The sequence below is a fragment of the Clarias gariepinus genome, chromosome 3 (genome assembly GCF_024256425.1).
Source record: "Clarias gariepinus isolate MV-2021 ecotype Netherlands chromosome 3, CGAR_prim_01v2, whole genome shotgun sequence".
In the NCBI taxonomy this organism is placed as follows: domain Eukaryota; kingdom Metazoa; phylum Chordata; class Actinopteri; order Siluriformes; family Clariidae; genus Clarias; species Clarias gariepinus.
Window position 1 is genome coordinate 30,634,493 of NC_071102.1, and position 72,089 is coordinate 30,706,581.

At 36.9% G+C, this 72,089-nt stretch overlaps 1 protein-coding gene across 1 annotated transcript; it reads left to right on the plus strand.

Moving 5' to 3' along the window:
• Positions 1-5,119: 5,119 nt before the first annotated feature.
• On the plus strand, positions 5,120-49,021 carry LOC128518815 (solute carrier family 45 member 4). The gene is made up of 9 exons (XM_053492115.1): positions 5,120-5,268; positions 7,772-7,883; positions 22,483-23,374; positions 38,101-38,289; positions 40,094-40,273; positions 42,105-43,165; positions 44,121-44,220; positions 44,418-44,629; positions 45,092-49,021. The coding sequence occupies exons 3-9, from the start codon at positions 23,074-23,076 to the stop codon at positions 45,458-45,460; spliced, it is 2,412 nt and encodes an 803-aa protein (XP_053348090.1). The 5' UTR covers positions 5,120-5,268; positions 7,772-7,883; positions 22,483-23,073; the 3' UTR covers positions 45,461-49,021.
• The last annotated feature ends 23,068 nt before the right edge of the window (positions 49,022-72,089 follow it).

The window sequence follows — 72,089 nt, forward strand, 5'->3', positions numbered from 1 at the left end:
TCCATTTCACCTCACTCACTTTCACACCCGGCAGAACAGTGCATGTTTGTTGGGGGGGTGGGCTGAAAGCTTGAATAGTGCTGACCAAAGACGCTTCCCTTACAAACTATAACGGAGAGGGTTTTTTTTCCCCATGTGATTATGTGAGTGAAAAACAGCAAAATACATTTTAGTGTGTCCTGAAATAGACCATGTGAATAAAATGTAGTGATGAAAATCCTGGCTCTTAAGTCAGATCTTTTTTCTAAGCGCACTGATCCGAACGGACTCGTTCACCTCCCAATCGGCTCACTGCCATTGTTTCTTGAATTCCAATTCGGTCTCATAATAATAATTTAAAACATGAATTAAATACTGTTCTTTCTGTCATTCCTGTCAAAATGGTCAGCACAGCAGATCATCCCATCTGTATATATTTTTTTAAGGTTGTGCATTGTCCACAAAAATATATATATATTCAGTATAACAGCTTTGAACAGACATTCTGAGAACATCAATAAGATAAAAAATATCTTGTTACCAAGAAAAGTGAAAAGTCCTGAAGACTGTCATGTGGAAAAAAAATTAAGGATGGTATAGAGTGGAACTGGAGACATACAATATAACCATCACTATACAGTATATTGTTATTATAGAAGCAATAACGTATTACAATCACCATATTAATAAAAATTAAACAAAATTACACAAAACTACAGTCAGAGCTACTGTTAAGGAAAATTAATCAACAATTTCTGCCCAGATAAGTTTAAAAATTCAATAATGCTTTGGTATAATGGCCTATAACTGTGTGTGTTTTAAGGGAGGAGGGTAATGTGCGATGTTTAAACAACCAGCCTACCCTTCGTAGGTCGTGTAATATATGACTATCTGACCTTATGGATGAAAATATTTCATGGGCTTTTAACAAAATTCAATAGTTCATGCCTGCATTAAGTAAATATTTAAATTGTGTTAGGCTTGTTTTGTAACAGTTAATTCACTAAAGCTGGCTAATCCAATGTAATAAAATAACCTTTTTTCCAACAAATGTGCATTTAAGCAATATCCCAGTTATTGTGTAATTTGTGTCTATGCTTCATAAAATCCATGTGCTTTTTCTTACTGCTGATAATCATATCCTCTAATACACAGTCTGCACAGCCCTTCTTCAACAAGTAGTGGTGCAGCAAATTCTTTCCTGCCATGCCGCCTCATACACAGCTGTGACTCAAGCACAGATCTCACCGCTCTTAATAATATACACCTCAGATACAGTTTAAACAAATCACACTGCTAAAGCCTACATTTATTAATTAAAAAACATAATAATAAATAAGTGGAAAAGGTTAATGTATAAGTGGTGGTGTGGGAAACCTCATTTGAGTATGAAATAGTTTTTTTTTTTGTCTCTTTAAAAAATAAACTTTGACATCTTTGCATAAATAAATAAATAAATCTGTGATTTCATCCCACAGTGATTTACCCAAATTCATGTAGTGAGATTGATATTCAAATAAATTCAAATAAATTCAGTTATATTTATAGAACTATTTTATCAATGGACATTTTCCAAAAACAGTTCTCAGAATTATATAAATTTCAGATATAAGTTATACATTTTTTTATTTATTCCAACAATGTCAGGAAAAGCTCCTTAGGATAGGAACCTTCAGAGGAAAATGACCAAAAGTGAACCCATCCTCTGGGTGATACAGTAAATAAATAAAAGTAAATAAATGAATAATTTGGAAATATGTAAATAAAATGTAAATTATTTTCCTTTTACATGTATGTATGTATGTATGTATGTATGTATGTATGTATGTATGTACAGTGGTGTGAAAAACTATTTGCCCCCTTCCTGATTTCTTATTCTTTTGCATGTTTGTCACAAAATGTTTCTGATCATCAAACACATTTAACTATTAGTCAAAGATAACACAAGTAAACACAAAATGCAGTTTTTAAATGATGGTTTTTATTATTTAGGGAGAAAAAAAATCCAAACCTACATGGCCCTGTGTGAAAAAGTAATTGCCCCCTGAACCTAATAACTGGTTGGGCCACCCTTAGCAGCAATAACTGCAATCAAGCGTTTGCAATAACTTGTAACGAGTCTTTTACAGCGCTCTGGAGGAATTTTGGCCCATTCATCCAAAATTGTTTTAATTCAGAATTGTTGTAATTCAGCTTTATTTGAGGGTTTTCTAGCATGAACCGCCTTTTTAAGGTCATGCCACAACATCTCAATAGGATTCAGGTCAGGACTCCGACTAGGCCACTCCAAAGTCTTCATTTTGTTTTTCTTCAGCCATTGAGAGGTGGATTTGCTGGTGTGTTTTGGGTCATTGTCCTGCTGCAGCACCCAAAATCGCTTCAGCTTGAGTTGACGAACAGATGGCCGGACATTCTCCTTCAGGATTTTTTGGTAGACAGTAGAATTCATGGTTCCATCTATCACAGCAAGCCTTACAGGTCCTGAAGCAGCAAAACAACCCCAGACCATCACACTACCACCACCATATTTTACTGTTGGTATGATGTTCTTTTTCTGAAATACACGTGCAAATAACTGCTGTAGAGCAAGAATAGCTTCAAAAAAGAGTTTTTACATTCTAAAAAATACTATAAAAAGCAGCACATAATAATTAATGAAATTAAATAATGGTTTGATTAACCTTTGCTTAAAATATAGTGTCAGGTACAATTTGTGCAATTTTATAAGGAAATGAGCTGCTGGGTTTTACTAAGAATCCTGCAAAACCAGCCTCAGTCCTTTTGTGGACTCAGTCACACCTGCTTCTTTTTCATACATGCAAAACTCATAGGTTATGTGTTTTTTATTTAGTTTGATGTGTGTGTGTGTGTGTGTGTGTGTGTGTGTGTGTGTGTGTGTGTGTGTGTGTGTGTGTGTGTGTGTGTCTGAGAAGAGGTCGTTTACATAATTTGCTACTTTCTTTTTTGGCCTACATATATTTCCTGTAAGATTAAAATTGATCTACATTATTTTAATTAATATATGTATACTTATGGTTGCGATAAGTGCAAATAAGGGGATGGGTAAAAGAGACATGTAATTATGCCATAATAGCTCCGGCATTTAGGTCCCATTTAAATCTGTTTTGTCAGTCATTTTACAGGCTGTGCATGCCCATGCCAAAGTTTATCTTCCATAAAATGGTAAGTAGAATTAAATATAATTTCCGGTGAAATAAGATTTTGTGCTTTTACTTCAATATAATAGTGCTAAGCTCACTGCTTTCTATCATCTCCTGATCTATAGACAATGAAATACAGAATAATAAATCATTAATCTCCTAGACCAACAAAGTCATTGAGATCCTAGAACAAATAGTCATATGACATACCGTATGATCAAGCAAGAACTTGTGTATCTACTAGACCTACAATAAGCCGTAAAAAAGATGAAAATAGCAATTATGCATTAAAATAAAGTTTACATACTACAAGTATACCCCATGTATACCCCATAAAGGCATTATCATCAGTGATTTTCACTATTTCACTTTTTCAGTATGGTATGTGAACTACATACTATATAAATATAGGTGTGTGTGTTTTGTATATATACAATTTCATATGTATATTAGGTCAACTCTTATAATAATATGTTATACCATGAATACATCATGTCATGTCTGAATAGTGCTTTAAAAAAATAAATTTTACTTTAGCCTGTAATTGGTAGAAAATGGTAGAAAATCTCAAAACTTTTAACTTTTATTTTTCCTGGTTACTACACTATTATTCTATTAGCAAGCCAGTATTCACAAATGACATACAGTATCACTAATGTCTTCACCTCGGTATCAAGTAGGCCTATAGTACACTATATGGTGTAAAGCAGACGATCTTAATCAATTTTAATTTTTTTGCAGCCATAGAATTTGTTATTTCCCAACTTTTAACAGATATAACATATCAGGTTTAAGTTGACTTTCATGCTTGAACATTTAAATATAATACATTTGATAGTGTAGGGTATGATTTGTCAGTACAGTGGCTTAGTGCTTAGCACTGTCACCTTGCATGTCCAGGGTGTGGGTTAAATTCCTGCCTTGGCGTCTGTGTGGATGGAATTTGCATGTTCTTCCTGTGCTTGGTGGTTTTTCTCCAGGTACCCTGGTTTCCCCCCACAGTCCAAAGACATGCAGGATAGGCTAATTGGCATTCCCAAATTGCCTGTAGTGTGTGAATGACAATCGGGCGTTGAGTTGGTAACATAAATAACTACCATAGAAACCGGATAGCATGTGGACAATCCCAAATTATTATTTTTATGATTTCCAGTTGTTTCCACCACTGTAACAAACAAACAAATAAATAAATAAATAAAACTATGCCTTATGGATTGCTGGGGAGACACCACTTTAAATATCACTGATGTGAAAACTGCGTTTTGGGTATCATATCGCATAAGCATTAACTGAGTTTGTAATAAATCTGAGAATGTATAATACTTGTTAGTTTGTAATTTTTGTTTATATAAATAATGTAAGTCATGTCAACTAAACTTAGGTAGTAGACGTTTCTAAGAAAGAAGTTCAGTTGACGTCTCTCAACTTCCAGATAGCCCCATCTGCATAACTAAGGAACTTCACAAGCCAGCCATAATAATAATAATAATAATAATAATAATAATTAGTCATATCAGTCCGAAATGTGTGGTGCCAGTGGAGGTAAGCTCTTGAGTTCAAGCTCATCAACCTCAGTCCAAATTACTCAAATGACAAAAGTAAGATGACACTGATGTCAGAACATGGCATAAAACATAATCATAAAACATCATCCCTGTCATCATCATTTTCTTCAATAGCATTGTCAGCCATTAGTGTTGTTAATAATATGATTGCAAACATTTTATTTATTTGTTTTATTTATTTATTTTTGCTGGTCCACGTTTGGTAAGTTAATAATGTTACTTAACTATGGCAATTGTCAGAAATCTACTGTATTGTGTACTGCAGCAGTCCCATACTGACATTTGAGTCTGCTTTTATGGGCTATACCCTTAAGTATAAACCCCGCCCCTTATGCAAATCTACTTGGTGCGTCAGCGGAAGCGGTACGTTTATTTCCGACTAATATTCCCTTTAAAGGCGTATTTAAAGTGGCTTTAACTGCAAGACGTCTCAGCGGATCCGGCCAGTGCACCAAAACACACACTCGGAAAAAAAATACCGCACATCCAGGGACTGCTGTAAAGACGCGTACTGTAGGAAAGACACACTACAGGCGATTGTGCAGAAACACACGGGTTACTGGGTGAGTATTTTATTTGTAGCGAGAGAGTGTGTATGGCGGGGGGGGTTATTATAGGGAGCAGCATCTCGGGTCGCTCCCGTCGCGCTCCTGTCCTTCGCTTGACTCGACGCAGTAGTAGCGGTAATGATTCTGCTGGGTTGTCATCCTGCTTTTATTAATTGTAGTCGTATTTCTGATCGCATAGTAGCAACGTATGATTAATTGAGTGAAATTGGAGATGTACTGAGAGAGATGATCCTCGAGGCATCGAGATACAGAGACCTGTCACATCAGGGTCATGTTGCAGTAACAGTAACGCGCGAATGTTGCAACTCCTCAGATGATTGATGTCTTGGATACTTTGTATTTTGATGATTATTTGATAATCAAGTGCTTTTACCCCGGTTGCTCATCTTTTTGCAAGATGTCTTGCTTGTCATAGATGCAGGTCATTTATGCAGTAGTTTTCCGATGGGACCGCATCACACACACACACACACAGACGCGCGCGCGCACGCACACACACATAAACACGCACGTACGCACGCTCCATTTACAACAATTATGTAATCGTGTTCAAACTAAATATCTTTAAATGTATTACTATAATTCATTGGTTTGCTACTATATAACGAACATAGACGGGTTGCCAGATTTCAAAAATCCTCACTCCAAAGTTTCAGCAGTCATGTCTAACGTCATGTCCAACATGTATACGTTAGGTTTGTATATATATATATATATATATATATATATATATATATATATATATATATACTTACATGTACACTATATGTATATATATATATATATATATATATATATATACTGTATATAGTGTGCATGTGAGTGTGTGTGTGTGTATGTATGTATATATATATATATATATATATATATATATATATATATATAAAAACACATAACCAAATATAATCTGGCAACCTGCAGCTGTACAGTAGAGTAAAGGTGTTGTATGCTGAAGATTCAAATCAGTATGGAGGGACATTGTGTACTACCTGAAATGTTTTGGTAGTACAGCTGGATGGTACAGCTCACTGTTTTAATTAAATCAATTGGCCTTTTATATTATATTACACTATCTTATTTAGTTATTATGGATACTTTTAATGTGCTTTACTAGATTTCAACTTGTGTTACCTTTGTAAGATATACATATGTAGGCGGCACAGTGGCTTAGTAGTTAGCACTGTCACCTTACACCTGCTGGGTCCGGGTTCTATTCCCACCTTGAGGTCCAAGTTTGTATGCTTGGTGGGTTTCCTCCAGGTACTTGAGTTTCCTCCCACAGTCCAAAGACATAGAGGTTAGGCTAATCAGCATTCCCAAATTGCATATTGTGTAAATGTGTGTGTGAATATTGAGTGGAGGTCCTACCCACCATTTGCCTCCACTGTTCCCTAGTTGGACTACTGAGGTTCCTATATAAAATTGGAATTTATATATACTGTGTATGTATGTGTATATATTGTGTGTTATGTGTATATATACTCAGTTTTATTTGTAATATAAGCATCTAATTTTGGAATAATGAATGCGTGACATACTTAAAGGTAAGAAAACAGTCTTATAATATCCCAGACATTAACATTAAATAAATGCTAAATTGATGTCTCTCAAATGAAGTTGTGGCAACCCACCGGGGCTCAAACCTGGATCCGGAAATTAATAGCCTAGAGCCTTAGCTGACTGAGCCACCACTCCCATAGCTTATAGCTAGTGTGTTGAAGGTAGTTTAAAACACTTAATTTTGATTTTATCCAAACCTCCATCTAGAAGCTTTTTATAATGAAACTGGCTGTTCAGTACACCTGGTAATGCTTCCTCAATCATCTTATTATCCACGTTAAACCATTATCTCACACACAGACGAGTAACAGCAATGCTATTATAGAAAACCAATTGGGACAAACTTGTCATATAATCATAGACAGTATGTGTGTGTATGTGTACATAATATATACATGCACATATATTATTTTTATTTTACAAACATACTGTGTAAGAGCATTTTTTGCCACTATGTCCATATATATTTATGAATCTCATTTCAATTGAGTTCTGTTCCTTCTCATGTGAGCGGTGAAAGCACACTGCACCCACATACCGGGCGAACAAATCAGATTCTGATGATGACTCTATTTTTTCTTGGTGGGTATTTTGCATTGGTATTGTTTGTTCCATGTGCTGACCAAAGTCAGGGATCACACTCAGTGGTGATAATTGCATTAAAGCAGAAGTGAGCGGTGCTGATAAAGAGTTCTCACCATGGAGTCATGTGAGAAAAATATGCTGAGTTCATCATTTACTGGTTTCCTTCAGTGCAGCATTGAAATCAGATGCAAATAAGTCCTGTATAGAAGACTGTGATGTAAAGCAGAAAGGAGAGTCAGCATTGTCATGTGCTGTTTTGCTCATGAGTTCCTTGAATACCTGTGGTCTTGTGTATTGGCTATGCTTTCCAGAGCTGCATGTTGACTGCTGTTATTTTGTTTGACCTTCCCAGGTGCCAAAGCTGCTGCTTAGCTGGCGCGGGCTGACAACAGTGCAGATCCACGTCTGTAACAGAGCTGCTGCATGCAAGCACAGGAGATTTATGAAGCTTTCAAGGCCTTTTGGTGAGTCATCCAATCCCTGATTTTGCCGCTGGGATATATTTGTGGATGTGAATGCACTGCACATGCAAATACTGGCCCTAGATAGTAAAAGCACATCATTGCTTTAATGAGGTTTTTTAATTTTCTAATTTGAAAGTGATTCCCAAGAGGTGTATTCTGATAACACATTAGTCACCACATTTCTCTTGTTGCAATTGATTGCTCAATGCTAGCTGACTCAGCTGAGCCATGCACATGACTACTGAGAGAGATGCTGTAAAGGGAACCAAAACCCCAGATGCCTGAACTCTACTTCTTTATTAATGTTTTGTCCTGGGGTTAACAAACTCATGAACAAATTGATTTATAGCAAAGGCCCTAAAAGTGAAAAAGGTTGCTTTATCTAAAAGATAATAAATAATAAGTCAAACTTTTTGGATATTGTCTATTACCGAGTAGCTCAGGACAGGCCAGTTTATTGTTTCTTAGTATTAGTTATTTGTTCGAAGGTGCAATTTATTTTGTCATTGTATTTCCCAGTATTGAGATGACATGAAATATTTGCAAGTGTGTTTATAGTTGTCATAAATACGCAACACTGTCATCCACATTTTAGCAATGAAAAGCATGTACTATTTTCCCAGACTGAAAAAGAAATCTGTGGAAACGAAAAAACTGAACTGAGAAACCAAGTTGTATGTTCGCCCGTTTAATAATAATGAGAAGAACAAATAAAAAAAAATTAATAACAAGTAGTAATAAACATTTTATACTGTTGTTATTTTAATGCACTTTTTATATATTTTTTGTAATTCACACTCATTACATTAAAATTAATTAATGCTTCTTTTTAATATGACATTACTATGCACAACCAAACAAGCATTTTAAAAAAAAAATCATAAAATATAATTAAGCAATATCACACAAGTAGGAGTGATGCGCTAGATATCAGCACAGTTAGGATATATTAATTATAATTAGCAGGTGCAAAAGTAGTTTTAAGTTCTTACTGGTACTATGTAGCCAAAAATAAACCATGAAGAGAATGAACCATGGAGGTGGTGGACAGTCTGGTAAATCGCATATATTCCAGGGTTGAATCCCAATTAGCATTAAATGGAAAGCTATTGTGCTAGTGTTACGTACAGAGTACAGTCCACTTGTCCGACACACCAAGTAGTGCCCTTCATTTGGGGCTAAGGAGGCATTTGGGCTTCAGCCTTGTGGTAGAAGCTTGTTATATCTGTAGCTCACCATAGGTGTCTAGAAAACAATACGGATGGAATCCAGAATGACTTAGAAGCAGCTACTAAAAAACTTACTGTTATTTAAGATGATGTTTTCTTGCTAAAAGTGCTTTTGTGATTGGTTTCAACTGCCTGGGCTTTGGCAGGCAGTTGCTCTCTCCTCAAGATTGACCCATTCTTCAACTGACAGTTTTTAACAATTAGAAAAGCTGTGGCGTGGAGTGATGGATATAGTTAAACGATTACCAATTGATCTGATTCTGATCATTATTTTTATTCGTGTCGTTTTGATTTTACATGTGAAAGCAAATCTGTAAAGTTTATGTAACACATCTAATTTTATAATATAATACTAATTTACTATTTGTTATCCAATCTGTAGTAACACAGTGTAACATTGTATGTTTTAACATCAAAGTTCTTGGATTTTTAAGAGCTTTAACAGCAAGGTAAAAAAAAAAAATTTTTTAAAAAGCCTCAAACTGAATTCTGTAATGAAGAGCCAGTGCAAGGGTATTGACCTGTGTTCAGCTTGAAAGCTGTATATTTCTTTCCCTTTTAAATGGAATCACACTGTTAGAGAAGTAATTTTTTCCCCGCCCCATGTTTAGTGTCTAATGATTGTTTCTTTAGAGGATACTGTAGCTGAAAAGCTTTCTCTGGAAATGTATTCCTCAGATCAATTTTACTTCTTCAGTTTCTAATGAGGTGTTGAGGACACTTTACTGCAATCTACAAAATATCAACAAAACATCACGAATACGAACGATTTGTGCCATATCTCTTTAATCTTTCTCCCAAAGCTGGAAATGAAGTAGATTAGTTTGAAAAGTTCGTTTAAACCTTTCAAAAAAATATGGGGAAGTGTTTTTGTTCCATTACAAAAAAACTTTACAAAAAATCCGTTGTTGGGTTATATGTATAAGCTTCATTGCTCCAGTAGAAAACCTAATAAGTATGTTTCATACAGCAGACATGTCAACGTTAATTCACCACATTGACTGCACAATGGTTTAAAGATCTCAAATGTACCTGTGACCTGCGGTCACCCTTTTTCCTGCACCTGTGTCTCTTATAAATAAAGTGGCAACGTTTTTCCTAGTAGTATGGTCTGTATGTTAGCGATTGCGCTTTGTGCTGCTTTTTTAGCACTCCCTCAGACCTGTATTGTACTGTATTCTGATGCTGTATGAGGTGTGTGGAGCTCACTGAGGTATTTCGGTGGGAAAGGAACGCTTGTTAAAGCTTATCTCCCCACCCCTATTCCCTGTCAGCATGAGGTCATTGTTTTCCTGTGGTTTTATTTCAAGAATTGAAACAAACCTGCTCAAGAAAGTGTTCTCGGATTACTGTCTTATCAAGTCTAAACTGCACCATATTGTCTTATCCTTTTCTTTGCTTTCTTTTCAATGAGTAAGGTTTTTATTCTTGCTGTTGTGTTTATGTAACGTGTCGAGGGTTTTGTGTTCAAAGAGAGTTGTGTGCATTGTTTAAAAGTCAGATTAAATGTCAAGCTTCTTGGTCCTAAGTTAACTGTCTCACTGTCTTGGTGAAACATACAAGACTAACACTAGTGCAAATGATGTGTGGCTAGTTCCCGTAACAGAGCTTGTCGTTCATTGGCAGTTGTTTACTGTGCAAAGATTTGGGTGGCTTCCATCTGTCAGCCTGCTCTTGACCAGCTAGATGTCATCACTAGCTTGATGCTGAGTTGTTTCTTAGTTCAGTTTATTATTTTGTGGATTTATTGTTGGGGAAAGGACAAATTGTCGTTTTTATTGATGTCACCATATGAAGAAAAAAATAACACATTTTAGTTTAGAGGATTTTTTCATATATTCTGATAGGACATTGATAAGCATCTGCCAGCCATGCGTTTATCTCATGCATGCACAAGGCTTTGTGTGACATTCAAAGTTGATTAAAAAATGAAATATGGATGACTTGCATTCACGTTGCCAGGTCTGGCCAGATGCTTTCTGCGGTTAACTATAATTGGCTCTCCCAATCGCTTACTCATCCAGCCTCACAGTTATTTCTCTTTTATGGAACTGGTGTCATAAATAATGAAGTTAGGTTTAATTAAACACTTTCATTTTGGCACACGCATTCAGTATACTGTAAGTAGTTGTGTACGGACTGCCTGATGTTTATTACACACTTAGCTGGCCACAAGAATATGAATTTTTTCATTTATTTTTTTTTTCCCTGCAAATTTACAACATGTTTTTGTGCTTTCATGCACAGGTTCCCAGTTCAAATGTTAACACTTTATTTACTCATAGGACATACAAAAGGCTGCATAACACCTTGAAAGCTTTTCCTGGAAGAATATAAGCCTACATGAACTATGACATGGGCTCTTTGACAAGGTCAACCTTCTATCACTTGATCTCAATGCAACATCATAATTGACACAATGACCAATGATTATGATGCATATTAAAATAAGTCTTTATTTGTGTTTATGTAGGTTTATGTCCATTGCTTATGTAGATTTAATGCCATTATTACAGGCCTGGGATAGGCCTGGAGCCTCTCCCAGGGAACTCCAGCCACAAGGCGGGGTAAATTAGAACTGAGCACTGAGCATTAGCACAAATGCCCACTCAAATGAAGAGCAATTTACAAGCACTAGTAAACCTAAAACACGATCATGTTTTATAACTATTAAAATATTTTTTTCTGAATTTGACACCATGAGCTGTTCAGAGCAAGATGTTATCACAAGTTTAAGAGTGAAACCTATTGTGCATTGAAACCTATAACTGTAAATAATGTAACAACCCTCAATACATATTTATTTAACAAACATTATTTATAAGTGTACAGTAAACAGGTGTTTTCCTTAAGACTACATGAGAATCATGGCCTCCCCAGTAATTTCTTTTACAGCAGTGAAATCTTTCTTTATTAGAAATGTAGAAAAGTGTCTACAGTATTCATTACTTTTTATGAAATTCAATATTTTTAAGAAGACATTTCTAAAATGATTTAATTAATTATATTGTGCTACAGGGTTTTATTATTTATATGCTTTTTGTTGTTGTTGTTTGATTTGTCAAGCTTTAATAGGCTAGCTGTTACTAGCTTCTTCACTGAATACAAGCTAGCAAGTTAGCAGCTAACCTGACAGGCATCACTAACCACCAGTGGTAAAGTAATTTTTAATCTATTTTGTTGAGCTCCAAAGTTTTATTTTTCTTAATGTTTTACTGATAAAACTCTTTAGGTCCAAGCTGATGTTATTTATAGACTTACTTGTATTTAAAGTTTTGTTATTTGGATTAAACCCAGTCAAATCAAGGGAGCTTGATTTAAGGCTAATGGTCATCACTGTTACTATATTTTTACATTCTCAGACACATGGCTATGATTCATATCGCCCATTTTGCGAAAACCTGGGAAATTTATGGTTTGATTGTTAAACATCTTGCTTGTAAATAAAGATTTATAATGTATTTTAATAATAATTTATTTTCATTAGTGTGTTTACAGGTATATTTAATGACTGAACAGCTTTAGCTTTCTCTCCCTGGTTTTCACTTACTTCACAAAGAGATAAAAGCCAATATGCTGCAAATAATGTGGAAGTTTTTGCACCTTGTCCAGTGTAAAGCCTGTTTTGGCTCATTTTCTACATAGTCACTTGCAAACCAAGTACTCTCAGAGTTTAGTTTGGCAGAAATAGAAATGGTTAACAGTCTGTAAAAGACATGTAAAAATACACAGCCTTAATTCATAAAGGAGGCTTTGTGTACAAAAAGTGTACCAGGAGAGCTTTTTTTCCTTTCCTGTCCAAAACTTCCACAGCCGTGTGCATACTGTGGGAGTGTGTGTGTGTGATACTATGTGGAAAGGTCTCCAGAATACCCTCAGCTTTGGCATGAGCAAAGGTAAGGAGGATGGGGGGGAAAAAACTCAAACTGATAAGGTAGAGCTTTATCAGACCAGGAGTAAGGGAGTTTGTATAAGCAGGGTGCAGCTCTGCCACAGAGTGCTCACTTTCTCACCCTCACGCACACTGGAATTTTCCAGTAAGTGTCACATGCTCTACAGTAGGTAAAGCTGGGTTAGTGGTGTTGTTTAAGGCAGCAACAGCGTGTACCTGAAGGTCAGCGAGCATGCTGAAAAGACTAATCAGAGGGATTTCTTAGAGACCTTATTTTAAAGCTAATGCAGACCTAGAGCTAAATTCCTGGCAGTATGTTTAAACCTGGTTTGTACTGTATACAGCATGGTTTTGCTGGCAGCGCTAGAGCTTGCATATGATTTTTAAAGTTGCATGCAGTGTCAGCATCTTGTTTCACAGCTGCAGCTGGAATTCAGCGCTGTCAGGAAGAGTTATTGCTGATGAAACCACCTCAGTGTGATGCAACAGGAATGTTTTCGCACCTGTTCATAGTTTTGTTTGGCCTGCTGGTTCATTATTGTTTCCACTAGCAAGACTAAAAAGTGACACTCTGTTTTCCAAGTGTATTTTCGACTGTGACAATACTTTCTAACCAAGAGCTGAAAATTTTGATGAAGTTTATATAGCTCATAAACGTACATAGTCTTTAGCCAAGGCTAATCTATGCCTGTAGGGACCAAGGGCCAGCCCATAAAGTCCAATCCGACACAGAATCCAATGCAGCATAAATTGCTGAAAAAAGTCTATGCTGGCCACAAGAGAAAGGCATCAAAATGCTTGGTGCATCATAGCCTGTCTCGTATGGGGCTTAGCAGGTAAAAAGTTTAAAGTTTCAAAACCTCTAAAGTTTAAACCTTGCATTCATGGAATGTGCTAGACAAAAAAGTCTGATCCATGGAGACTGCAACCCAGAGCACCCAAAGGATGAGCTGCTAACACCTTAGTGCCAGACACCACAGCACACAGCACATTGTGTTTTAATGGTATGGCTGAATGGTGTGACTCACTATATACCCGTATATGCACTGTATCTCAAAAAAATTACATTTTGTGAAATTTAATTAAAAAATCTAAACTCTATCATATATATATATGATTTATTTTATGTAAAGTAATTTTTTTTGTTTGTTTGCTTTAATTTTGAAGCTTGTGGTAGATAGCTCATGAAAATGCCTAGGTGGCGCTCCTTTAGCACAAATTATGGCATCTGGCAGCCTGTGGGACTGCTGAGGCATTATATTATTAAAGAACTGGTTGCTTTGATAGCAGCATTTAGCTCATCTATATTGTCCAGTTAGCTGGGTTTTTTTTTTTTTTTTTTATCTCTTAATTTACTCCAGCCTCACTTTACACCTTGTGAAGCTTTTCCAACCGTCTTAAATCTGCTTTGATTGACAATTTTCTTAAGGCTGCACAGTCATCCCAGTTTCTTGTGTACCTTTTCCTACCACATTTTCCCTTTGCTTTAATATGCTTTAATACAGCAGCTTCTGTGGTTTACCAAGTCAGCAGTCTTCCCCATGCCTGTACTGAACTATACTAAGAGACTGTAATTATACAGCATGAATAGTAATTAGCTAAAATTAAATATTCTAATATTTTGAGACACTGGATTTTAAATTTTCAGAACCTGTAAGTCATAATCATCCTAATTAAAATAAAATAAAATAAAAAATACTTTACTCGTAATGAATCTAGAATATATAAATTCACTTTTTAAATTAAATTACTTTTTACAATATTAAAATTTTTCAAGACGCACTCAAACGTTCCAGTAGCTTCTCAGTGGTGTATATAAGATCCATTTGGTAAATTCTGTTTTTGTGTCTAGTCTGTCAAGCTTAAGTGAAACAAAAGCTGGCTGTCTCATCTAAGATTGCCCCATCTATGTGGAGCAGCGTTTATGTTCTACATTTACAAGTCTGGCGCTGCATGTAACCCAACACTTTGTCTCTTGGACTGGTCTCCAGCCGCCATCAACACCTCCTCTGCTTCAACTGCCCCAGCACCTGACTTCTTATGTGACAGGAGTTCAGCAGGCCTTCTGCCACTGACTGCCATGTACTGGCAAGGTTAAATCCTTCAGTGTCACCTCTCATTGGTCTTGTAATATTCCATTGTCTGACCAATCGGCATTCTGAAAACAGAAGATCAGTTTTTGAGTAGCAGTAATCAATCCTATCAGGTTATGTCACTGGTAACCTATTGAAAGTACATATGTATGCATGGATAGAGAACTAAATAAACACTATCACAGCTCTGATTTTGGCTTTGATGCATCCCACTTTTATGAAGCAAACCTTCTGGATCAAAGCTATGAGCAAATGCAGCTTCACTGATGAATGCTGGACACTCCAGCTACAAAAATAATTAATAGTGCTGACATGAGAGCAGAAAAAGTAGGGTTGGAATTAGGACAGCCAGTCTGCTGCTGATGGGCTTATTTTAACCCAGTAAGCTGGCTTGTATCTAATTAGAGAGACAAAGTCTGAAGAATAGGTCATCTTGACCTACGGCTTGTGCTTATTATGTATTATTTAAAATATTTGACATGTGCTAAATTGTTAGTTCAGCAGCAATTAATATTTTAATTAAAAGGTGAGAAAGCTCACCATTTAAGAAAGTTATACCATTTTGTTAGTGACTATGAATTTTGTGAAATTCTGCTATAGTTTAGCATGCATATATAATGAATTTACCTTTTTTATTTTGTAAAACATACACACTTGTAACATGTTATTACTACTATAAACAACCTCTAAATCTCTCTAAGGCTGAAGCAAATGTTTGGTTTCCAGGGTTGCATGCTACTAAGGCTTAACTTACCGTAACCCAGTCTTAATGAGCAGAATAACGGGTGGAAATCTACGAAAATGAAAGAGCATTTAGCCTGGAATGAATTGTTAAATCCGCTTTTAATTTGTCAGTACACATAGAATGGAAAATCGTTTTTGCAAGCTTTCAGTCACGCTGACTCCAATAATGACCCTGCAGGTGCTTTCCTGGTGTGCGCCAATGTATATACAGTAAGGTGAATGGCATTTCAATTTATTTTCCAGCACTATTAACACAAAATGATATGAAACTTATTCGCGCAGTTTGGAAAATTCAGAACAATTTTACAAGTTTCATTATTTATTTATTTAAATTCTCCCCATAGTACCTTTTTTTTCGTTCTTTCTACACTATTTTTCTAAGCACTAAATGCCTATTCCATAGTTTTTATAGTACCTCAACTTCACAATTTAATGTTTTGTAAGGAGCTACATTTCTCCAGAGTAGGTGTCGTTCACTCTCTCTCTCAGTCTCTCAGCTTGCCAAAAGCCCCTCGATGACAGGATCTATTATTAGTCCCTGCCTGCCCTTTGAATAACACAGATGATAAGGCTGAGACAGCAGTGTGCCTGGGCTCACCTTTTTTTTTTTGGTGACATAACAGCCAAGACCCTTTCCTAAATTGTGTGCAGCTGGTGGAGAAGTGTGGAGACAATGTAGGTGGATGATCGCTAATAAGAGTTATCATGACTCAAGTTATTATGACTCATCCTGTGACTTGTATGTGTGCCTAATTGTACTTCAATTGTTTACTGGACCTTAGTGATCTCAAAAAATGTGACATGCATAATAATTATTCTGCTGGCTTTTGGACCATATGGACTGCTTAGCATAAATATTCACCCTCCTTGAACTTTTCCACAGTTTACAGTATTAGAAATGCACTGCATTTTGGATTTTTGCCATTTTTTGAAATTTTTTTTTTCTCATTATGCACATTAACAGAACCTACTTGACACTTATCTTAGACCATGGTCTTCGTGATCTTGTTTTAGTTGTTCTTTAAGAAGCTGAAGTCAGGTAAATTTACAGTTATTTCTGATGTCATCTGGTGGTATCAGCACAAATTTAGAGGTTTTACAGTAAGGGGAGAATATTAGAGGCATTTGTATAGATTCAGGGCATATACTGTAATCCCATTTACTCCTTTCAGTTCCACAAAATATTGAAAAGCTCATGGGATGAATAATTTTTCTATCCTCTGCAATGTTGCTTTTACAATAGGAGCTTTGAGCTGATTTGTATAACTGTTACAGAAAGTGGGTGGATGGATAGAAAGATGGATAGATGGATGCTAGATCAAGATTAGGAACTCAACGTTATTGCCTGCTTATCTCTAAATATCTTTTAACACTTTATGGTTTATAGATCTCGTTTTTGTATTCCCTCTTTTATCCAAAGTGACTTAGAATTTAGCTGAGCTGGTAAGAAATAAATGTCTTGTTCACGGACCCAACAGTGGCGGCTTGGTGGTACCAGGGTTTAAAACCTTCTGATCGGTAGTCCAGGACCCTAACGATGGGTGCTATCATTGCCAGCATCCATTCTTATCTAAAACAAGGTGATTACACCAAGTTCTACGTTGGTCATCTGTGAATGCTGACTCATTTCAGTCAACCCATGGAAATAATTGTGCACATTCATCTCCACATACACGATTCAGTTAAAACCATCTGCCTAATATTAGGGAGGTCCTTTTTTTGCCCTGAAACAGTTCTGATTCATCGAGTCATGGGCCCAACTGCTCATGTCATACAGAAACCAACCTTACTAGATTCCAAAATGATTCGTTTATCATTTGATGATTTCTAAAGTGCACCAAGTGCAGAATGACTCATTATGGGTTTTTCATTTAAAGAGTGGACATTAGGATTATACCTGACCTGTATCAGATCTACAGTCCTATTTCACATTGCACTGGAGGTCAGGGGGTTGCTGGGTTAACTTGCTGTAACCCAGTTTTAATGAGCAGAATAACATGTGGAAAGCTACGAAAATTAAAGAGCATTTGGCCTGGAATTAATTTTTAAATCCACTTTTAATTTATCAGTACACATAGAATGGAAAATAGTTTTTGCAAGCTTTCAGTCATGCTGACTCCAATAATAAACCTGCAGGTGCTTTCCTGGTGTGCGCCAATGTACGTATATAAGGTCAATGGCATTTCAATTTATTTTCTAACACCATTAACGCAAAATGATATGAAACTTATTTGCGCAGTTTGGAAAATTCAGAACAATTTTACAAGTTTCATTAATTTTTACTAAATGGCTATTTCCTAGTTTTTAGAGTACCTCAACTTCACAATTTGATGTTTTGTAAGAAGCTAGATTTCTCCAGAGTAGGTATCAGTCTCTTACCCTCTTTTGAACTTTCTAAGTCTTTTAGCTTGCCAAAAGCCCCTCGATGACCTCAGTAGTGATGTTTCAAGAGTGCACTTAGTGCAGAATGACTTATTATGGGTTTTTCATTTAAACTCATGTTGTCACAATCCTTACACTGCACAGATTTAGAGGACATACTGTAGTACAGACTGAGGTCAGGGGGTTGCAAATCAGATCTTGCAGATCAGATGGTTGCAATATGTTTGTGTGACAATGTGTACAGATGCACCTGAAGTCTAACTCCATCTATTACTATAAAATAACTAATATCTTATATTATTCCCTCTGTAAACGCCTTCAAGGAATGGCAAGAATAGCTGGGTGTTTTTCCTTCTTCCAGTACTGTACTGTACATCTTTCAGTTTGTCCCTTAAGCTCACCAGCATTAATTTTACACTTATTTTTAAAGCACCCACACTTAGTTTGAATCATTTTAGTGACTCAGTTCTTTAAATCTTGTTCATCAAAATGAACAAATATTTTTTTTAATCATTTAGTTCATTAAATTTTTTTTTTTTTTTTTTTTTTTTTAGAAATGAAAAAAATATGTTACAGTTTCCATAAACAGACACCCAACATGTCTACATACACAAATTTTGGCTATAGTTCCAGTAATAAAAATATTACAATGCAGCTTATGGACATCTTATGATAAACAGAATGAGCAGCTCATCTCTCAAATCTTCTAGTCTGAGTTCTAGTCTTTTGAATCTACTGTACTGCATAGCGTCTATGGGAGTCACGTGACAAAAGAACGAACGATTCGGAGCAAAAAGGTTTTGCGATGCTTTGCGCATGTGCGCCCAGTAGAAAATGAACTAATCATTCTGCTCGTTCTCACAGACACATTAAATGCTCGAGTCACTCGAGTCACATTAAATACTCGTTAAAAAAAGAACAAATTCTTTTATGAACGACCCATCACTACTGGGAATAAACAGAAACCTATTTTCCCTGAATGTATACGTGATCGCTTCAATGGCATAACTCGGTCCAGTTTAAATCAAAGACCCCACTAATTGTCTAAAATGTCAATTTAAAGAAATGCCACAATCAACTTGGTTGGTTTTTCTAATACGTTTATGAGGAAGCCGAGTTCCATTATCATGAAACACTGCCTTCTGTAGATGCACTTTGCACAGAGCACAGAGACAAGGAATTGGCTGTGATGGATGTTGACCAGCTGTTGGAAACTGCCGCTTACTTAGCTTATGTTGTAACTGAAATCACATTGTCATGTTCTTGACTGTTATAAAAGTTTAAAACCTATAATAATTATAGTGATTATATCACAGCTTATACCATGGCTAATAAGGCATAGAAATATATGAACTCGTTTTGTTGGGAAAGAAAAAATAGCTATTTTTTGAGTTGCAGAATGAAGCTGCAATCTGTATCAGAGCCTCAGTCTACCTGCTCGGACTGTAAATTATAGATTGAAGGAGTCAAGGTACTGTCTTCCATACTAATGCAATCCCTTAGTGTCTGCCTGAATTTGTCAAGATCTCTGTCATATTGATCAAGCGTAGCCTGTCCACACCACCAACACCACCATTACAGTACTGTATATGCTCAATATATTTTTCTCATCCCCTTTTACTTGTCTTTTTGCCCTTGGAGATAGAGATGTTAATGGGGTTGTCAGGTAGTGTTAGAAACTCAGTGAAGTAAATATTTCACCCTGATGCCCTTAAGCCCATACAATGTGTGCTGTTGTACTGTATATATGCATATACCTTATGAGTGTACACTATTGATCTGATGTGTTTATCATTCTGTCAACACAGTATAATTTATCAGAAGTAAACCTGCTATATATTGAATATAGCAGAAGATAATATAAATATTTACCACTTTAAAAAAATATATGTATTAAGTCAACTATGACTTACATTTTTTGTTTTTTTACTGAAGCCCCTTTTGAACATTTAGTACATTTATAGCGCCCTGGGGTAATTCATTATTTTAGAGGTATTTTTACAGGTTCTCTAATAAAAAAATTTGTCCAGATTGGCTGCTGCATGTTTCCTCAGAGAAAAGGTAGAATTAAATAATTTTGTCCCTAGGTTTAATGGTTGTCTAATTATTTTAGTTCCATCTGAATACTCATGTCCGTAATTTTTTATGCAGATGGCGCCTACGTAAAAAAAATCAACCAAAAATTGCTTTCAGCTGTTGCTACTTACTTGTATTTAGTATCACAATGTGTCACACTATGAGTGACCGAAAAATGAGTCGGCCCCACTGGTTTCAATGAATCAGTCCAGTAGCATGACCATGGAAAATGGCTTTCCTATAAAGCTGTCCTGATGGTGAGTAATGCTAATTCATTATTAGGATTCATCACTAAATCCTCTATGAGACAAAGTTCATAGATCAAAACAGCTCTGAGACAAAATGGCATCCATTCAAGCGTGCTCAAAATGGAAAGAGCTAGCATCTCCTCTATCCTCTCTTTGACTCTTTGAACATTGACATTTTGTAAGTGGAGCAAGATAATTGTATCATGTGATACAAACACTTAGAAAAAAAAAATCACTATGATGCTCACTTCTGTGATGCTGTGGTACAGTAATTTCATTGCTGAGGAGTTCAGACACTCCCTGAAAAACTAATGCTACAGTGAATTTAACACGTGTCAAAATGGATCAATAATTTCACATCCTGATCTTGAAGACCCGAAATATTTTAGAGAAGATATAATAGATTGAACATCTCTAAAGGCACTTATAAAAGCATGATACCCCTTCCTTCTGATTCTGTTATAGCTGACAATATTTTATTATTTTTGTCTTAGGTTACTGTATACTTTCTTTCGTGCATCTAAGTGTACTTGAAGAATTGTCTTGCAAAGTTCCTCCTGAATCCTGTGTAATAAAAGGAAACCCAGTGGGAAGTTGGATGCTCACTACAAGAGCTGCATGTGGATACCTGGGCTCCCCAGTGGGTCCCCTAGTCAAAAACTATTTATACAGATAGATTGCTTGCATCACCTCTGGGAGGTGTATCTCAGTCTCACGCTGCTCAGGTAGCTGATGTGCTAGAGAGTGATTGAGACGTGTTATTGTCACCAGATAGCCGAGAATGGAAAAAGAACCCTAAGTGAGAAATGAGTCACGTTGAAGATACATATGGGGACAGATCATTCTTTTTGTTTTATCAGTTTGTAATTGGAACATTTGTGCATGAGCAGAGTTCATTCATTTTGTGTTTAAAAATAAAAGTTAGACTTCCACTATAGAGCAGTTGACTTTCACTATACAACAGTTGCCTGGGTGTGCAGAAAAAAAAATAGGAATTAGGAATTTTTAATCATTAAAATCGGTTGCCTTTTCCATAATCAATCACATGAAATGCACAATAAACTATATGATCATTGATTAATTATAATTTATTTCCACTCACAATGTATTCCCACACAATGTGCATGTGAGAAGCCTGGACAAATTATGTATGTGCCAGGAGACAAAGAGACGTCTGTTCAGGTCTCTACTTCATATCCGTGTGGATTTGGTTAACCTGGTTTTCAAGCAAGTTAACACTTATTAAATCTCTTAATGTGTGCATGCTTTCACGTGTCAGATATTTATTGGAAGGAATGGTCCTCCGCATTTTTTTAACTTCAGCACAGAGCTGTGACCGTGTACAATCTGTTCAAACATGTTAATGCCTCTGATTGTTCTGAACCCAACCCAGGGACTTTGAAATCAGACGAAATCAGAAAATGTTCTCAAAGAGTTGGTTGTTTGCTTTCTTAGAACAATTTGAATTTAAATCCCAATAACTCAACATTAATAGTGAGTCGATAGTGAGTCGATAGTGAATCGAAATTTCATGTTCCCATAAATGGGAGTTCTAGGAGGAAATACCAAAAAAAGGGCGTGTCAGAAAAAAAAGAAGACTGAAAAGTGAGACAGAATGAAAATTTTTTTTAAAAGAAAATATTACAGAGGGATGGGGGTTATAAAAAGGGATGGGGCATAGTGTCTCTCTCTCTCTCTCTCTCTCTCTCTCTCTCAGAATGAGTTGAAGTACAGTTGCTTGTAGGTCTAATATATAAACCTCATTGGTACAATTTAAATTAAGGAACTTTCTTTGTTTTGTGTATGTAAAGTAGCTTAGACTAAAGTCATATCAGATAAGGTTTGGCAAATAAAGGATTAAAAATAATAACTTTTGCGAATTACTTCATAGAACATTAACATCTTGATTTATTTCTCTTTTTCTGTGCGAGACAGATTGATAAGCCACTCGATGGGGATTTACCGGCGAGCTCCCTGCTGTGTGTCCTGCCCTGCGGCCCGCTGCCTGCCCTCTCTCTTCAACACCTCCTCCACCGAAATCATGAAACTAGTATTAACTGAATGGCAAATGATATGGATTTTTACTGTTTTCAATAGACAGTAGACATACATTCACCACTTGCACACACCACACCACACTTATCCATTTACACACACACCACACACACACACACACACACACACACACACATATATACACTCACACATACTCCTATTGTCACATACATACATACTTACATATACTATCGATCACACCAAATGTTGTGACCTCATGACAAAGCCATATCTCCCACGGGTGCATACCAAAAAAAACCCTTCTGCTAAGAGCTTAACGGCACGTCCTTAAGGAACCTAAACGGAATGTATTCTGTGCAGTGAGCATTCGATTCGTCTTGACAGCACACTTCGATTACCAAAAGGAGCTGCTTGGATTTTAACGCGCACCATTCATCCTTTGAATTAATTTTGCCACATCTTGTCTTGGCACATCAGTAAAGATTGAGGTGTCCTTCCCTTGCCGGTTGCATGCCGATGACGATGGCGCCCCAGAACGCTGATGCAGATGATATGCAGGTGCAGGAGGTTGTTGTGGTCCCTTCCAAGACAGCCACTGCAAGCTCAGATGAAGGTGGAGGAGGGGACAGGGCTGACACGGCGGGTGGAGCCACTGAACGAGACCAGGAGAGTCAGGAGGAGTCTGCCAGCGAGGGATCTATAGACAGCATCCCCTTGCGCCACTGGGTTATGAACGGAGCCATCATGTTTGGACGAGAGTTCTGCTACGCAATGGAGACAGCCCTGGTGACTCCTGTACTGCTGCAGATTGGTAAGTTCCAGCCCATGTGTTCCACCCCACATGTACAGTACGTTTTGCAGTGATGGAGCAATGGCCGCACTTTCTAAATACAGCAGACCCAGGGTAAAAGGACATCTGATGGTAATCAGACAATACAAAAATGTACTAAAGTAATAGAGTTTAATATACCTGTTCACAACATGGGCATGATGCAGAGTTCTAACTGTGTGGAGAGTCTTAAGAAGAGACGCCCTGCAGCTTTGGAAAGTTCATGCGCAACAACCAATGCTTTTAATCACAAGATTACTAATGCCATAAAAAAATCTGTTGTTGGGCAACTGTTATAAACCTAAATTTAGAGGGGCAGCTGTATGAAAATGAAAGTGAATAAGTAACGTACAGTCCAGTTATGCCAGTATCTCCAGTTGTCGTTATTTATATACTTTTTTTTTTTTTAAGTGAATACAAGTAAAAAAACACAAACCAGGCATTACAGCTGAAGGATGATATACACAAGGAAAATAAAAATACAAAACATGTATAGGGGCTTGTAAATTCTACACTGTAAGGTTTTATTAATAGCTTTGATTCTAGGGTATGTTTAAAAACAAAAATCGTGTACATGCTTTCTAGCATGTAGGATTCTGAAGATCAGATTTTATTTGCCACATGAATCATTTACACCCCTCAGTTATAACCTCACTTAGAGGGATGAACCATATTCTCCCTGCTTCCAAAACCTGCTGCCTGACGAGCTGGGAGACATTTTAGTCACCTCATGCTACTTACAGTAAGTCTCATCCTGAATGTTTCCACACTGCAGTTACTGTAACTGTAGATCATCCTTATACTGCTTACACACATAAATGTAGTCTGTGAAAATCCAATTCACTCACTACTTAGTTAGTATTTACTTGCTGCAAGTGATGATTGTAGAAAATGGATTCAGGCTTAATTTGTAAAATATGATTATTCCATAGTCAAACATTTGATCATTCATTTACCTAATCTTGCATATCAGATTTATTAATGCCTCTTTTTCATTAAACGTCTATCCATTCATGCATCTGTCCATCCATTTAAGTTTTCATCTTTTCGTCCTCCTGAACATCCATCTGTCGGAAGTTTTTTTCAATAGTTAGTCCATCCATCAGAGCATCCATCCATCATCCATCTTTCTAATCGTTTAATGAAAATTCCATCCATCCACTCATCCACCCGTCCATCCAAAATTCATCTGCTCATCTTAGTGAAGCTAATTAATTGAGTGGATGGGTGGATGGATGGATAGGTGCATGGATGAGTGAACCTTATTGATCCCAAGAGAGAATTTAGGATTTGGGAAAGGTGATAGGTGTTTCACCTAAACAAGGATGGGTTCCCTGTTGAGTCTGGTTCCTCTCAAGGTTTCTTCCTATTGCCATCTCAGGGAGTTTTTTACTTGCCACTGTCGCCCTTGGCTTGTTTATCAGGGACTATCTGATCATTTTGATTCATACACATTCACATTCCATACAAACCTAAATAATTCTTTTGATTGTGTACAGCTGCTTTACGACAATGACAATTGTTTAAAGCACTATACAAATAAAATAAAATTGAATTGAATTGAATTGAATTACGGACGGGATTAGGCATAAAGGAATAAAGGCCGTAAAGCTGTTCTAATTACATTTCTTTCTTGCCTGTCTGCCTGGGAACAAATCTACAAGCACAATATGGTGCCTAGTTCCTTTTTGCATTGGAAGTGTGTTGTGATGGTGGAGAGAGAGAGAGAAAGAGACAGAGAGTCTTCAGTTTTAGAGGCATTCTCGGCATACCGCTACTGCTGATCCAGTGAGAACTGCTTTATATTTTTACTGGGGCACACTCGGAGGCACTTTAGATGGCACACAGTAAGGTGAGCTTGTGGAAATCCTCTTGGAACTATATGGATAGGGTTACACTGACGCAAAAGAAGGCGTAGATACTTTGTGTGCATTTGTGAGCGACTAAGAAACTCTCCAGTCTGTGGAAGCAGGAATAGGGTTGTTAGGGTATTAAATAAGTAACACATACATTTAATGCATATTCTAGTCACAGTCTGGAGGTGTTTATTGAAAAGAAGCACAATTAAAATTCAACTAAACCTGTCTCTGTTGCTGTTAATGTGTCACTGAAAAGTTCTCAGGAGAGCGTTGAGAGGTTTTGTTTTTTTTTTCCCTCCCCCCTGAGGCATGGGAACTGCCAATGCCTGATGCCCTCTTTGCTCTCACCGAGATTATTTTTTTTTAAACATGGGCAACTGCCAAATCCTACACTTATTAGTAGCAGAATAGCCCATGGTATTGTTGTAGGGCGTAGTCTAGGGAATATGCGCCTTTTGTGCAGGGATTTTATTTTTATCATTGCACTGTAATTAGTTTGTTCATGTTGCACTGCTTCTTTGTGTAAAGTTGTTTTTAACTAGCATGTGCACCTGGGATCTTTTCCAGACTAATCCTCATAGTTGAAACCCCAGGACGTCCAATCGAAATTTATAAGGGTAGCGAATTGGTGCATTTCTAATAGGCACAGTGAGGTCCGAAAGTTTGAGATCACTAGTGCAATCTTTTTGCAATCTCTACAAATTTATTTCAGCAAATTTCATTATAAAATCATTTAATTGACAGCAACTACAGTGGTGGCCAATATACTTTTTTTTCCCGTCACGTTACTGTAATCTAATTACTTTTCCTGATAACGCAGTAATGTAATGTGTTACATTTTAAATGGATGAAATTAACTTACAGTTACCACTGTCAATAACATTACATTACTAGCATTACAAATGTAGTGTTTAAAAATTTATTAAAATGCATTTAAAAATCAGGTTTTGCGCGGCAGCATCAGTTAACAAGCTTACGTTTTAATCAATAGTCGGAGAGCTTTGTAGTTTTACATTTGATGATGTAACAGGTTTACTCATTTTGCATGGGCGGCACCACAGACACATGGACACGATGCGAGGCCTTACGGGAAAAGGGTTAATTTTATTTATAAAAAACAAGGAAGGAGAAGGGTTGAAGGACGGAGAAGGGGAAAAAAGCTAACGTTTTTTTGACCCTGAGAAAGCCCGAGATCCATTAACATTAACTATCGCCAGCCAGCCCGACCTGGCAGCCTCATCCCTTCGCATACCTGCAGAAGGGGGGGCACCTATGTGGGGAGCCTACGGAGTGAGCAAGAAGCCCATCACAGTGACAGAAGTAACTTGAAAGAAACCAATTAGTAATCTGATTACTTTTTATATGTAATAATCTTTTTTACAAGTTACTTAAAAAAAGTTATCTACTACAAATTAATAATTACTACTTTCAAATTGTATTACAATTATTATTTTGTAGTAGATTATTTTTTTTTAAGTAACTTCAACACATGGTAAATATTGTACACATGCTTACACGTCTGTAGGGTGCTTAAAATAGTTCAGAATGTTTAATATTAAATAGTTAACATTTTAAATATTTATTTTAATTGTTTTAAATATTTCCAATATATTTCAACTGGAATGCTTTTCTAGCAAAACTATTCAACAGATTATCAGGGTGATGTACGATCAGCTAATTGGCTAGCATTGCTTTAAAGAGTTGTGAAATGGCTGTGACCAGATTAACACTGATTACATATCAACAACTGATGTCCATCGCAAGATTATGTCTAGTAAGCTGAAACTGCACGTGGCTGGTCTGATTGAATTCTGCAGGCAGTTTGGTGACTGTTGAGGCCAATTAATTTCACACAGTAGGGTTTTTTTACTGCTTTGGTAGAGAAATAATACACTACGCAGAAAACAAATCATGCCATGATGCACCATCATTAAAAATTTTGTACCCATAGAAACGGGAGCTGTTTTGACACAGAAGTAATGTCGTTTATTTTGATCAGCCACTGTGTTGTTGTACTGTTCCAGTACTCCACATTAGTCCTTCCCCCTTGTGAAATGTGAGCTGGCACTGAGAACAGTTTGCAGCTTTAGACAGGAGCCTTCCATGACCTCAGGTGTTTATCAAGAGCGAACAGGGAGGGAAAAAATATACTGCCAGGGAAAATATCTTTAGCTATGGTGGGAATGTGTGGCTAAGCTGATCCTGGTTGGTTCATCGCTAAGATGATGTGTTTTCCAATCCCACAAGTCCGCTGACAAGAATGGGAGGCAAACATTTCAAGCATGTTGTTTTCCTTCGAACTAAAAAATGAGTGGTATTCGCGATCCATCTTTATACTATATTGGTTTCAAGCATTCCACACTAAAAACTGCCATTTTTAGCTATGTTTATTGCTCCAGAATGACTGTTGTTGGAACATTTCTGGCCTGCTGTCAGAATAGATTTTTTTAATACATGACACAAATTGTTCTGTGTGCTGAGGGAGAAGCCTTTTACTCTCTCTCCTATAAAAGGGATTGAGGCCTTGTACGCTGAACCGTCTGGACATCATCATCATCAAGTTGTACGCCATTAAGTGACATAAATGTAATAGGGATCATCCACATTGCATGGATTGCTTTGTAATTAGGTTAATGTTTTTCTAATACTGTAGGAACAGGATCCAGGTTCAAAGTGTAAATAAACCATTACAAAAACTAGGACGTTTCATTTATTTCCTAATCCTTGATATCTCCTCCTCTTCTGTCAGGAAGGAATGTCACTAGTGTTTCCTGTCAGTGTTGGCACTCTTTGTATTGTCTTGGAAAATGCTCTTCAGCACGAAAGTATCATGATTAGTACTGTATGTATCATGATTTGTTAAAAAAAAAATAGGCTAGATAATTTAATCTCTATCATGATACTTCATGATACATACAGTATACATATATATGTGTGTGTGTGTGTGTGTGGTGTTTATGTAAAAGTTATTTCCAACAGTGGCAACCCGGCAGCGCCAGGGCTCGAACCGGGGACCTCCTGATAAGCAGTCCAACACCATAACAACCAGGCCACCCCTGCCCTCTACCTATGTATTCAATAGAGTAATAAAAGCATAGTGAGAATTTGGCCTATAACATTCATATGAATTTTGCTATTTTTTTCCCTTATGCTTTTGATATAAACTACAAGGGGCGATAAAATCAAAATGGGACTTTTGATTGTACAAAATAACAGAACACAGTTATGAGAGCTAATACTCTTTTTTTCCTATATAATTCCCTGCTACGTTAATGCTCTTATCCCAGCATTTCACTAGTGCTTGAATATCATCAAAAATGACAGAGCCATGCCTGAAACAATGAACTTCTTTAATGGTCGTTGCATTTAATGAAAAAATGGGCAGTGCATGAGCTCATACTGCCCACCGCATCTCTTGCACATTACAGGACTTCGACTGGGAGTTATAAGTGGAGGTATAGGGTTACAGTGTTAATGTCACTTGTCCAGCCCACATAGCTTTAATCAAAATCTATTCTTGTATCAATGCCCTCCTTATAGTCTGTGCAACATAGTATGCAAAATTAACCTTACCTACTCTAATAAAAAAAAATTATTTGTTAAAAGTGAGAATATACAGTACATGATTATTTTCCATGTAACTTAAAGCTTTATTAATCACACTGTTTTGTTTCTCTGGGACCACCGTTTCAGCTTCCATTATGTGGAACATCTCCGTTCAATCTCCATTTGTGTGCTTGACTCAATTAACAGTGAATTTTATAAATGTGGCTAGAAGTCCAAACATTTTAAGCACACTTTGGCTTGGAATGATGCACTAGTTTTGCAGATCCTACTGATGCAGACCATTCTTATTTAGTTATAGTCACAATTGCCCTTTGCAATTCAAGATTCAAGATTCAAGGTTTAAATAACTTTATTAATCCCAGAGGGGAAATTGCTTATGCTCGGTTACAGGTGCTCACAGTTGTTAACTAAGAAAAGGTAATAAATAATAATAATCTTAATTTTTTTTTTTTTTAAGTCTCTAAAACGGTAAGTACCATCAGAATATGACTCAGGACCACTTGTAAGTATTGCACAGTAATCCAGTATATGTATGTAATATTGCATTATTATATGTAATCTTGTTTTACATATTTTATTGGGAAGGAGTATTGCAGTTTTGTCCAAATGTGAAAACTGAAATCTGTAACTGCTGTAAACACATGCAGCAACTTATCACATTGAGACCTTCAGCAAGTGTCCAGAATGATAAATGAGGACAGGGTTTGCAGACGCGGCTCAAAACCCAGTGCAAGTCTTGAGATTTTATCCTGCTGCAATGCCTCATGTTTATTTTATGTCTCGCATACAGATTGCAAGAATTTAGCTGTGAGCCTTATGGTTTTTGATGTAACCATAAGTGGTTTGATAATGTATAAATAAATTGTAGAAATCATTTGATTTCATGCTTAGTGCTGAGTTCAAGTCAAACTGGGACTGGATCATTTCCTTGTGAATGAAGGTGTAAAATCAGTTGACATTTACAGAAGACTTTAAGTAATAAGACACAGCAATGAGACTCCTAGCCGCAGTAAACATTCAGCGAGTGAAACGTCTCATCCTTGAAAATCAATTGATAACTTGTGGCCAACTTGCAGAAGAGACACGTCTGTCTGCGGGAACTGTATCATTCACAAACACAAATTGCACTTTACAGGAACTCAGCTAAAATTAATCACCACATCACCACGTGTATAGTTCTGACCTCGCTCCAAGACATTTTTACATGTCTGAACCATAAAAGGAGTTCCTGGGAGGCCAGGATCTCAGATGTGAAGCAGTCAGTCTGATCATGGCTCTGGCATACTGAGAGAAATTTTTACCTTGATGGTACAGTATACGTATAAGCACAAATGAAACGCTGGGAAAAGTGAATTAGTGTAGCAGGGGATTATACAGATAAATATTCATAGTTTTTCCTTCATAACCGCTTCACATCACAGATAATTAATCAGAGTATTGTCCATAGTGTTTATCTGTAGTGCATGTGTACCTGTACTACTGTGAGACTACTGGAAAGCGAGTCTATTACATCATAACAGCACTGCTGTTTGCTGTTCTCATGAACTTTTGATGACTGGATTTTCATCAGTTTTGCTCAAAACAATGGCTCTTTTCGTTCGCCTTTTACAATTTCGAATACAGCCATTGCCCCTGTCACCTTCAGCCATCTGGAACCACAAAGGCAGGAAGCAACGGGTTCTGTGAGAACCTGTGAGGTTTTATTTCTCCGTGCTCAGTCTGTGCACAGGAAGTGCAAATTGCTGTCAATCTTTGCAGGAGCTGAAGGAGAATTACAGCTCTAAACGCAGTGACTGGGATGCGGCTTTTTTTTTTTTTTTTGCTGCGCTGTATGTTTTACAATGTGTATTCCTATTGCTCTGCAGGTGTGTGTAGGTGTGTGTGTAGGTGTGTGTGTAGGTGTGTGTGTAGGTGTGTGTGTAGGTGTGTGTGTAGGGGTGTGTGTAGGGGTGTGTGTAGGGGTGTGTGTAGGGGTGTGTGTAGGGGTGTGTGTAGGGGTGTGTGTAGGGGTGTGTGTAGGGGTGTGTGTGTGTGTGTGTGTGTGTGTGTAGCATGAACGAGAGGTAGTCACTGGTTGTCCTGTTTATGCCTGATGTGGTGGTGCAGTGTTACATAATACTCAGAATGACATAGTATGTGTTTTTTTTTTTTCTTCTTATCCTTTTTTTTTTGTGTGTGTGTGTGTTGCAGCCGCATGCAGTTTAATTATGTCTTATGTGGTTTGGAAAACAGGTCAGTTTTAAGAGCAATTAAAAAATGTTTGAGCATGATCACTGCTGCATACACATTTCAGAATTGGATTCGGTGAGAGTGCTGCAGTAATGCTGAGACATCATGTGCTTTACTGCATTGTGCAAACCATTCTCTTTTAACGACACAGGCCTTATCCTAGGTGCAAGTGTGTGCCTTCATTACCTTCTACTTCTAATCTTTTTTCCCCTATTGTTTTCTTTAGTTTTATACATAGCTTTGTATTTTTATAGCGTATTTCTGAATAATTAATTATTGTCAACACGAGAGACAGTAAGCTCACTCTATTGTGAGTGAGTAGCTTAGTGTTGAGGACACACTCACTTACTCAAGTAGACTCCAGCGTGACATTTTTATATTAATATTTCATTCCTCCATCTGCTGGGTCAGATCTCAGCTCCTGGCGAATGCAACGTGTAACCTGAGCGTTTCCGTGTCAGCAACACTTCTGTGTGCTGTCAGCTTAACCGTGTGCCGTCTTCCCCTACTTGTACCAGGAACTGCTTGTCAGACAAAAGGATTGGGAAAGCTCCGGAATGTTCTTAGCTTTTTAATTCACTAATCACTAATCCCTGAGATATTTTAGTGCTCGGAAACCAAAGTTAGTGGGGGATCTGGAGAGCTCCAGAGCTCAGGATTTGTCTCTTGGACATTGCTGTCCAGGGGATCATCATGACTACAGCTGAGACTTGTCTATTAATAAATGCTTAAATTAAAACATTTTGGTGACATGGTAGCATAGTGAGTAGCACTGTGGCCTCACACCTCCAGGGTTGAAGGATGGAGTCCCGTCTTTTGGTCTGTGTCCATGTTCTCCCTGTGCTTGATGGGTTTCCTCCAGGTACTCCAGTTTCCTTTCATGGTTTAAAGACATGCAGATTAGGCTAATTATCGCTTCTAAATTTGTTGCGGCATGTGAGTGTGTGCTTGTGTTGGATTGGCACCCTGTCCAGGATGTACTGTAGCTTTCCTATTACCTTGAGTCCCCGGGGATAGGCTCCAGCCCCCTTGTGACCCTGTACAGGATGATTGGTATAGCTCATGAGTGAATTATTTTTTTTTTTTTGCTTAATCCTTGGATTTACAGTCAAACATTAGGGCATAATTGTCGGCAGTGGTGCTGTCTTGAGAAAAGTAAGCACTATTAAGGTTTGTATGAAAAAAAACTAGAGTCCATCTGTTTAAATCCTATGAGTGCCAAGCTGTCACTTTGGGGCCTTTGAGCAGGGCCTTCAACCCTCAATATAATAAAATACAAATGTAAGTTGCTCTGGATATGGGTTTCTGCCAAATATGTTAATTTACCACTGGACATTTGGGGTACAGGGGTAGCTCAGTTGTTAAGGCATTAAACTACAGCTTAGAAGGTCTTGGGTTTACACCCCACTACCACCAAGTTGCCACTGTTGGGCCCTTGAGCAAGGCCCGGAACTTTCAACTGCTTACAGTAGATGTATAAAAATGTAAGTCACTCTGGATAAGAGCATATGACAAATGCCTAAATGTTTACCTTCAGGATGATTTAAATGGTATAGCCTCAGTGCTTAAAGTTATGTGGGCAAACATCTGAGTAAAAACTTTTAAATCACAATCCCAAGAGTGACACTGCTGGACCCGTTAACCCTGAACTGGTTTAGTTTTGCTCTGGGTTAACTGACATGTGTACCTGACTACTTCATTACATTATAAACATTACATTTACACATTTGGCAGACGCCCTTATCCAGAGCGACTTACATTTTTATCTCATTATACATCTAAGCACTTGAGGGTTAAGGGCATGGCTCAAGGGCCCAACAGTGGAAACTTGATGGTCATGGGATTGGAACCTGGGACCTTCGAACCATAGTCCTGTGGGCCAAATTGTATTGGGTATTTGACTAGGTTAGATCAACTCCAAAACTGCAGCTCTTGTGGGATGTTCTTAGGCTGCAGTGGTCAGGGCATACCGAATGTAATCCAAGCAAGGCAAACTGTTGAAGTGGCAACAGGGTCATGGATGGCCAAGGCTCAATGATGCACATGGGGAGTGAGGCTGGTCTGTGTAGTCTGATCAAACAGAAGAGTTACTGTAGCTTAAATTGAGGAAAAGGTTCATGCTGGGGACAGTGTATATACATACTAAATCCTGTAACTACCTCAGATCAATTCTGGTTTCATGCAATAAAGCACATTCTGAACTCCACAGAGAAGGTAAATATTATAAATGACTGGAGCGGTAGTTTGTTTCGGACGAGGCTTCAGGCACTTTAGTGTAAGTGCTAAACACTGCATGTGTACTGAGAGAGAGAGGGAGAAAGGAAAAGAGAAACCACCTGTTTCCTGCTGCTAATGTGTCTAATGGTCTGGTGAAGGAGTGCCTCAGGCTTCACTACTCTCGCTTTCTCTGTCTCACTCTCTCTCTTTCTGTCTCTCGCACACACACAAACAAACAGGCACAAAAAAACAACACACAGTGCAATGCTGTGTATTTGAACAAAATTTCATTTTCTCAATAAACAGGGTGTACATGGAAAAAGAGTTAGGTTCATTGTAAGTGTAAGGAACTCGGGTGGACATTCATGTACTTGTATTTGCATAAGTAAATTACTGGGGCATTCCTAGTGTGCGTGTGCGTGTGCATATCATATGGCATATGGTGCATCAGTATCCAAGCTGTGCATTTATTTATTTATTTAAAAAAAATAATAAAAAAAAAAATATATATATATATTATTTATTATAAATTAATTTATGGATAAAAGCTTCCTATTGTGGATGTTTAAGATCTGGTGTGATGTAAACTAGACCTCTCCTCTTTCTTTCTCACTCTTCCCCTCTCTCTCTTTCTGTCTGCCGCTATGTCTCTCGCTACTTCCTGGAGTCCTGCAACTCACTGTGCTCTCAGTATTGTTAGCAATTTTCGAGGGGGAAGAAAAATCCTCCTGTCATTATTTACTACGATCTGCGATCTTCCTGTTTGGATGTTTACTCAGAGCAGTTTTTCGAGGAAAAAACAGCTTGCTCACCAGCTAATTCCAGCCTATTCCGTTTTTCCCAAGCGCTATGGAATATGAACAAAGACAAAAGAATATATTAAAAACATGTTTTTTTTATCAGATAAGGAAGTGACTTAGTGGACGGAGTTACAGTTTTGATTTTTGTGACCAGGAAGTTTTCAGCAAGCACACTATCACATCTCTATGCTTCTCCATGCTTTCAAGATCTTTCAGAAGGCTGCTGTGTACGGACCTCTCATGTCTGTTGATCCTGGCAGTGAGAACATAAAACACACTTCAAGTCTTGCTACTTCGGGAAATCTAATGTTCTGTGGTTAAAAGTGGAAGTCTGCGACAGGTGCACTGGCTGCTTTCCAGTAGCGCATTGGAACAAAGCGTGAGACCTCCGTGCTTCTGTTTTCCTGAGCTTGTGGACTAAGGTCCGGTTTTAGATCACTCTAAAGCTCAGCTTTTAGACACAAAATGAGGCATTGTTGACATTATTACGTTTGGACCCAGAGTGTTTTAATAACTTTTTTTTTTTTTGGAAGTTTTTCTTGATTTCTTGAATTCTCCTTAACATAAATCATAGAGTCCCTGGACACGTTCCTGCTTTGTTTTCTCATAACGTTGTAATTTTTTTCCAGTAGCAATGGTCGGTCGTGACTCTTAATATTTCTACAGCTACATATATATGTGTAATTTGAAAGAAACCCTTTTTTTCCGTAGATTAACACTCCAAAAACGTAGGTCTATTACAAGTAAGTCAACTTAGTAGAATTTTCTTGACATGTCCAAAGTAGATTAGGTCTACCACTAAATTTAAATGTATTTCTGTTAATTTGCTACATGTATAAACACACCCCTATACACTTCCCAAGTGTGATTATCTCCCTGGACTGCACTATTTCACTTTATCATGCTGCTACACATGTTTTTGCACCCTCACATAGTGTGTGTGTGTATGTGTGTGTGTATGTGTGTGTGTATGTGTGTGTGTGTGTGTGTGTGTGTGTGTGTGTGTGTGTGTGTGTGTGTGTGTGTGTGTGTGTATGTGTGTGTGTGTATGTGTGTGTGTGTATGTGTGTGTGTGTGTGTGTGTGTGTGTGTGTATGTATGTGTGTGTGTATGTGTGTGTGTGTATGTGTGTATGTATGTGTGTATGTGTGTGTGTGTGTATGTGTGTGTGTGTCTAGTCTAGGCTCCAGATACCAAACTCAATTTTGGCCTTGTTACTCTATGGCCTGCCAGCATACACACCCGGTGCAGTAATGATTACACTTCAGGTCAGCTTTAGCTGCCTCCCCCGGCGCATTTATCGGCATGTGTCGACGCTGTCAGAACCGTCAAAACTGTTTAATGACACCGCTCCTACGCTTCCTTTTTTTTGTTTCCCTAGTCAGCCTCGATTCCTTTCAAAAGTAACCTTTCTTATTTAAGTTTGGTAGAGATTGCAGTGGAGATCGCAACTCATTAATTCGGCGCGTGCACACATTTACACGGCGCCCCCTGAATCACTGTTGCCATGCCAACTTGCGCACAAAGCCAGCTCATTGAATTAATTGGTAGAGGTCAGGAACAGGTTATGCAAACTACACGTGACAGCGAATAGTAAGGTTTGAACTGTGTGAGTGGGTAAATACCATGTTTCTGTGCTTGTTTTAAACAATGGTCACATGATGGAACATCTTATTAAACAAATACTGGAAGTTTTTTTACACCTAATCTCCTTTGGCTACATCTGTAATGCAAGTATATGCAAATAAAGCTAATATATTTAAGATCAAGTAAAGAACAAATTAATTCAAAATTACTAAAGAATTAATTTAAGCTAACACAATCAAGTTCTTCTTACTCTTATGTACCTTAACATGGTCTTAAACCACAATACATTCAATATCTCTTATTGTACACTTTTGAAGTTTCTTCACAAGCGTTCAATCATTTATTTTACTGTATTGTGTTAGAAAAGCTGTATCATTAGCAAACCCATTCACTAACTCTTGTAGTAAGAAACAGAGGAACCAAGCTCTCTTCCTGTCCGCCGCTTTGGCACGTGATGAATGATTTCTCAGGTGACGTGTTTGTTCTTAAAGTTCAATGAAGTTTACTATTTAGGTCCGTGTATAATTTCCTTCTTTTTAAAAAACAAAAAAGCAAAAACAAAGAAAGTGCTTGCATAGTTACTGGAGGAAATTTAAAAGATTACTAATCTTGTTTCCCACTCTGGTTCTGTGCGTTTGTGTGAAAAAGATATTTAAAGTAGAAATAACATACCTATATTATAGCGTCTATAACCAGGTCACACTGGTTTATAATCATATTTAATTAGGCACTTGAATATTAAGGAACACCTACAACTGTAAAACGTACACCAGGTAAAAGATACACACTACAAGGTACAAAATATGCACCCATCATGGTAACAAGTTAGCAACCCCTTTTATTTAAAAGTATATGACTTAATTATTAATATGTTGATTTCAGTGTACTGTTGTATACTAAATAAATAAGGGGCGTTCAAGACAACCCTGGACTTTTAAATGTGCAGAATAACAGAACGCAGTTTTAAGAGTAAAAACTGCATTTATTTCTCTATTTAATGCCCTGCTACAATAATGCACTTACCCTAGTGTTTCACTAGGGCTTGGATACCATCAAGGTAGAAAGTTTTCTAAGAACGCCAAAGCCGTGATCTGACGGCATGCTTTATGACTTAAACGCTGGCCTCCCAGGAACTCAAATAGCCCAAACATGTGGAAATGACTTGGAGTGAGGTCAGGATTGTACAGTGGATGTAGCAATAACTCCCAGCTTAGTTACTGTAATTTGCAGTTAATGTTCTGCATTTATCAGTTATCAAAGATCAGGCGTTCCACTCATGGGAACAACTGCCTTGAGGTCTGAGCCACATCAGCCAGTGATCGGATAGTCATTCACAGTCGTGTGGCCGCTTTTACAACCTTTGCCCTATTCAAATAAACTCATAGAGTTTAATATTTATTAATAAACACAGGTATGTATGTACTGTACATCAGTCTATCTTCAGAGAACCACTATGCAGGTTGCATTGTAATTTCAGCTTCTTTACTGTATGTTTTTTTTTTTCACCTAAGCACATCACTAATTATGGATATTAAAAAAAGATTAGCTTGTACAGGTATATTTTGAAAAAGGTTAGACATTCATTAAGTTATAGCTTTCATGTAAGTAAGAAGCTTACTTACTAGTAGTTTACTGTTGTGAAAATATAAGACAGTGCTATTAAATATTGTGATCCGAGTGCAGTGGTATTTTATTGGGTAATATTCTGATTACTTGATTTTTCTTTTTTTAATGCTCCACAAAATATCCAAAATAAATACAGTAGTTATATTTATGATATTTTTTTCTAATTTTTAATATGTTCAGGTACTTTTATATTACAGGTACAATGTGTGTAGACTAACTCGTTATTTTTTATTTATTTTAAAAAAAGTCAAATGATTAGTGGATATAATTTGTGCCCTGTTTAAAACACAGTTATTGCTAAAACATTATGCGCAGTCTAATTTTTAGAGCTTACTTTTAATCAGGTTTGATAATAATAGGTGTTAATAGATAAGATTAGATTCAAGTGTATTGTTATTGTGCAAAATGCAGTCAGCATCTAATCAGACATGCATAAGTGGCCTAATTACAATAAATAACAAATGTAGTAAAATTAGATCATCGGTTCATAGCAGAGTGACTTATACCAACCTTTATTTGATACTATTTTAGGTCACCAAGTGTTAAAATTCAATTCCAAGTAAATAGGTTAAGTCAGTATTGTAGGCGATTTCGTTGAATGTTAATTCTGTTGCAATAGTATCATTTTGCCATTTTAATATTGTACTTTAAATTCATAATTACTAATATTATACAAGCATGTGCTGCTGTTTGCATGAAATTACAACTAAACACTGGTTTTGTGTCCTGAACCTGATTTTCAACATGGGTTACATCCACATTTAATGCTCAGATATAATCTGAATGCATGTCTCTGACTTGTATTAACCTCCTCTTCCCGCAGGTCTTCCAGAACAGTACTACAGCCTGGTGTGGTTCCTGAGCCCCATCCTGGGACTCATGTTTACTCCTTTGATAGGATCAGCTAGCGACCGCTGCACTTTGCGCTGGGGTCGCCGCCGGCCCTTTATCCTAGCACTGTGTGTGGGTGTGCTCCTCGGCGTAGCACTCTTCCTCAATGGATCTCTAATAGGTGAGCCCCTGGATGGGGATGGGGTGTCCTGATGGAGCCTCATAATGCATAAATGTACAGCAACACAAGAAATACACCAAGAAGTGGTGAACTAACATTGACCCCATTTAATTGAATGTTTTATATTTATGTTGAAATTAGTACTAGTAAGTAGTATTAGTAAGAACAAGAACCGAAAGGAAAATGTTAAAAGTTTTGCAATTGTACTTTTCCAGACTTACTTCCTGTTTCTGAGAGCTATGTCATGCCTATCTCAAAAACCACAGTTTCTATCTGGATGGAACAAAGCACCTGACACTTTAACCACATGCGTTTCACATAATTATTGTGGTTTGTTTTAACTTTATTCAGTTTTAGAGTCATTATTTACTCAACAGACTAAATGAATGCACTATTGCTAACTGTATTTGTTCTATCAAGTGCTGATAATAATGGTCACATATACCCAAACACAATTTACACAAGTACTGCACTTGATAGATACACTTCATTTTAATTCGTTAAATATGGAGCATTTAGTCAGCTGTGTTTCTTAAAATGTACATATCCCTCCCACACTCCAATTTGTATAATCAGTAACCCTATAATCCTGGTCAGTCGTACTGTCTAAACCTGCTTAACACTAAAACGGTGAAACAGAAAACAAGCATGGCTACTAAGCAACAAGTCGATCGCTTGTGTCCATGTGTGTCCGTGCATGCTCATGCGTGTCCATACGTGTGTCCGTGTGTGTGCGCGTTTGTGTGAGCGTATGTGCGTGTAAATGTTACATTCTCTCTCTCTCTCTCACACACACACAAAAAAATTGCTTCTTCTTTTATAGGGCACCATTGTTTTTGTCCTTATTGAATGTCTAGTCTTATTTGTTTTAAATTATATTAAAATAAAGAATTAGTTTACAAGCATATGTATCAATTTGCAGGACTTCATGCTAATAATAAGATTCTTGGTTCCCTTATATATAAAAATGTAACAAACTCAAGCTTATTTCGAAACTGTGTTTTAAAGAGAATAAAGTTGTAGAAATATGTTCAGACTATATTTAAAATAAAAAATTTTTACTTTTTTATTATTGTTTTTTTTTTACAATTTCAGTGTCATGTACATTAAAATAAGCATTCATTAGTTTACGCTGATTTATTATTTGTAATGTGACCTGACTTGTCTGAGAGTGTGACCTTAATGTAACTCTTTAGAACAGTTTTGTAATAGAGAGAAATATTGTAATTTGACTGTAAACCCTGTCCTTCTTAGTGACATGGGAAAGGACTAGGAACCAGTTCACAGGGAAATATTTCCTGTTGTGCCCCTTTTTTACCTTTTATTAGCTATCTGGAACAACTTCCTGTCTCCTGTCTCCAGCATTAGCTTGCTGTGTGCCGCTCTATTGTCAGGGAGGGAATGTTTTACAGTGCTTACGTCTCAAACATCAGAGTTAGATCGTTTCTGGATGTCTATTTCACAGAATGTCTGGATGTCTATTTCAACTCTGTTTTTTCTTGTAGTAGCAATATGCTTTTCTCACAGTTTTCCATTATAGTAATGAGATGGGTTTTTTTTTCTAATAATTAATTTTTTAATAATGTATTTTAAAATTGTAAATAATGACATGCTTTTCAATAACAACAGGATTTTCCCTCATAATAAAAAAAAACTAGAGTAAGGATTTATTTATTTTACTAATGTTATTGTTTATTAATGTTTTTTGTCTTGCATTAGTTCATTTACATAGGTTGATAACTCAAGCCAGTGGTTCTGTGTGCTCTGATTCTCACATCAGTGTGTGTGTTGTGCTGCGTCTCAGGTTTGGCTGTAGGAGACGTGCCCAACAGGCAGCCTATAGGCATTGTGCTGACCGTGCTTGGAGTGGTGGTGCTGGACTTCTGCGCTGATGCAGCTGAGGGGCCCATCAGAGCATATCTACTGGATGTGGCTGACACAGAGGAGCAGGACATGGCTCTCAACATCCACGCTTTCTCAGCAGGTACATAATGTACTGTATACACTCAGCTAAACACACATATAAGGACAAATTGTCTTTCAGCTTTCCACATCATCACTCTCTCATCAGGTATATCATTTATACATTAACACCTTTTAACATCTTCTCAGCTGAAGCCCCACTGTACATACCGTATGGAAAGATAAATAAAAGTACAAAATGTTCCCATGTGTAGGCTGCAGTGTGCTCAAGACATGTTGACCAATCATAAGCAGTTTTTCAGGCTCTACTATTTCAGTTTTATTGGGACTAGCACTAAATATATGATGTGGTGAAAAGGAAACACTTACCCAAAGTGGCATTGTACCCAAAATCGAACTGCAGTTGAATTGTTGACTCTGATTATCAGAAGCTGTTCTTCATATTTGCCTTATATCGCCTTTTCCTAAAGCATAGGTTGCACTTAGCGATCATGCTCGTTGACTTTAACGTCATCCATCTTTACTCATCCCACTTCTTTACACTTTTCTTCTATCTGAAACTCCTCTTTCCCATGGTTAAATTCCCATCCATGGGAATTTGACCAAACCTTCACCTTTATTAGGCATAGATGTGAATGCTGTATCATTTTACAGAAACAACACGTTCAGGTGACACATTTCTTTCTTGGAGGACTCACAAATGTTCTTTAACAGCAGCTGATGAAGAAAAGTAGTTTATAGCTGCTATAATGTGATTGATTACAGGGACTTGTTTTGCGAACACTGGACAACATTAAATTAGTGATGGGTCGTTCATGAACAATTTGTTCTTTTCGAATGAGTCTTTAACATGAGAAAAACAAGGAGTCTCAGAGTGTGATTCGTTTATTTTCTACTGGGCGCGTATGCACAAAGCATCGCAAAATCTCTGTAGGTTATGTACAGGAAACAGAAACAAGTAGTTATCTACTAGAGTCTTTTGGTTCGAATCGTTCTTTTCTTTTTGCCGCATGAACCCCACAGACGCTATGCAGTGCAATAAATTCAAAATAACGAAGATTTGGACTAGAAGACTTATGAGAAGAACAGCTCAATTCTGTTTCCTGTGTAATACACCGCATATGAGAGTCATGAGATAAAAAAACAAAAGATTCGGACCAGAAAATATAAGAGGTGATCTGCTCATTCTGTTTATCATAATATGTCCTTAGCTGCAGTGTAATATTTCCATTACTGGAACTATAGCCAAAATTTGTGGCCAAAATATGTAGACATGTTGGGGGTCTGTTTATTGAAATTTTAACATTTTTATTTCTGATCAAAAGAACGAAATGAACTAAGTGACTCAAAATAAGATTTGTTCATTTTAAAAAAACAAGGTTCAAAGAACCGAGTCACTAAAATGATCCATCACTACAATAAATGTAATTATTATATAAACAGTAAACTGTTTTAAATACATAATTGTTAGGGTCAGCAAATTGCTGGTATAAATGTAATAAAACACACAAGAATGTACTACTGAAAAATAATGCACCAAAGTTTAGCACTGGACCTTATCTTATCATGTCATCGCATTATGGATTTTTTGTCTTGTAACATTATGGCTTCAGATGTTTTATTTCTTTTATACCATATTGTATTCAACATGAGCAAAAAATAACTATAATAAAACAACATGGATTTTTGCACAAAAGTAAAGTTGTGAAAAAAATAATAATCTGGCGATTCATGACTCTTATTGTAAAAGGTTAAACTATCATGAGAGTTAAGAGTTCAGTAGGAGGATGACCAGGTACTACCAAGATTCTGTATGCCACCACTGTGCGAAATTAATAAGGATGTAAACCACAATATCCTACTAACCATTATATATATACATATTTTTTTAGGACTGGGAGGTGCTGTGGGCTATGCACTTGGTGGTCTTGACTGGACAAACACCGCCCTTGGTCAGGCTTTTAAGTCCCAGGAACAAATCCTGTTTGTGTTTGCTGCAGCAATATTCATCGTCTCAGTGACCCTGCACCTCTTTAGCATTGAGGAGGAACAGTATATCCCACAGCAGGAACGGCTGGATGAAGAGGCTGATGGGAGAGCCTCAGTCAAAATGAATGGCCTGACTGGTCTTCCAACATCGCAGCAGCAGCTGGATCTAATTCCTGAGGATGAGCACTATGAGCGTGAAGCCCACTCAGTTGAGCCAGAGCTGGACTTCCTGGATGTGGAGCTGGTGCGCAGTAAGAGTGATTCAGTGCTAGCCATGGCGGATGGCACACTGGAACATGAGGCACTCTTCTTACGCCACATAGAGCCTTCTATTTTTCACGAGCGCTTATCATCGTACCATAGCAGCCAAGAGTTCCCACATGGGCGCTTTAGCCTTAGCCTCCTCTCATCCTTAGTGCATGAACCAGAGGGTGAAGAGATGCCTCTTCATGCAGAATCCAAAGACCCCAATACCCAGCCAGCCAGGCACAGTGATACCACCAGACATTCCCAGCCACTTCCAACAAGTGTGCACAAACCATCCAGTGCTGGAGCTTCCATTCGGCGTCGGCGCCATACTTTCTATCGCCAGGCGTCTTGTACTTTCTCCTATTACGGACGTCTTGGCTCACACCGCTACCGTTACAGGCGCGCCAACGCCGCTGTGCTTATTAAACCATCACGCAGCATGAATGACATTTACGAGATGCAGCAGCGCCAGAGGAGGGGTCAGCGGCACAGGGATCGGCACCAAAGCGGCAACACGACATCTAGCGGAGACACTGAAAGTGAGGAGGGTGAAATGGAGACTACTGTACGCCTTCTATGGATGTCCATGCTAAAAATGCCCAAAGAGTTACTGTGTCTGTGTCTTTGTCACCTGCTCACCTGGTTCTCCATCATCGCTGAAGCTGTGTTCTATACTGACTTCATGGGACAGGTCATCTACGAGGGTGACCCCACGGTGAGATGATAAAAGATAGCACAAATATAATACTTTAGTTTAAGGTCTTCATGCAGGGTGTAAAAACTTCCAAAGATTCACATTCAAAATACAGTGCAATACAGTTACAATCATATGTTCACAATATCATCCTGAGGTTACAGTGGAGGAGAAATGCTCCTGCTGTCTGTAGCCAGGGACCTGTAGAGCAGGCTCCCTCTGGGGAAAGGTGGCATGCTCGCACTCCCATTATTAAAATCTAATAAATATGCAGTTGCTGTATGATCCATTTAATCTCTTAGCAACATATTAACAAATAGTAGAATGACAGTGGCACTTAAGAGTAGCATAGATCATCTCAGCAAAGCTTATGCCACAACTACATCTCAAAACCCTGCACCAAAAATGCTCCAAAATGTTTAGGAATGAAATGTTTTCTTCCTAAGTCTTTTTGCCTTAATCTTTTTATCTGTACTCTTGTTTTGAAATAGAGAAATTGTCATAAAAATGCAGCAGTGCTAACCTGTTATTCTCACGACATGATGAAGTCATGCAGCTCTCTGTATCTCAGACATTTTTGAATGATGAATTAATTACCGAAATTGGTTGTGGAAAAGGTGTTTTTTCTTGTAATCGTCACAGAGATGAAGAGAAAGGTACTTTATTCAGATGCAGGTGTGACTAATTTAAAGCATTGATTACATTTAAGAGGAAAAAAACAACTTCATCAATCAGATTGATTAGATTAAACAATATGGCACACTATGTTGTTACACACTTAACATTAATGCAAATCATGGATATATATTAGTTAGAATTTTTGCACCAACAAAAAAAAATCATTAAATATCTGGAGCCATAACAAACACATCCTGAATTGTTTCTGTAAAAATTCAGTCTATTAAGTTGCTGATGTCTGTCACCAGGTTATATATTTATTGTTGACTGTTGTGAATCCCTGTGTTTGTGCTCTTAGGCTCCTTCAAACTCCACCGAGCTGCAGAACTACCATAAAGGGGTGCAGATGGGCTGCTGGGGCCTGGTAATCTATGCTGCTACTGCTGCTGTCTGCTCAGGTCTGTATAATCCAATCTAACAATATCATCTCTCTGTAGGAGATTAGAAAGGATTCGGGGATCTTGCTTCTTTTTACATTGTTAGACTAAAATATTTAGTATGTGACTTCTGACCAATCAGAGCATAGATAAAACTCAAAATGAAGAATAGAACTAAAAAAGCAAATAAAAAAACCTGTTTCTTTTCTCTTGTAAAGCTTTACTCCAAAAGTACCTGGACAACTTTGACCTCAGCATAAGGGTCATTTACATTCTCGGCACCCTGGGCTTCTCTATCGGCACAGCCGTCATGGCCATGTTCCCCAACGTCTATGTAGCCATGGTGATGATCAGCAGTATGGGTATCATCTCCATGAGCATCTCCTATTGTCCATATGCTTTACTGGGCCAGTACCATGAGATCAAAAAGGTGAGATGACAACAGCAGAATGGAGAGAAAATGTGATCGTAATGACTTTTTCTGTGATGTGGGTGTGAGTGGAGGATTTCAAAATAATGAGGTGGCTTGTGATATATACTGCACTAAGCGGCCACAACACTAACATCACCATCAGGTGCATCAAGAATAATATTGATTATCAGTTATACAGTATACCAGTAAACTGGTAACAGGATCATGGCCACTTAAGGCCTACTGTATCTATAGGCTATGGGGACCAAAGGCCAGTCCTTCTAGTCTGATCTTACACAAAAGCCAATGTAGCACAAATTGCTCAAAATAGTCAGTGCTGAACTGAAATTAATCTTCCTGTCCTTTTCAAAGGTGTAATGATTTTACACTGTACATTTCCAGATTTTTTTTATTAAGGAACAAACATGGCTTAGACAACATAATTCATTAGCTATGTTTTTTTTTTTACTGTTTTCACAGTATATCCATCACAGCCCAGGCAATTCAAAGAGAGGCTTCGGCATCGACTGTGCAATCCTGTCATGCCAAGTGTACATCTCTCAGATCATCGTGGCGTCAGCATTGGGCGCAGTGGTGGATGCAGTCGGCAGTGTGCGTGTCATCCCCATGGTCGCATCCTGTGGCTCCTTCCTTGGTTTCCTGTCCGCCTGCTTCCTGGTCATCTATCCAGGAGATGGTGATGGGGAGAAGAGTGAGCAGAACAAAGCTCTTACCAATTCCAGCAACGCAGAGAATGACAACAGCACCGAGAAGCCCAGTGTCCTGAAGCTCACACGCAAAGGCACCACCACCACAACCTGCAACGTGGAGAGCGAATCAACGCTGTGATTAAGCCGAGTGATTTCGGAGCTCACATTCCCTCCATCCCAGCACTGTTTAGCTTTCACACGGGAGTGGTGCAGATTGTGATTTCTTTGTTTATGTGCTTTGCAAGGTGGCATTGGCATTCTTGATCCTCAGGGCCACCAGGGAGTGTGGGACACTCAAAATGATAAGGGCATTGTGTTTGGTTCTCTCTCCTTCTTTCTATATAAATTTCTTTATTTAAGCATCCATTTCATTTATCAAAGATCCTTCTGTACTCCCCTCTTAGTGCAAGAAATAATCATTTAATCTAATCAAATCTAATCTAATCAAAATAGAAATTGTGTAAGATAATCACATCTAGGTTTTGTTTCTGTTGATAATAGTTTCCTCATGTTTGTTGGGTTGGTTTTATGGCCTCCTGTTCAAAAAGTACATTTACATAAAGTAATATTTAATCCTTGTTTATAAAATGTTAAAACTGTCATGCCCTTGCGGCTTCATGCAAAATTCACCCCCCCCACAAAAAAAAAATACAAATCCTTGTTTTCCTATTTGGCTCACCTTTCTATAGTGTTCGTGGATTTGGTCCTTCTTTAAAGATAATTACCTACATTTATCAGGGTTTTTTGACCTATGAGCAGTGCATATAAAAATAGTTTCAGTTTAAATGCATATCAAAATCCATTGATGGATACGCTTTATTGCTTAACAAATAACATTGTGACAAATTTCAATGCTGCAATTCAGTCTTTTTATAGCATGTACCAAAAGGAGTAAATAAGTGAAAAGAGTGAAAGATACCCCAGCGTATCTTTCAGTTCAGTTTTCAGATGGAACAGGATCGGGGGCAGCTCAGTGATCGTGTTGTTTGAGTGCCTGGACGTGGGGTTTGAGGTGATCGGATAGGTTCTCGAGGAGCATTTCAGTGTTAGCAGTCGCTGTCTTCACTTCTTGCCACAACTAGAACTGTGCAGTAAATTCACTTTTAAAAAAAAGATAGCTTTTAATTTAGTTTTCCAGCTTTTTTCTTCTTCTTTATTTAATGGAGGGTGCTTGGGACTGTAGTGCTGCACCATCAGTAGTAGTGATGTTTACATTCTCCTTCAGTGCTACTGTACATGTTGGACGATCCTTCACTCCTTCCGCACCTTGACGCCGCATCTATGGCACCCCGACTCCTCCATGGCCTCCGGTTCAGTTCCAGTTTACTCTAAAGCCGTGCAATACACTTGTAATGTAGACACTGGGGTGGTTTTGAACTTAATCTTTCCAGCTGGACTTCTGGGTTTGTTCAATGTCATGTAACGTGACCTGGTTTAAGATGTCTAACTTACACAGGGCTGGATGACCATAGCAGGCATGACTTTATGTCGGAATGATATTGGGATTCTCACAAGACACGATATTTACTTCCATGTTGCTGTTTCGCATGTAAGACACTTTGAAGCATGTTGACAATATTTGTGTTTCCCTTGAAGCAGATTTGTACTTAAATCTATCTTTATACAGTATTAAAACTTAGTCATGAAAAATGATAAACCAAACTTGAAGGAAAGAAAATACTATATACTATATACACACAAGGCTTATTTTCAGACAAATCAGACATTGTTGCAATAATAATGTTACTTGCCTCAGAACGTTTGAGTGCAGAATTTTCTACCTAGTGCATGAGGATGTTGCATCCTATATACTAAAAATGCAATACGTTTTATGAAGGCCATATAGCCTCTATAGTAATGTGCAACATGTAAATAACCTGGTATGATGCATTTATAAAGCATTTTTATTAACACTGATTTGTTAAAATAAGGCGGTCCAAGTATTATTTGTGTACAAAGATACTTTCTGTATCTGTATCAATTTAGCTATAAAAACACTCTAAATAACTTAATTTAATTCAAAACATAAAATAGACATGGCCTAAACTATTTCTTATACTGAATAGTATATGAACCAGAAAAGAAAAAAAGATCTTCATCTACATTATTTAAGTTTGTCTCAACTAGACATAGTAGTATGTGTGAGGGATTTATATCTTTAATTTGTAAGTTTATTAAGTTGTACGTCACAAAATATTAAACTACTAAACTGATTTAAACTACCACAACCGCACCCAGGCCAAGTAAAGTTAATTTATTTGTCCCAAAAGCTTTATTCCTTTATTTGTGTGTTTTTACTATCTCTATCTCTCTATTTCAAATGCAGTACTGTATTTGTTTTTAATATCTCCAATAATAATGGGAATGTTTGTTTAAAATGGAGATAATTTTATCGAAAAAATCTGAATTACTCTAACACAAACTAAAATACAGTACATGTTCAAGAAAACAAACATTGAAAAAAGTACATAATATACAAGCTGAGTTTCTCAACTACACTACATTTAATGCACTGTATTAACAATAATGTAAAAAAAAATCAAAACTTTTTTTATTATTAAATTAATAAGTGCAGTCTAATGCCTTGAAAATTTACCATAACATAGATATGATAGATACACATATGGATATAAATATGGCCTTCATAGAAAGTGTTACTGATATGTACTCATTATGTAAAAATATTAGAGACTTGTCTTTCATCAGTGGACAGGTCTCAATTTATTTTAAATACTTGAAGTGTGCTGTGCTCATTTTTTTTCATGATCCAGTAAGGTGTTTGGGAAAGACCTAGATGAAGGAATGCTGGGTTGGACTTGATTTGGTTGGCTTTGCTTCATCAGGAGGCATGTTTAAGTTGTGTGAATGTAACTATTGTCAGTTTATTGTTTAATGATGAGCAAAAGATCTGATATTGCAAAGAACTTGCACACGGGCTGTCGTCCCTGACTGGGATTATGCAAAGTCTTGGACTACTAAGGATTTTGGGTGGGGTTAGATTTTTAAAAGTGCAAGTTGGTTCAAGACGATGCTTAGTCTTTGTCTAAAACGATGTCCACACAGAGTTTTAAGAATAACCTTGCAAAAGAAAAAACTGTGGATATTTATTTTTAAGCTCTTTCACGTTATACAAAATACGTAGCTTTATTTAAAGATGAAAGTCTAATTACAGAGAGATATATTATTTACTGTCCTTAATGCAAACTGAAGTATGTGATGGAAAAGATCAGAGTTATGAGCATATGTTGTGTGTGTGAGTGAGAACTTAAGCTGTCTACATTTCCTAGTTTACAGATGTTAATTTTAAACAAATGACACTTAAGATTATCATTATATTTAGTTCAAATTATGTGATTACGAAATCATCTTGTTTAATTGCCTCATTATGATTGTGTATTCGTTCTGTGTTCATTTAAAAAAGTAAGTGGCTGTTTAATCTTATTATGACAGACAAAATGTATGGAGGAGAGTAGAATATCTGCAGTGTACTATATGCCTTGTTTATTTTGAAAGTTGTATATATTCCTTTGAAATAGTTTCTTTTGCTGCTATAAAAAAAAGGCTGATTATTTTTATTAGTTTCATTTTCTAAGAACTGTACATAACATCTGTAAATATGCACAAGCCTTGAAATGTAGAATTATTCAGGAACACTGTATTGAATGCACCTTTAAAGAATCACTAAAAGAATCATCAATGATGCGCCTCCTTTTTCATTTGGTCCTTTTTCTGCCTAACTGCATGTATGAGTGATTTATGACTATAGGGTATAATAAGTAGAGTGCACAGGTTTGCATATGATAAAGATGAAATGTAAAAAAGTGTATGCTAAGATATGAATTGTGATTTATTTAAATAGTTTGCATGTCCATCTCTATCTAAATGTGGTGTGAATTTTATCCATCACCATATGCCTCCACACTTTTAACAATATCCAATATTTACAATATTATTTAACAGTTGTAGTATTCCAATGAATAGATTTCCTGTTTTAATAAATTGAAGAAGGTTTTTTTTTTACTGTAAATGTAAACTTTAGCACTTCCTTGATGTTTAACGTAAGGAATATTTTTTTTTTAATCATTTTATTTAGAACCTTGAAAGTGACTGAATGCATTCTTTTTTTTCTCTCATTAATCATGTGTGACAGACCTTCAACTGGAATTTTTTTGCCGAAGAAAATTCTTACTCTCATCATTATCTTAAGCCATTTTCATATCTAAGGATGCCATAGCCCCATTTGAAATCTTACCTAAACCAAGTCAACACACAAGACTTTGATACTTTAATGCACATACTTAATTCATGAACATGAGCAACTATTTTATAGGAATTTAAAAATCTTGAAATAAAGGAATCTTCCAAAAATGTTTAATCTTTAATTTGCGAAATTGAAAAATTAAAACATTTTATTTATCTTTCAGCCCAAATGTCAAACCTTCACAGCCCTTTAGAGGGGTGCAGTCCCCACGATGGGAAACCCTGATCTACTTTACCTTCCCATAACGTCAATAAAACAGAGCATAGACTAGTAGAAATGTCCTGTTACAAGGGTGGCTTCAGCACCTCTGGTTCAGGTTACTGTTAGTTTCTGTTCATATTAAGTTTGTGGCTTTGTAGCTGGACTGGCTAAGATAAATTGCCCCTAGGTGTGTGATTGGGTGTCACTGGATGTGACTGAGTGAGAGCTTTTTCAAGCGTAAAATACACAAGTAGCATTCTGACACTGTCATTACAATTATGTCACCACCTAGATGTTTATAAATAAAGATGTTTATAAATAAATAAATGCAAGACATTGCCACCTAGTGGTTACCTGAAAACTCAGCCCTGTGTAGTATTTTCAGGGCTGCATTTTTTATTTTTTTGCCAAACTAGAGTAGTGAACCAAGTTTCTGCTGCTCTGCACCTCACTACTCCTTCCTGGATTTTATATTACATACACTTTATTTACTCTTGATTATTCACCTCAGCTCTAAACCAGGAGCTGTTTAACTTATAAGCTTTTAAGCTTATCATAGATAGATAGATAGATAGATAGATAGATAGAAAAATCTTGACATGAGTCTTCAGTTTGTGTGTGTGTGTGTGTGGGGGGGGGGGTTTGTTCATAAATGTGCTTGAACACTCAATGTCTATACCACTTTATCCCGTATTTAGGGTCGCGGGGGGGCGGTGGTCTCGAGCCTACCCCAGGAGACAAAGGGCACAAGGTGGGGTACACACACAATTCAGCCAATTCAGGAATTCCAATTAGCCTAATCTTCAGATCTTTGAACTGTGGGAGGAAATCATAGAACCCAAAGGAAACCCACATTGTAAACTTCATGCACACAGAGACAGAAATAGACCTCGGCCAGGAATCGAAACTGTACCCTGAAGGTACAAAGTTCCCACCTGGTATGACATTATGACATTACTGGCATAGCCAGTTCTTTATCTTGACTTCATTGTTTTCTGGGAACACCTGTGTTCTGACTGGCTACAAATACTCACTTTCACAAGTGGGGCAGTAGCTCATTTATGTTTAAAACCACACAGAGTAAGAAATTAATTAATTTAAGGCAAGACAGAATGCATGAGAGCTGGAACATTAACAGACACATTTTAAAAACTAAGACTTATGGTTACTTGTTATATACAGTGGTGTGAAAAACTATTTGCCCCCTTCCTGATTTCTTATTCTTTTGCATGTTTTACCACACAAAATGTTTCTGATCATCAAACACATTTAACTATTAGTCAAAGATAACACAAGTAAACACAAAATGCAGTTTTTAAATGATGGTTTTCATTATTTAGGGAGAAAAAAAATCCAAACCTACATGGCCCTGTGTGAAAAAGTGATTGCCCCCCTTGTTAAAAAAATAACTTAACTGTGGTTTATCACACCTCAGTTCAATTTCTGTAGTCACCCCCAGGCCTGATTACTGCCACACCTGTTTCAATCAAGAAATCACTTAAATAGGAGCTACCTGACACAGAGAAGTAGACCAAAAGCACCTCAAAAGCTAGACATCATGCCAAAATCCAAAGAAATTCAGGAACAAATGAGAACAAAAATAATTGAGATCGATCAGTCTGGTAAAGGTTATAAAGCCATTTCTAAAGCTTTGGGACTCCAGCGAACGACAGTGAGAGCCATTATCCACGAATGGCAAAAACATGGAACAGTGGTGAACCTTGCCAGGAGTGGCCAGCCGACCAAAATTACCCCAAGAGCGCAGAGACAACTCATCCGAGAGGCCACAAAAGACCCCAGGACAACATCTAAAGAACTGCAGGCCTCACTTGCCTCAATTAAGGTCAGTATTCACGACTCCACCATAAGAAAGAGACTGGGCAAAAACGGCCTGCATGGCAGATTTCCAGAGCGCAAACCACTTAAGCAAAAAGAACATTAAGGCTCGTCTCAATTTTGCTAAAAAACATCTCAATGATTGCCAAGACTTTTGGGAAAATACCTTGTGGACCGACGAGACAAAAGTTGAACTTTTTGGAAGGTGCGTGTCCCGTTACATCTGGCGTAAAAGTAACACAGCATTTCAGAAAAAGAACATCATACCAACAGTAAAATATGGTGGTGGTAGTGTGATGGTCTGGGGTTGTTTTGCTGCTTCAGGACCTGGAAGACTTGCTGTGATAGATGGAACCATGAATTCTACTGTCTACCAAAAAATCCTGAAGGAAAATGTCCAGCCATCTGTTCGTCAACTCAAGCTGAAGCGATCTTGGGTGCTGCAGCAGGACAATGACCCAAAACACACCAGCAAATCCACCTCTGAATGGCTGAAGAAAAACAAAATGAAGACTTTGGAGTGGCCTAGTCAGAGTCCTGACCTGAATCCTATTGAGATGTTGTGGCATGACCTTAAAAAGGCGGTTTATGCTAGAAAACCCTCAAATAAAGCTGAATTACAACAATTCTGCAAAGATGAGTGGGCCAAAATTCCTCCAGAGCGCTGTAAAAGACTCGTTGCAAGTTATCGCAAACGCTTGATTGCAGTTATTGCTGCTAAGGGTGGCCCAACCAGTTATTAGGTTCAGGGGGCAATTACTTTTTCACACAGGGCCATGTAGGTTTGGATTTTTTTTCTCCCTAAATAATAAAAACCATCATTTAAAAACTGCATTTTGTGTTCAATTATGTTATCTTTGACTAATAGTTAAATGTGTTTGATGATCAGAAACATTTTGTGTGACAAACATGCAAAAGAATAAGAAATCAGGAAGGGGGCAAATAGTTTTTCACACCACTGTATGTTATAATACTGTATATTGCTTTAAAACTTTTTGGTCATGTCTTAATAAATTACTCATATTACACTGCCATGTGCATAAAAAAGTATATATGTGTATTTTTATTAGAGTATATTGCTCAATTCTGGATGTTGATAAGCATTTAGCAAATCTTACCGATACAATCCATACACACAAAAAAGCAAAAATATCTTTTTTGAAAGCAAAAATATCTTGTGTGAGATCTCTCAGGGCTCTATTGTGTATTGTACATCGACTTCTGTCTCTAATACTTATAATTAGGAGAGGTTTTTACTAAAAATTAACCAATTATTTAAATAAATAAATCAGAAAAACAAGACCAAATCAGGAAAATACCATTGAGGTTGGCAAGAGCATATACACCAATCAACCATAACACCACCTGCCTAATATTGAGTAAATCCCCCTTTTTGCCACCAAAACAGTGAAACCTTTAAATCACAACCAGATTCATCTTTTTATCAAATTGATCTATACTGGCACTTTTATTTATCAGACTGCATGGGCCTTCCTTTACTCCCTATGTCCATCAGTAAGCCTTAGCTGCCCATGACCCGGTCACCAGTTCAACAGTTTTTCTTCCTTGGATTACTTTGGTAGTGTATGTCAGGACAACTGCATACCAGGAACATTCTACTAGAGCTGCAGTTTTGGAGTTGCTCCAACCCAGTCCACTAGCCATCACAGTTTGGCTCTTGTCAAAGTCACTCAAATCCTAATGCTTCCCCATTTTTTCTTTTTCCAACACATCACCTTCTGGAAAAAAGATTCACTTCCTGCCTAATAAATCCCACCCACTTCCAGACGCCATTGTAACGAGATGTTGAAAATGTAGCTACTGCGAGAAAGGCCAAATTGTAATGGCTAGTCCCATACCAAATACCAAAAGTGATCCAAACAAGAAGAACCGGTGAACTGGCAACAGGATTGTGGGTGGACAAGGCTCACTGATGCACAGGATCCAATAGAACAGCTACTGGAGCTCAAATTGGGGAAAAGGTTAATACTGGTTCCTGTAAAAAGTTGTAAAAACACACAGATCATTAGTGTTTTGTTGGCAAAGGGGGACATACTTAATATTACTCAATATACTCAATCAGGTGGTCATAATGTTATTGCTGTAGATACAGTATACAGTTTGAACACATCAATTCACTTGAATTTTTTTTTTACTATTTTCTACAATACTGTAGACATAAACTATCAAATAACACATGGAAGTATGTAAAAGGCAAAATTGTGTAAACTTTAGATTCTTCAAAGCATTTTGCTTTGAATACAGTTTTTATAATCTTGGCATTCTCTCAATCAGCTTCATGAGCACATGGTGGCTGTTAGTGGTTTGCAGAGCAGTTGTCAGAGAAAAATGGTTGCTAATAAAATTACATAATCTGAAAAATAAAACATATTTTGTTTGTTTGTTTGTTTTTTTGCTTATAATTTCAATTTGTGACAAAAACTGACTTCAGCACTGCTGTTTATTGAAATTATTGAGGTATTGTTCAATTTTGTAGATTCAGACACTAGGTGGCAGTGCAATGCAAGGTATCTAGAAAACTGGGCCCCATGAAGAATATCTGTGGAATTAATCCATCCATTTTGAGAGTGATCATGTTTATAGTGTCAGTCTGAGGGCCAAGCCCTGTGCATGACTATTTGGGTAAAAACTCAGTGCCAGTGTGTGTCCTAGCTAATCAGGCCATTACTTTTTGTTTTTATTATTATTATTATTATTATTATTATTATTCACAAAACAAAGAAAAAAGAAAAATATGAAATCAACACAAGATGCTAAAATAAAAATAAACACGTAAAATCAATAAATCAAGAAAATGAAGAAATGGGTAAACATAAAAACAGAAAGCATAAAACATTAAGACAAATATTAAGTATATAAAAACATTAAGACTATAGATCAACATAGGATTAAAACAGAACATTAAGAAATAAAAACAGAATTTTAAGAGAATGTTATTATAAATAAAAGAAATACAGTGGAACCTTGGATTGCAAGTAACTGCATCTGCGAGTGTGCACACTTGTTTACCTGAACTTGGTCAGCTGTCCAACTACAGGCCGATATCAAATCTCCCCTTTATCTCTATGATTCTGGAAAAGATAGTATGTTCATATCTACATAGAAATGGCATAAAACAACTGTATTAGTCAGGATTTAGGCCTAATCACAGCACAGAGACAGCACTTGTTAAAGTAGTAAATGACCTCCTACTGGCCTCTGATCAGGGTTGCATCACTATACTTGTGTTACTCGACCTCAGTGCAGCTTTTGACACTATTGATTAATAGTGATATTGATCACTTATGCTTTTATCACCTCTAGGTTGGACTATTGTAACGCCTTACTGTCTAGTTGTTCAACTGGGTGCATAAACAAGCTTCAGTTAGTCCAGAATGCAGCAGCGAGTCCTGACTCGAACCAGAAGATAAGCAGCACATCACCTCTATCTTATCTTCACTTTATTGGCTTCCTGTGAAATTTTTCTTACAAATCCACAAAGTTATGGAATAGTCTTCCAATCAATGTTTAACTCAAGGCTAAAAAAAAAATTTATTTAGCCAAGCATTTTTGTAAATAAATTTGCCTTAGGTAAAGGAGCAGATCTGGGGGACTTGTTGATGTAGAGTATTACGGTGAACTGGGATGGTTAGATGCTGTCCTCCCCACTCTCATAGATCACTCAGGTTTGTGGACAGTTAAGTGATTGGTCACTTAACATCTCAGGGAGCCCTCATGTCTGTGTTTTCTTCTGGCTCTCCCTTTTAGTTATGCTGTCATAGTTAGTCCTGCCGGAGTCACTGCTTGCACTCTGCACTAAATATACATTCATATTATACATTGTTTGACTGTCACCTTAACTACCTGGGATCTCTCCTTCTCTTCTGCTCTCTCCACTCTCTCTCTCCTTCTCTGTCTTTCCTTCTACCTGTCACTTTGTCGAGCTACACATGTCACTCCGAGCTGCCAGTGATCCAGATTCCCTCTGCCTTCTAGAGCTGTCTGACTCGTCCTGGTGTCCTGCTTCTGGTTGGAGATCTCTTAGCGTGGATGCCCCGTGTGGTCTGCCTGGGATGCGTGTGGTAACTGAGGATGGTTCCTGTCCTCAGCTGATGCAGACAGCTGTTCCCTGAGGACTTGTAACTTCATTTGCTTGATGGTTCAGGACTGGAGTTTCCTACAGTCTACCTGAGCCTCCAATAATGAACTAGACTCAATTTTAACTTAAACACATCTCCTGTTATACTGAACTTTCAGTCTCACATAGTATGATGCAGATCAATCCCTGCTATCCGCTTTACCCAAATGAGGATGGGTTCCCTGTTGGGTCCGGTTCCTCTCAAGGTTTCTTCCTATTACAATCTCAGAGAGTTTTTCCTTGCCACTGTCGCCATCGTCCTCGGCTTGCTTACCAGGGACAATCTTGATTCATACATGTTCACATCTCATACAAATTTAAAGAATTCTTTTGATTGTGTAAAGCTGTTTTGCGACAATGTCAATTGTTAATGGTGCTATACAAAAAAATTGAACTGAATTGAATTGTTTGTGTCTGTGAAAGTCGTCCTACACGGTAGCGTTCTCCATACTCCTATCATCTCTTCTTACTTCTGCCATGATTCTTTTTAAAGGTAAAGTGCAAGTTAATTTGTTTTATTTTTACTTTATGTTTTGTATTAATTGTTTTTATATGATTTTTGGGTTGCGGAATGAATCATCCACAAGTTTCCATTATTTCGTATGGGGAAATTCACTTTGATTTACGAGTATTTTGACATGCAAACATCCTTCCGGAACTAATTATCCAAGGTTTAAACTGTACAGTACCTACTAAAAGCTAGCGTAAATAAGTTCTTAATTGTTAAATAAGTGCTTTAATTTGGATTTTAAAGAGGCCTACAGCAAATGCCTGATCGCCAAAAGAAGGTGACCAGATAATCTGAGTGCTCTGCCAGGGTTACGAGGTGTTAAAAGATCTGTTAAACATAGGGCTTTAAAAACAAAATCAATAATTTAAAATTGATTCATACTGAAAGTCAATGGAGAGAGTAGAGAATGGGAGTTATGTGATCACGTTTGGAAGAATTAGGAAAGAGACGAGCAGCAGCATTTTGTACTAACTGAAGGTCAAGAGAGAGAGAGGACTGATTAACACCAACATCAAGTGCATTACAGTAATCCAATCTGGAACTGATAAAAGCATGTATCGCTTTTTCAAGGTCGCTGCATGATAGAAATGGCTTTATTTTAGCCAGCAGGCGAAGTATGAAAAAGCATGCTTTAACTACAGAATTATCTGTTTATCGAATTTCAAGCTGCTGTCACATATAACCCACAGATATCTAACCACTGGTTTCACGTATGAGGTAAAATCTCCAAGGTGAATGGCTGTGGTTCCAAACAAAATGCACTCAGTTGGAGTGCATTGCTCCCCTTTGGCTTTATAGGCATATACATTTGTATATCCTCTACATAAAAGTGAAAAGAAAGATTGTACTGCTTAAATATTGACCTCAGAGTAAGTATTTACAGCAAAAAAGGATATTGCCAAGAATAGAACCCTGTGGCACAGAACAAAGAAGCGCCAGAAAAAGAGAAATCACCAATCATGACTGGAAACTTTCTATTTGCTAGAAACAATTGTAGCCATTTGAGGACCATGACTCAGGTGAACATACAGAATGTTAAAGTGGTTATGGATAAATGAATAAAGATTTAAATTTGTGGGATGCTTTCTTTGAGAAGGCTTACTTAAAACATGTTTGATTAGACTAGGTTTGTAATTTAACTAAATAGTATGTGATCACTTGCATGGATAAATTATATGTGTGTGTGTGTGTGTGTGTGTGTGTGTGTGTGTGTGTGTGTGTGTGTGTGTGTGTGCACTATGCACACTGAGTAAATGCAAAAGAAAATTTGGACTCTTGAGAGATGAGTAGGTTAAGTGGGGTGAATGTATTAGATCCCAGGAGTAAGTAAGAGGTTTCTTGTTCCAATAGTCCTTCACTAAAAATTCTGAAGTTGTCTCCATACAGTATATCATGTTGGGCCATTAATACATTGTCTGTTCATGAGGTTAATGCTATAAAACACCATATCATGACAATCTTCTTTCCTACAAAGCTTACTGGCATGATTCATGTGTACAGGACAATCTCTGACGCATGTATGTTTGCTTGTGGTGTCCCTCAGGGTGGCATGCTAGGACCTGTTTCGCATTGTGTATTAATGACGCACTTGCCCTGTTCAAGCATAGCTACAAGGACACAGCTATGAGGTCCAGATCTTGTTACTTTTGCAAGGTTTGGAGATTCTTTTTATGCATATGTACAAAGTATGATGATAAACACCATGTGCTTAGGGCGACAAGCTGATCCTAGTATGTCTTAGTTAATATGTTGACGCTGAATATGTTTACATGCACACTGCTTGATTACTATACTTAACATCTTTTTCTCAGACTTAATAGAATTTTAACTTTGCCTTTTGTTGGAGATATACCATTTTTATTTAAATGTGCTGTAATATACAAACTAACAAAAATATCAGTTCTTTCATATACCAAGAAAAATAATGAAATAGAATACTGTGCAAAAGTCTTGTGCCATTAAATATAAAATAATGTAGACAAAATTAAGAAACATAGGCAGGCTGCAAAGAAAAAATAAAGATACAATTTAAAGAATAGTTGTTTAACTATTTAACAATACTGATAACAACCTCAGCAGCAACCTCATTTTCGCTCTTGCCTGTTCTAACCACTCAGCTTTCAGCAACAAGAGTATACTGATCACCTGTCATCATCTGCACCTGTTTCTCACTGGTTTATACCTTATGTTTTTATGCTTGTTTAACACTGCTCAGGTACAGGGACTGGACCGAAAATGAGAGCCAAAAAAGTAATTCACAAAGTCTGGAGAGCTATTTCTCGAGACTAGGTTAAAAATGCAAGAAAGTCTGGCAGCAAAATCTAAAGAAATAAGGGATGACTGAAGACTTTTGCACAGTACGTCAATTAATTTTGTAATTTTTTAAAAAGAAATACATGAGCATTTTTGTTTCAAAAATCCTAGATTTGGAGGCAGGTCTTGTTTTTAATCAGAACTAAAAAATGAAGCAGTCCAACAGGAGTGGAATTTGAGATTTTAATGGAAGGATAAGATTGGAAAACAGCAACTGGTATGTTGACCACTAAATGCTTGATCCTAGTTATGGCGCTGTGAGATTCTCTGGTTTTTAGACAAAAGAAATGGAGTGGTCGTGGGTAATGAGTTCCCTGGGGTGAGCAAGTGACCATTGGAGAACTATCAATGAATAAACGGAATACATTTAATCCCAGATACAAATATATTGTGAATACAAATGTATTCATGAGTGTTCAAGAAATGGTTTTAAATCAGAAATCTTTGGCAATTTATGTAAGTGTTTTTCTTCCTCCATCAACTCATAGTCTTTAATATTCAAACTCCCAATATTCATTAACATTCATTAGCATGCTAATAGCCTTTTTAACAAAGCAGGAGGCATTGTGCATGTCAATACAAGCACACATCTTTTCTCAAACTAGGCTTTTGTTATCTCTTGCTGTTTTACTTTAAGCATTAATTTGCAGAATTATTATTTAATATCACAAAACTGCGAGACAATCAGACAATAATAGTCATACTGAGCCGTGTTTTCAACAGTGTTCCAAATAAACTGAACAATTTTTTAAATATAAAAAGCTGATAGAGCAGTCTCGGAAAGGTGATGTATTCTAGAGATTTTAGAGATGTGTGTGGTTGGTGAAATAATTGAAGGGTTATTTAAATACCTCTTTGCAGCAGGAATGCATTTTATTATTTTTTTATTCACTTTAAGTACCACCATATCTGTATTATCCCAAATATGATTATGGTTTACTAAGTAGTATGTACTGTACAAACAGCTGGCACTTTATAGAATGGTATTGCCTTTGTGGTTTTAGATGCACCCTGTTTATGTGGTTGTGTAGGTTCATATTTCACATATTTCGTGTGTTAGGACGTCCCAGTCAAAGCAGTTTTGTACATAACACAGATAAAAACCTTAGACCACATTAAGAAAACTTTATCTGTGTTATGTACAAAACTGGTCAAATGCTGTAGGTGCTGTAGGTCCCTGGTTTAATCCTGAGTATTGGTTCAGTCTACAGTCATGCTCAGAAGCTAGTATCCCCTCTTTTAATTCTATATTTTTGTGTAAAAATATAATAAGAATCTGATTGTAGTGGGTCAACCTCTGATGACAACCTCAGATGAACGAAAACATATGACTTTTTTTCACCATGCTATTATTTAATTAACAGAATTTTTTGTAAAAATACGGTATGTGGGCAATGTGAAATACCGCCATGATTCAATAGCTTGTGGATTCATGTTATAGCTTGAAGTAATCATTTCCTGTATAATTTTATCAGTCTCTCAAATCACTGTGGAGGCCCATTCTTTTTTGGCCCATCCTTTTTATTTTAACATTACCTCAGTTTATTAAGGTTGTTGGGAATTTGCCTATGCACTGCATTTCAATTAATTTGTGGTCTGCCCTTTAACTAGGCCATTCCAAAAAAAATGTTTTATTTTTCAAGCATTCTGATGTAGATTTACTGGTATGATTCTGATTATTGACCCCTTGCATGATCCAATTTCATCCAAGCCTAATACAGATGGCCTCACATTTGCCTCTAAAATACTCAGGTGCCCAGGTTCCATGGCTGCAAAACAAGCAAAAATCACCCCTCCACCACGTGCTTGACAGTGGGTATGAGGTGTTTCTGCTGAAATGTTGTTTGGGCCAAAAGAACTCCAAGAACTTGTTCTCATCCGTTCAAGGACATTTTTAATAGGACATTGTTCCAGAAGTTTTGAGGTTTGTTCAGATGAAGCTTTGTGAACCTCAATGTGCTTCCATGTTTTTTTTAGACAGAAAAGGCTTGATCCTGGCAACCCTAGCAAACAAACCATACTTGTTCAGTCTTCTTCTAATTGTGCTGCTTTGGACATTAACATTTAACATGCAAGGGTACGCCTGTAGGGTTTGAGATGTAGCTCTTGGTTGTTGTTGTTTTTTTTTTTTTTTTAATGCCTCTGAGCACTACACTGTCTGGCCATGCATTAAATGTGTTGAGACGTCCACTTATAGGAAAGTGTGTTAGCACACACCTGTATGCTGCAGACCAGCAAACTGCCAGATGTCTTTTATAGCGGTCTGCACACCTGCTGGGATCAATTAATCAATTGCTGGTGATTGATTTGCTTTCACTTTAAGTTGCATGGTTGCAACTTACCCTCTTAAATCATGTGGAAGCAGTTAGGGGTAATTAGTATTCCCCATGTGTGGTTTTTATTTTAGCTCCATTGTTGTTAAATAAAAAATACCACAGGGAAAGAAATGTTGTTAATCACTCATTTGTATTTGCCTAATTCTAAGAGCAACTATTATTAGATTATTTGTATGATGTTTTTACACAAAACAAAAATGGGATGGGTGATGCTTAATTATCTATAGATGTTAATGAGTGTGTTTATGGTGCCAATGCAATGGACTGGTATCCTTTATCTAAGGTATATTCCTGCCTTATGTTTAAAGATTTCTGATATAATGTACAGCTCCACCTTGTCCCAAAAGATAAACAAATGAATTACCCCTGGGAACCTCACCGGTGCTGTTAACATCATGTTATCGGGATGCTTTTTACGAGGAACTGGAAAACTGGGTCAAGGACGTGATCTGCAAGAGACCTGGGGTGGAGGTCCATTTTCCCCTGTCATGACAGTGACCACAATGATATTTGCAAAGATACACGTGTGTTAGGACGTCCCAGTCAAAGCACAAACCTCAATCTGAGTGTGGATCTACAGGATAGCAGTACCTGGAAACTCCAGGTTATGAATTCCCTTAATCCAATCTGACAGAGCTTAAGCAATTTGGCAAGGAAAATGTCAGTACCCATTTTAACAAACCTGATAGAGACAAATCCCAGATGATTTGCATCCTTAATTGCAACCAGCGGTCACAGCTAAAATATTCAGTATCTTTAAATGCTCAATGTATTTTGTAAATGAAATGCTAAAAAAACTGTTAAAAGTACATTTCAATTCTAGGTTGTAACATTTGAAACATGAAAAAGGTTATGAGGGTGAATACTCACTCACTCACTCATCTTCTATACCGCTTTATCCTGTATTCAGGGTCGCGGAGGTTGAATGCTTATAATCCTATATATAATACTTATATTGTATATAAGTATTACATTTTCTATATGGACAGGGATAATGCATTGGTTCTCGGCTTGAAAATGTAAGAAAAAAAGTGCAGATCTTTCCTTAAAGCTGTATGCTTAGTGAGCATCCTAATTTACTTTATGTCAAAGTAAATTACTGTTAGTTCTGCTCCACAGTACACCAGTGACATGATCAGTACTTACACTTCAGGGACTTCGATCTACTGATAAATTACTGATTAATAGTATATGAGTGTATTTAATCTCTTGGTTTTTACAGTCAGTGTCTATTTAATAATTTTAATAAGGGGAGTTATTCTTTGTATTTTTGATCGTTTAGTGTGTTTAATTTTTTTGCTGCTTTGTGCTGTATTGACGATCACCCTCTTTTTTTTATTTAAACATAAATAAAGTGTTCATCTTCAGTGTTTAACATTTTGGTTATTTTAAATGTCCTCTAGACATGAATAAAATTAAACTGACTGATAGATACTGAGTCACACCTTCTTATGAGACATTGTGTTTCAGTTCCGCATATGAATCAAACTATAGTAGAATCAGAATTTATTAACACAGTGTCACCACTATGGAGCCATATGGGAAGAAAGGCCTGATAAGCACCTATAATAAATCATGGTTTAGGTGTGATTTGAAAGTGAGTAAAAGCTGGATTAGAATGTACATCCTGTCGATGTTCCATATGCTTCCATGCTGCAAATGGGTTGTGGGTAATATGCTTAATAGGAGAGGGACACCTAACAGGTCCTTCGGGGAGGAACAGAGAATATTAGAGAACATTCAAGAGGAAGCTATGATGAATCAAGACCATTTTTAGAAACATTAGCATTTTATTAATGTCATAAAGCTCAAAGCAGATGTCTTATTTCTCTAATGAAGAAATCAATTATTCATTCTTTTTTCATTTATTCCCGTCAGACTGTTATGCTTTGATGAGATGCAGGGTGCTATTTCCTGACTCATGTCAGGATCAGTACCTTTACCTTCATTTTTAATAATGAACCTTTTAATAAGAGCTGTTTAAAGAGAATATTTTCTATACATGCCTTTTCCCTTCATATATATCATGACCAGTCCAGGTATTTTCTTCATATTTGCAATTGATCTTCTAAGCACATAATACAGAATGTATGAACGGTCACTATTTTTGGATAGTCTATTTAAGATGGACAGTTTGTACTGTATAAAGCATTTGAGATTCAAGCTGCTGTATTTCTTACCTAAATTCTTAATAGGATTGCAGATGCAGGTTGCAATATGTTATATTTCCAAGAGATGACGGGCAGTATTAAGTTGTGAAAGCAGAAAAGAGGAAGAAAGCAGTGTAGAGATCATTATAAAGTATCCATATTGTAGATGAACTTTCTATATAATATATTGTATGGAAGCCCTTCTATCAGATCAGAGGTTATAGCCCTCTCTCTCACTGGGACAATGTTAGTTTTAACCTTCCATGTATGATCTATATCCCTTTATAGCCTTTATTATTGCTCCAGCTTTTTTAGACCTTTCAAAACTTAAGTGAGTATTCAGCCTACACTTACCTGCCACCATAATGGCTGCACACTATTGATCCATGCCATTATCCAATAAATCAATGATATGGCAGCAGCACAATGCATTAAAAAAATTGCAGATCCAGGTGAAAAGCATCAGTTAATGTCCGCCTAATAGTCAACTAAAAGGTGTCACCTTAGGTAAGGGTTGAAATATTTATATTAGAAAAATGTTACCTCAGTGAACTGGACCTGACTGGTTTAAGTATTTCAGAAACTGTTCATTTCCTAGGAGTAACTGTACTTCAAAATAATACTACTTAAGTAGAAGTAAAAGTAGTCACCCAAAATATTACTCAAGTAAGAGGAAAAAAGTATTCAGTGACAAGACTGTACTGAGTAACTGTTTCATCATAATGTTCCATTTATACATTTATACATGATTTATATACGATTTATATATACACGTTGTACTGTGTGTGTATGATAGTATATTATATTATATGTATATGGTATATGTATTATATTATATGTATAATAAACTATAATTATAATAATTATATACACCAACATTACAACATTTAATGAAACAGCTAAAATTATTGCGACATGTTTCCTCAGTTTAGAAGTTGAGTTTTTTTATGCCATAAAAAGTATGGTGCAATAAAACTACTCATAAAAGTAATTGTTTTTTAAAAAAGTTACTCAAGTAAATGTAACGAAGTAAAGTAACTCGTTACTACCCACCTCTAAAGGCCCATTGGGTTACTTGTTATTCTTTAGTTATTTGAGGCAAGAGTGGGTAACAGAAACAGAATAGCTACAGTATATACTGAAAATACGACCACATAATGTTTTTTCAATCTTATTATTTAAAGCATGTTATAGGCTAACGTGATATAATGTGATGTGAATAATATTTAAGCAGGATAACGGGAAGCATACAGTACGCTGTGCACATTTGGCATCATGCTCAATGTACAAGTCTTTAGAGGCAGTGTTATTCAGGGATTCAGATGGTCAGGTCTGGGCTTAGCAACATTATGTGGCAATAAATGAATTCAGCTGAACATTCTGATTGACCAGGGTATATATCACATCTATGTAGTTTTTCTTGAGGACATTCCAGGACTTGAATTGTAAAAATTTAACAGTCGATCTGTTTCAGCACGATTTGTCAACTCTATTCTACCATGTCCATATGGGGAAATGGACAACATCTGACAAGGTGATAATTTTGTGGTTCTCCCTTCTCAGTCCATCATTTTCACACATGTGTATGGATGGGAATAGTTAATGAAACGTGCTTTAGGCTATTCAGTAGCATTTGGAAGAAACCTTGGTAGCTAATCAATCAGAGCTTTTTTTCAGAGCTATTAAATTAGCATTTAAAGCTAGCTATGCCGCCTATTACTAGATACGACTATTTTTACAATTCTACATATACCGCATCATCTTTGCCAATTAGAAAACGTTCAAGCTGAGTTCTGCTCACCATGGCAACACATCCTGTCCCACTGGGTAGCAGGGTTTATCACCAGGCTCTAAAAATAGAAATTACTCTCACTCTCACACATGACACACACATTCACACACTTTCGGTATGTCTTTTGCTCTTGCTCTCCTTTAGTTTGTGCTCTGTGTCCTGTCTCCATTGTACAGACAAAGGGTTATTAAGTGAGCTTGGATTGTGAACTCAGTCATCATACAAGCACTTATTGTAAACCTTTATACTATATACCTGTATAACTAATATGTACATACAGTATATACTTAAAATAATATCGATAATACCATGGCAACTGTCTCTATAGATAGCTGTTATTGAATCAGTTTGTACTTTGAGATTGTAGTTCTCTTTGTGCTCTTAGTTAATATTATTCAGCTCTCTAGCCTGTGATGTGATCGAAAATGTTGATCCAGAACTCACTGATGAATGTATAAAAACCTGACCATAATTCAACTGGTTTGGTTTTCCAAGCACCAACCAGAACCGCATCTTATCCAATCACATGAAACTGTCTTAATTCTATATCTGAAACAACACTTTTATCAACTAAGTCACCATAAAACTAACAATATTTAAATAATTAAAATATGACTGAAATTATTATTCATGTCAAAATAAAGTGAAAAATAAGCTAAATTGAAATTAACTTTAAAAAATTTACTAAAGTCTGTAAATGAAATTTGTACTTTATTGTCAGATTTAGAAAGTATGACTTTGTGAATGATTTGCAGTAGTCACACAAGGTTGTGCTGTGCTGTGATTGGTTGAATTTGTGAGTCACAAAATCTTAACTTTAAATTCACGTGTTGATTGCTCATGACAGGAAATCAACTGTATTGAACATGCACTGTTTTTTTTTTAAAAAAAGACAAGGCAAAAAGTCAGAATTATTTACTACAGTTGTATCCTTGGTATTGTTATATATGCTTGTGCTTATCTGTGACATTACATTATTACATTATAAGCTATTATATTGAGCATGTGTATTGCAGATGAATTGCTCTCTCTCTCTGACTTAAGACTGCTGTAGATTCGATGGCTGAGTTGACACATGGTGCTCACGTTCTTGACCTTTCCTCCATGGCAGACGTTCAGTTTTGTCATTAGAGAGTTCAGATGAAATGCTATCGACCACTAGGAAAGCTGAAAGTGCTTTGTGAAGTCCCCAGCTTGGTAAACATCACCCAATTACCTCTGTGCGTTAATCTCCATCAGACAGGAGCCTGATCCGAGCTGACTTTAATGAAGTCAGGGGACACTGAGCCGAACACTGAAGGTGTCACTCTGTTGTGTTTTCTGAGCGAAAGTCACATGGTAAATGCCAATCAAAATTTGCTGAATCTGTTTGTATATCTGTCCTTTATATCTGTTCAGATATGTTGTTGATTTTGCAATTATGGTTTAAATGTACTCATAGAAAGTAGTCATAGGTCAGGGCTTTGAGGGCCGCATAAACTTCTAAGCATCAATAATGTTTTTTTATGCAAGGTCACTGTGTTGTCTGAATTCAGTGCTTTCCTGGCCAACTCAGAAACCATCATTTTTGATCCATGCCGCTGTGTTTTATTTCATTTCCAGTTGCTTACCATAAAGGCTATGGCTGTAATTGTGGTCCATCCTCAGATGGTGTTACCCTAAAGGTTGCTAAAGTTGCAGGAGGAATAATATAAAATATTATTGAAAAATGTAATTATTTTAGCATGTTAAAATTAGTTAGAAATTCCCAGGAGTCCCAGGAAGTCTGCACTGGCTGTCCATTGAAAGTATGAGGATGTAGTCGCAAGCTTTGCTGGGTCCAAGGCACAAGTTTTTAATACATATAAAATGTTTTTAATACATATACTTATTTTTTAATGTTCCAGTGCACCCGTGCTCCCCTGTTTACAGTATGTGGAGATTGGGTGAGCCTTAACTTGCACCTGCCTAAACGCTCATGCCAGGCCTTTGCATATTACATTTGTAAATTACAATACTGGTGATTTTTTTTTTTTTCACAAAGCACAGATAATGTGGTTTAAATGGACGCCAATAATATTTTTTCTGCTTCCTGGTTATTTTCTGATTTAAAGGGCATTTTTATTTCTTTTTCATGTGAAGTTCATGTGGTGTAGTTGAGGTTATGGAACTGTCAGTGCCAGAGTTCATATGGCATGCTTAGAGAGTGCTGACGGATATGAAGTGTTATTGTTTTAGTCTCCTTTAATGTGCATTAATAATATGTTAATCTGTAACACTTCTTCATCTGTGTTAAACTGTAACACTTCATCTTAGTCACTACAGTTAAGCGTTAATGAATAGAACATAATTTGACATCAGGTGATAATAAAGTAATGGTTTATTAGGCTATTATGAATATTATGCAATAATTAACAAATCTTATATCCCCTCCTGGAGAACTACTGTCTAACTAGTCATTATGTTAACAAGTGATTGCGTGTTTTATTTTGCAGTACATTCTAGATCATCACTTACTCCTATAGGAAGAACACAGTATCTCATACAGGTATATACATTTATTGCATATTTGTTGGCTGTATACTTTTGTATGAGTAAATGACTAATTAATATTTCTCCAGGTAACATAAATATTATTTATTCTGTATAAACCACTAGCCTATTACTTAAGTAGTACTCACTGAGTTTCCATTAACTATTAATAAAAGGGATTTAGATGGTAATACTGTATACAGAAGAACTATTAAGTTGTTTCTACTCAGTCCCTTGACCATTACCTATGAGGTATTAAAGAGTATTAAAAAGCATTAGACATCAATCTGACACATCCTCCCAGAGGAATGTCTGGACGTTTCACAACAGCTGAGACACAAAACTGTCCCTACTGAGAATCTGTCCTCTTCAAGCAAACAACAGTGCCAACAGCCAGTTATGACATCCTCTGGAGGCCATTACATTTGGCACTGGATTAAATAGGCCGAGTTCAAGCACTTTGTGAACATATGAAGCAATTTCCTGCCAAGCACAAGCAGCAGGTGGTTTATGGTCCACGCAAAGTCATTGATAACATATCGGAAATCGGTTTACTTTTTAATCATTCAAGGATAAGTTTAATGCTTCTGCTGAAGTAGTAAAAGTGTAAAACGTAAGTAAATCTCACTTGCTGTAGTTTTCATCTGTCAAACAGTCTCATGCTGACATGCACTATGGAATTACATAACAGCTGATAGCTGACTATAGATAGTCTTATAAATTCCTTTTCTAAAAAAAATTCAGGTACAGTAATGGCAGAATATTGTTCTAATGAAGCCACAATGAGAGAAATGAAAGGAAGAATCAGCAGTTGGTCGGAGAATGAATCACAGTTAAAAAGACCAAAGTGGTTCACTGCAGTTAGTCAGGGTGTGTATTTGTCAAAAGAACAAAAATAGCTGCACTTAAACTGCACTGTAAAACTTAGCTCCACACTATTAACACCTAACGCCAGCAAAATATAAATGCAGTTTAAAAAATACCCAAATCAAATCTAAATAGAAACCAATATACTGTATTTAAATAGGACTTAAATGTGCAAGAGGCTTTAGTGTGATGTTATTCTACTACACTGAAAATATATACCACAGTTGAAGGGATCAAAACCTGTTTATGGAATTCAAGAGTTTAAAGACAGGTATACTGTAAAAAGAGAATGTTGGCATATAAGAAATGAATTTCACCATTTTTACTGTTTTGTTATTCATTCACTTATTCATTTATTTATTCGTTCAAAATAAATAAAGATTAATGTCTAATTTTTCACAGCAACTATAATACAGATGGAAATCTCCAGTTGATATGAATTAACTTGTTTTAACCCTCTAGTTGATAACCCTACCCTATTTTCTGAAGACCTCTGAAGTATCCTATTTGCTCATTGTTCCATCCACTTTGTGCAATGCATCAGTTCCGCTAGCAGTAAAATTGATGACAAAAATTGAAAACAATGATGCTGCCATCACCATGATTAACGATTGGTAAAACGTTCTCGGGGATGAATACCTTACCTGTACTCATATGTAAATATATCTCTGATTAAAATGTTTTCTCCATGTCCATTCAGTCAGCTGCAAACTTCAAGTCAAACTTGAAGGTGTTGATATTAGGACAGGGGCTTTCTTAAAGACCATTCTTTTAATCTTACTTGACTGTGGACAGTGACACTAATGTTCCAGCAGTTTCCAGTTCATGTCAGGCCTGTGTCTTGGTAGTTCCTGGTTTTCCATGACCATCTAAACCAATTTGCTCTTACTTGAGTTTGTGTCAAACTTCCAGATCTTTGCAAAATGGTTACATTTTTATACTTTACAAACTGTACATACTAAGGTTTCACTTTAATTGTTTGAACTGATCTTGAAATCTGCAGTTGTTCAGAAATGTGTCCATGAGACAAATGTCTCCAAGAGACTTTTCTGATTGGTGTAAATCAGAAAAGAATGTAGAAAGACCTTAGGCAGAGTAAATGAAAAGACATTTTAAGCTATGAGCTTAGCTGAATTAAAAATCGATAATGGTGTGTATATTTTTGACCCGTTATGTAATTTTCATTGAGCATCTGTTAATTTTACAAAACCTGTGACATACTGTGAACATTTTCCTGGGGTTCAAAATGTATATTTTACACTGTAAACACCAGAAGAGAGAAATGATTGCACGCCATTTATTGCTATAATATTCATGTTCATGATAGGTACATTATATGGAAACTTCTTACCACAATTGCAATAAATAGAAAAAATGTTAGTTATGGAAAATTGGTGTGCTTTAGGGGAGTAAAACTCTTTAGAAGCTGCCGCTGTTGGAAATTATCCAGAATGCCAGAAGGGTATTATTTATTTCTCTTTAGACTGCATCACCAGAGGCACTGCTTGTCAACAGGTAAGGCAGGAAACTGCTTGGGGCTCCAGGCCAAATGGGGCCCCTGAGGGCTGACAATCATATTAATTATTGTTAAGATAGTGGTGATAGATGCTGGGTGGAGTTTTTTCTAGGCACCCAACTTGGATCATACCACCATGCTGTTGATAATAAAAAAAAACATCCACAACCCTACCTGGAATCTGTTTCCGTATACAGAATCTAATAGACGCATTTAGCTAATTATTTTATTATATGGTTCTGAAGTTAAACTGTCAAAGTTTAGAAGACTGTGTTCTTTGAGTTTGCCTGCTATTCATAATCTCCTTCTAACAGCCATGCACAGGAAAATTAGGTACCTTGCTCTAATGTGATCATTTGTTATTGTCTAGTGACTGAGAGCAAATTGTCCTCAGGCGACATTTATTGCATTGTGATGGGTCTCTGTAGCCGGACAATCATAAGATTGAAGAAAATAGCTCTTCTGCAGCGACAGTGTAAATGTAATGGGCTATTTTCACCTGCGATATAATTCAGAACCACATTTAACATAATAATGCATATTGCTGTGAGTAGGGATCATCTCTTAGCCCATTTTAAACCTTAAGCTCATATTGAGCCTTAATAATAATCATGTCTGAAAAAAGATGTTTACAATTTTGTGAACTTGAGAAATAACTAGTAATGTTTTACTGCATCATGTTTAAAACAAGTAAGTTTAGAACAAGCTCATGAAACGTAGGTAAAAGAAGATTTTTTTAAAGTAAACCTGTTAAGAACAAATGTGTCTACTAGCCAAGAGCTATCTTGGACATGACAAAATGATCTTGTTGCTTGGAATTGTCATCTGTAATCAGATGAACAACCTCATGCTTGTGTAGGAGGCTCCAATGCTGGGTGCCTTCCAGAAGTCATTCCTAATCCCTTGCTTTAATATAATTGTGGGTAATTACTTTGTTTGGCAATTGGGTTAAAATACTGTTGGGATTTTGACAGGCTGAAAATGCTGCATAATGCTGAAATAAATCGCTGTTTCAAGGAAATTCTATTTCCTGGCTGCCAGCAGGGATGGAGCTGTGATTTCCATAGTGCATGTGAACAATGGTGCAGGCAGCGGAAGCTCCACAGCCAGTGCCCATCTCTGTCAGCCTTCACATATGTTATGAATAAGACATGGGATACAAATGAAGAACGACCTATAAGACCTATATTGGTTTATAAAAAAGGCATGGGTAAGAACAGATAAGTGTAACCTCCACAGAAACACTGTTAATAAAAAGCAAGGACTATACAGTGTACTGTATGTACTGTATACACATTTTACATTATTTGTTAAAGAAAACTAGTTTGTTACCAGAATCTTGTGCCAAATTGTGAATGTTGCGGCAAATTGCCAAAATGGCAAATTTCAAAAGGGTCATCAATCAAACCAAATATTAACATTACTGAAATATGGTTAAGACCTGCCAAAACAGCAATAAAACCTGGAGGGCTTGGGCTGAATCATAATCTTAGTGGAAGAAATATGGTCAGAAAAAAAATCATGAATGACCGTGAGCTTGTTGAAGTTGCATCATGAAAAATTTACAGTAGAAATTATATTTTTAGTAAAAGTAAACATTGCTTATCAATGAAAGTAAGAACACTTTTACATGTATGATGAGTTCAGATTGACCCTATCCCAGTGTTATGGGCACATCAGGACAGGATGAGAGACTCATAAAGCGATACACCATCATGCATAGTGGCCACTGTACAAGTCTCTAGAGGCGGTGTTATATTCTGGGGTTCAGTTAGACTCATGTGACAATAAAATGAATTCAGCTGAACGACCAGGTTATCACATATACTGTATAGTGTTTCCTCCATAATGCAATGGGTATATTCCAGAGCTCAAATTGTAAACCAACCATGTACAGTATCTACAATATCTATGACCTTTTGAGCTCTTTTAAAGTCTGTTTCATATGAAGATCAAGGATCTGCTTTAAGGCTATTTATTATGTTTGTTATATGCTAAATATTATACAGTAGTTTTACTTTTAATCAGAATCAAAAAAGGAAATCAAGAGTTAGCATCAAGGTAAAGCAAAATTTTTTTAATTAGGTAAAGAATCTTATATTTTGTACTTGAATATCGCACTATTATAATATAATAATAATGATATTATAATATTTGGTATGAATATTGCACTATTATAATAAATTGTCATATATTTGTTTTTTTGTTTGTTTTCTTGCTTTTTACCATCCTGTGAAAATTGCGTGTGAAGGTGGACTGCAACATGAGTCGGACACCAGTCCATTGTAGGGCATTGTACACCAGAAATGCTTCCCAATGCACAGCCCGGTCACCCA

Bases quoted from the DNA above. Each gene is read 5' to 3' on its own strand.
- LOC128518815 (XM_053492115.1), top strand. From the start codon at position 23,074: ATGCCGATGACGATGGCGCCCCAGAACGCTGATGCAGATGATATGCAG. The intron at 38,290-40,093 runs GTGAGCCCCTGG...GCTGCGTCTCAG, and splicing joins CCTCAATGGATCTCTAATAG to GTTTGGCTGTAGGAGACGTG. The intron at 43,166-44,120 runs GTGAGATGATAA...TTGTGCTCTTAG, and splicing joins TCTACGAGGGTGACCCCACG to GCTCCTTCAAACTCCACCGA.